Genomic DNA, 71460 nt, shown 5'->3' with positions numbered 1-71460 from the left:
CTCAAGTTTTTCAGCTTCAGGTTCCTTTGTCGAAGTCGGAGGAGTAAGTTTCTGCAAATAAACACCAATAGCATCAAGGTACAACCCAGAACGCCCGTGAAATCCAACAATAGCTCCACCTTCTTTCATCACAAGCGAAAATAGGGTTCCACCAGCTTCAGTCCCAAATGGTCCATAATTCTTTCCATTAGTTATAAAACTTAGAGATTTTACAACTAAATTGCTGCCATAATGTCCCAATGTACCCTTTATGCCTGTCAAATATTCCAATGGGGTCGCCTCAATATTAACCTGACATTAATGCAAATTATATTTTGGTTAAACAAGTAGCAGAGTCAGGAATATAATACTGATAAGGATTCAAAAAAGTGCAAGAACATCTATCACACAGACATAAAATATATAATTTATAATCTATAACAAGTTTGAACCATCTTTCGTCACTACATTAGAAACTTCTTATATATTAAGAAAATGTAACAACTTATATATAAAACCAAATTATGCTTTTATCTTTTTTGCACAATGTATTATCTGACAAAGGGGATTCAACTGAACTCCATTGATCCCTGAGTTAAAAAAAACAAGTGCATTCATTATCTTTGACTCGAAGGATGCCTATATATATATAATTGGTCAAATCGATCAACATATAATACCTCTCCAGTCTTTTATAAACAACTAAAATAGTTATTGTTATAGAGTTTTCCACTATAATCTATTTAATTGCACTGATAATATAACAACAAAACAACAATAACAATAATAACAATTCAATATAATTTCACAAGTGAGGTCCGAGCTAGGAGGGTAGAATATATGCAGACCTTACCCCTGCCTTTATTAATTGCACTAATAATAATTAAAAAAAATTACTTTGTCAACGTGCATAACTTAAGCTTAATTTTGTGACATAACACAAAATTAACTTGAGAAGAATATGCCAAACATGAGAAAATAATATTTTGACCAAATTTTTTTACTTGCCTTGTCTCTTCGACCTCCCCCATTGCCACCAAACTTTGGTGAATCAACTATGGTACCTTCTTTAGTAATGGTTCTGAACATGATGGAGTCTATAATCGATCCATGAGCAATAACTATTTCTTTAATAGGACTTTTTAGCTTATAATTCCACTCCAATCCACCTTTGCCTCCCCACGGCTCCACCAATATTGAGTCTGTTTCATCATAACTTACTTGATTTCCCTTCACATACATATCAAATCAATGACTTCATTATCAAATAAATACATAAATAAATAGATAAAACATAATAAAGATACGTGGAGCGCTCAAGCAGTGGCGAAATCATAATGTTTACAAGGGAAAAATTATACGATGTCATAATTGGGATTTAAACCAACGACCTAAAGCAACTCTTGTATCCCCTTCACTACAATACATGAATTTTTCTTCATGTTAAAGGGGATTCAACAATTTACATATAATTTTTTTTAAAAATATTTTTACTCTATTTGTACATTGTAATATAATTTTTCGATAAAGGACCCTCACTCTACTTATAATGTAGATGATTGTAATGTAAAAGCAGAGAAGGAAAGGTACCATAAATTTTGGTGATTTGCTACGATTTTTGAAATGTTCCTTTTCTCCTAATATTTCGTATGCTTCACTTCCTGATCATCTACTTTTAAGTTTTTGGTGTTCATTCTATATAAGGTGTTAGAAGAGTAACATACTAACACATTAGTTTTAAGAAAGGGATATGTGCTTTATGTAAGTATGAGGTGAAGTAAAGAATGAAATTGTAGAGGTGATTAAGCAAAGGAGGGAATCACAACTTATGTGAGAATTTTTGGTAAAGCTAAAAGTTATTTCTATATATGTATATGTATCAACTTGCTGTTGTAGAGTTATTTTTGGTAGGAAACGCTTTGTCCCTAATGAATTCGGGTTTTCAAAATATATATCAGGACATCGGGTGAGGGAAAAAAAAGCTCTTCAAAATCAAAATTTGAAAGAAAATTTCTCCTCAAGATTGTTAAAAATGTTTTCTTTAATATCATTATAGCGTGTTTGGCCAAGCTTCTTTTGAGGCAAAAGTTTCTTTTTTTGGTCAAAAGTATTTTTTCCTAAAATTAAAGTGTTTGGTCAAGCTTTTGAAAGGGAAAAAAAAGTATTTTTGAGGAGAAGCAGAAACGGTTTTGGAGAAACAGAAAAAAGTAGTTTCTCTGTGAAAGCACTTTTAAGAAAAATACATTTTAGAAGTACTTGTTAAAAGCTTGGTCAAACACTAATTTCTACTCAAAAGTACTTTTCAAATTAAATAGTCAAACACAAAATGCTTATCACCAAAAATACTTTTTTTGAAAAGCGCTTTTAAAAAAAATACTTCTCAAAATAAGCTGATTTTAGAATCTTGGCCAAACAGGCTATTAGTCTAGAAAACAAAATTTAAATTAAAAGTTTTTACAGAAAAAAAGATTTGTATCTACTCAAGTCCACTCGGGTTGAAAATCACCTAATAATTCAGTATTATTCGCTCCTTTTAATTCATAAACATGGTTATTGGTAAAAGTTCTTTTTTCTATAGTCAATAAGTTCTGTATATAACTAATTCACGCATCTTTCTTTCCCATGAAGAAACATGCATTGTCACTCCAGCTATAATGGAGTATAATTTGTAAAAATCCTTTGTTTTTATTTAGACAACGACCTGATGATGCTAATTGTTTTGACAAATGACAAATAAGAAACGAATGGTCTTGATTTGATTAAATATCTGCACGTGAATAAATGCAATGTAATTTATAGTAGTAATTCTTAAGCCAAAAGCAAAGTGGACGATTAAGAATGATTAGACCAATAAAGAAGATTCTAGTGATTTGGTGATTAAGTTTAAATTTCCCTCCAATTACCAAAGATATGTTAGAATACTATTAGGGTCTATTTGGAAAGCCATCAAATAATTGAAATTGGTGTAATTACAGCCTAGTAATTACATAGTTGTGTAATTACGACGACCTGTTTGTTAGTTATAGTGTAATTACAAGTTTACTATTTGGTTGCATAAGTGTAATTACACAATTAGATTAAATTTTAAATAAAGTAATTATCGAAACTTAAAAATAAATATAGTAAATATATGCAATATAAATATAAATGATATTATATTTGGTATATATATATATATATATATATATATATATATATATATATATATATATATATATATTCGTAAATATACACTAATTAGTAATCGTATATTTATAACTAATATTGTAAAAATAATTATATATATATATTTTTCAAGTTAATAATATTTAGTTTAGATACTTACAAAACTAAAAATATACGTCTTGTAAGAACATCATGGAATTTATGTTTGATAAAATAAATTAATATTTATAAATATAATATCATAAAATTATTCAAATGTTTGACCAAATCAATCTATCAATTCTAACTACAAAAATGAACAACATAAAATGTGAGCCAATACTACTAAAACAAATAAATTGGAACCATGAATATAACACAATTTTAAAATTCAAAAAAGAGGTTTAATATATGTCAAATTCCAACATAATAATAGTAAGTTCCACCACAACTTAAGATCAGGAAACATAATAAGTTTATAACCACTTCAACAACGAAATTCCATCACTCATTATATGCCAATTTTGTTAATTACTGATTATTTCTAATATTAGGAGGTATAGTTTCAAAAAAAAGAATAATAAAAATAAATAAAAAAATAAAATATACGCAATTATATGGAATCACAAGAAGTAAAGGTAGAGAAATAAAAAATAAATAATGTCCAAAGAAAATTATATTTTAAAATTAAAATTAAAAATAAAAGAAATAAAAAGTTATAAAAAATATATTAAAATAAAAACAAAAAAGAAAGAAACTAAAAAATAACCTTACAATTACACAGTGTAATTACCACCAATTCTCACCTCCCCTTGAGAATTGGAGAGTGTAATTACACCCCTACAATTACACTCAATTCCATGCTAACCAAGTAATTACTTGGCCAAACAAATATGTCAAACTGTGTAATTACACCCAATTACACCCAAATCTATTTCCAAGGTGACTTTCCAAAAAGGCTCTTATTGATTAAAACTTTCTTCATTATAAGATTTCTCTCCATTAAAAATGTGATGATATCTTAATTTCTTACCAATTGAGTCAAACTTTTATTTTTCTTCATTTAATCCTCCAGTGTTCTGGTTATATTCTCAAAGCGCGAATATGAATATTTCTAAGTAAGCATAAAGAAACATTTACTATTTTACTATAATTTTTTCATGGTTAAACTCTTTTCTTAATAAACACTTACTCGCACCGAATATTTACACTAATCTAATAGATATATAACACATATGCCTACTTCTCTTTGGTAGGGTGTATAAGAATGTATTGAATATAGTGTATTAGTAATGCTGAAATTAGTTATGTTAAGATTATTTTATATCGTCGATTTAGTTTGGTGTATTAAAAATAACATGCATTACATAATTTTTTTCAATTTTTTTTGAAAAAAATATTTGAATACAAAAATACCCTCTACATTCTTTGAAAGGATTTGGAAAAGGTTTTGAAAGGGCAATTCTATCTTTATATACTCTTATATATGTATTAAAAACCATGATATATTATTAATGTCATTATTTGCTATGTATAAGGCCATCTCCAACCCTTACCTCCATTTTCTCTTCCAAAATGCAGGAAAGTTACTACAACCATTACTTCATTTTTTACTCCAAAAGGAATATTCCATTTATATTCTTCTCTCTCTTCAATATTATATTATTATCTTTTATTTAAATTTTATTTTCTTATTTCTATTAATTCAATTTATCTTCTTCTTTTTTTTTACATATTCATCACATATAATTTAATATAAAATTATTTTATACCATAAATTTTTAAATAATATATGCTATTTATCGTAGTTTCAATTTTTATGTATTTTAATTTAATGTATTTTCAATTTTCAATTTTAGCAACATCTAATATTTTATATTCGCCAAAGTTAAGATGTAAAATTAATATTATAAAGATATTACATAAACATAATTAGGTAGATATAAAGAGATAAATTAAAAGAGTTAAATAATAAAAATAATAATAAAATATACATGAATAGTAATGGGCGAGATGAATAGTGTCCGCATATTTGGAGGAACACAATTCATCCCTATTTTGGAGGCAAAAATGGGGGAGGGTTGGAGCTTCATTATGACAAAAAATATCCCCATTATGGAGAAATGAGGGAAGGTTGGAGATGACCTAAGAACAATACCTAATATTAGGGGTGTTCATAAAAATCCGAAAATCCGAACCAAACCGAAAACCGAACCAAACCGAAAACCAAACCAAACTGATACTTTTTGGTTTGGTTTGGTTTTGGTTTTGAAATTTAAAAACCGATCAAATTTGGTTTGGTTTTTATTTTAATTAAAAAAATCGAACCAAATCGAATATAGGAGTAGCTATTTTAAATTTATTATTACACCTATATATATGTATACTTTTATACAAAATTTTAAATTTTTTATAGTAAATATTAATCGTTTGCACTTTTAGTACAGTTCTTTACCTTTACATTCTAGTTTAATTGGTAGTTTTCTTTTGTTAAGTGTAAGAATCTATTTCATTTTAAAAATAATATATTTTTAATTGAGTCCTTAAATTATTCATCAGTATTTGATTCAATTATCATCAATATATTTTGGTAAATAATAGATTTCTCAAAGGGCAATTGATTTGATAGTGTTACGTTAAAAATATAGTCGCCGAAATGTGTGTTTGGTAGTGTATGTCTTATATTTAAGAAAAAAGCGATAAATAACCGAAAAACCGACATAAACCGAATCGAGAAAAAACCGATTTAATTGGTTTGGTTTAGTTCTAATATTTGAAAACCCGACTTACTTGGTTTGATTTCTTTTTAGGGAAAAATCTATCCAAACCGAATCATGAACACCCCTACCGAATATAGTGTATAACTAATATTAAGTTAAAAAATAAAAAATTAATAATACTAAAACTAATACATTTATTATTTTCCCTATACACCCTACCAAAGGATCCCTTATTGTTAGTACGTTTAATCACTCAGGATGAATATGCAGTAATGAAATAAAAAATAGAAAAGAAATATTCTTACAGAATATTACCGCGGTAAATTTAGGTAGCAGAAAAAACGGTCGCCTCAAAAATTGTAATGGCAGTGAAAATTTCACCGGTCTACATCCCTACCCCTAAGCTAAATTGCCGCTTCCGCCATTCTTCCTTCTACCACCAGTGTCACTCTCCGGTGACTGACCGTCGGAACCCTAAACTTAAAACCGCCACACGTGGCAACACACCGTATAGTCACGTCATTTCCTTCAAACTCACGATTCAGAAGAATTCGATTCCGTATTGAAATGGGAAACGGAATGCAATTCCCGTAATCCAAACAACCATTTTTCTAATCATAAATACCAAAAAAAAGTTACATATACAGTAGAATAGAATGAGAATTATCCGCTTCCGTAAATACTTTATGTTAAATTAAATGTATGAAGGGGGCAAGTTGTTGTAATAATCCTATAAGCATAAGAATAGCATCATCATCAGTAACAGCCACTTCGAATACTTTCTCTTCCAATTTTGAATTCCAAAAATGGCTATTTAAGTCGAAGATGCGAATTCCGAAGCGTTCAGTTTCTCTTTGTCTCTCTGTGTTCTCTCCTCCTCACCACCTCATTTCATCTCTTTCCAGAAGCTTCCATTTCCATTCCGGAATTCCTTGTTCTAAAAGTTCCGACTATTTCCCGGAAAGTGGGAAACCAGTTCGTCGTAAAGGTTGGTGCTTTTCTGCTCCTGTTTTTTTATTATTTGTTTTTGACGTACTTTTATTGGTGTTTTTAGCAATACTGAACTGGGTTTGTGATTGTAGTAAAGGAATTTGCTTCTTTCCCGCAGGGCTTTGGTATAGTGGTAAGAAGCCAGCTTGTGATGTGTGGGTTAGGGGCACGCCACGAGCCTGGTTTGGTATTTAAGTTAAGAAGGATAGAGGGCGGGCCAATTATGCACCAAGTTTCAAACCTTGTGTATTGGCCCTCAAGGATTTCTAGGTTATAACAAAATTAGCTTCTTCTTTGTTTTGCCATTTTGGGGTTTTTCTTTATTTTTTTGGGGGTGTTGGAGGGACGAGGGGTAAGTTTGTATCTTTAGCTATTTAATCATATTTACTTTCATTAGCAAACTCAGCACTGTTTTTCTAGAGCATGCTGTTGTTGTTACTTGAGGTGTTATGCGGTCCTTTTTTATTTTATTTTTTCTAATGGTTTCTTAATTCTGTAGGAATGGGTTCTTTATGGCCAAATCTCTTTTTACCTCAATAAAAAAATCATTGTAGCCCAGGATTTAGAGTTGTGTGGCATTTTTCATGGTAGTTGACTCTTCTTTGTTTAAGGCTAAAAATGATGAATTCATTCAGTTTATAATCTGTCATTTGAACTTTATTTTTAGTCTTAGTTTTGTTATTATGATGATTTTCACATTTTGAACACATAGTTGATTTTGTCTGTGGAACTTCAAAATATTGAGAATTTTGGTTGTGCAACTGGTATGAGCTTGAACAATTTTTTTTAAGGAGCAGAATAGATTCTGTTATCTGGGAAACTAGATTAGGTCCCGTTGAAAGCTGTTTTTTCAAAAAATTCTTTGTTACTTTGATGTCCTTTCAAAGTGGCAAAATCCGTGATCCATCTCTCTCGCTTTCTTGTCTTAGTTTTGTTCTTACGAGCACTATTATGAGACTATGCTTCTTGAATAGTTGATCCAGAATAGACTGTTTTACTTACTACTAGGTTATTTGGAGTTTGGTGCATATTAATAGGAGTTCGATTGTAACGAGTGAAATTCACTTTGGTGAAATATAGGTATTCATTGGAGCATATCTTGGAGTATAGGCTTACACGTTGGGACATAGATCTGGTGCTTTGAGTTGGTTACAATTGTGATTAAAGGTAAGATACTAAGATTTTGGTCTTAGGATAGAGTCACTTCACTCAAAAGTATACTCCTTTCTCATGGTTTTGTTACTTTCCTACACTGCCTAAGTTACTATCTGTAGTACTATTTTCCTCTACCTGAAGAAAGCTGAGAAGGTTGGTGTCGATGAGTTTGGTGTCTGTTACTGTTATAACAGAGATTGACATTCGGAATTTGAAAACTTATTTTAGATGCGGCTGAGATTCACATTCAAAATTTCTCTTTGTACCTTCGCCTACTTTCCCTGCATGGTTTGTTATTAGTTTACAGTGTTTGTGCAAGAAATGATTATGATACGGTTATGTAATTTAATACAAGATAATACTAACGTAAGATAGCAGTTGATGAATACCATAATGAATTTTTAATCAATGAAGAAAGGCTTTAACTGAGTGATTGTGATCAAAGGCCAGAATGATATGCAACTCTTCATGGGTGCCAATTCTATAACTCTCATTTCTAAGGCTACATTTTGGCCTTGTCTTATTGAAACCAGCATTGGATTGGTCAAAAACTCTTCTTTTTTTGGGCTTGAGTTCTCTCTGTTAGTTTGTGTTGCTTTTCCTGTTCCTAAAGCATCGATCAGGAAGCCCCGTGCATGCTGCAATTTTCAGATTACTAATGGAATTTGTCAAGTTCATATAATATCCTCTACTAGCTAATTTTCATTATGATTATACTGTTCAGGGATTGATCAGTTACATACAAGTTGTACAATGGATGGTGCTAGTGTAGATAACAGGACGACGCTGATTGAGAAGAGAAATGGTGCCAATGGTGGTCAACAATCCTGCATATGGTCATCTCCCGAAGGAGGGTGTGAAATTGACATAGGAAAGCAGATATTCTGCAACAGGTCTTTAAACATGAAAAGTATAGTTGCGGTTGGCTTTGACATGGATTACACCCTGGCTCAATACAAACCTGAGACTTTTGAATCTCTTGCATATGAAGGCACCGTCAGAAAGCTAGTCTACGATTTAGGATACCCTCCAGAGGTTCGTGAAAATTACTATTAGTACTTTTATATAGAAAAGTCTCAGTAGAAATCGATCAGACATATCTATGTGCTAGTTCGTTTTCTCAATTATTCCTCGGGCACAATAAGATTATTCATTTTATTTTATGGATATTATGCTCAATGACATGTAATATGTGTATTAGCATCAATTGTGACTTGTAATGACCTAGAGTGTGGTATTGGTATGTACATGTAGTGAGATATTATGTGTAATGTTGAGTTGAACATTTTCGTTCTCATGATTTAGATATTGAATGTCCAACCTTATTCTGTCCTTGCTGTAAAAGCAGTTGGTTGTTTTAGGATCAATTGTTGACGGATGGTGATTGCCGTCAAAAATCACTGCTCATGTATTGTATGTGCTGGCGGATTATTTGACTATTGAATCTGAAATTTCATTTTCATTATTACTGATGTCTGAAGTGATAACTAGAAGATTTTTCACCATGTTGGATGTTGTGTAGCTGTTGGAATGGTCATTTGATTGGAGCTATATGGTCAGAGGTTTGGTTCTTGATAAAAAGAGGGGGAATATATTAAAGGTTTGTTGCGACGTTGTCCTTACATTGTAATTGTTTCCTGTCTTAATCATTAATTTCACTTCATCCCGGCTATGGTTGTAGTTGCATTTCTTTCTTATTTAAATATTATTCCTTTTCTGCTTGCTCGTGTAACAGATGGACCGACACAAATATGTGAAAGTTGCTTACCATGGATTTAGGGAGATGTCCAAAGAAGATAAAGTTGCTACTTATGGCAATACCTTGCTTCGGGATTCATTTGATGAACCTGATTATGCACTTATTGATACCCTTTTCTCTCTGGCTGAAGCCTACTTATTTGCTCAGTTGGTGGACTTCAAGGACAAAAATCCAGGAAAAGTTCCTGAAAATGCAGAGTAAGAGAGTAACCAGCACTCTTTTTTAACTTTTACGGACAGTAATGTTAATCTGTATTTCTGCCAATGTGTTCTTTAATCCGGCTTTGCATGCATTTAATTTAAATAGTGTCTCGTCATTTATTTTTTCTCTTTTCAATTAGTTAAGAGGTGTAAACACGGGATTAACAGATTTTCTATCATGAGATATGCTCGAAATCAAGAGGGTCTACCAATCTAATTCTAGCTATCTGTTTTGTAGCTCTCACCTGTAGTAGCTTTATGGAAGCAATTAGATTTCTTCAATAAGGATGCACCGTAGATATATCTTCAATAAGTGATTTCGTCTACTTTCAGCTTGTTCCATAGAGATGTTATTCTATCTTTCAATTCAAGCAATTTTCCACGGTCTTGTCATCGTTTGTCAGTTGCTTCAAGATTTATACTGTCAGAAGTGTAAAAATATTTAATATTTGAAATTTGTGACTAGTTCTTGTACCTTGGCAATTTGATATGTATGTGTCAGAATGCCCATGCAGCAATATGCTTTCGCAAGAATATCTTGGACTACTTTCATTGAACAGGAAGTTGCAGTTTATTTATGGTGGGTATGTGCATGCATGTGATGAATTGTTTACAAGTTTTTCTTTTTTTGGAACTCTTGCTAAACATCAGACCTTGTGCCCACACATGAATAAAATTTATTACTTTGTCACAAAAGAAATGTCAGACCTTGTGCTAGGTTGAGGTTATGTTATAGGACGATTCTGTAGTTTTGAAGCTAATGCGGCTGCTCTCTGAGTTCAATCTTAGCATGGAATTCTATGGAAACATCTCATCTGACTACTGTTTTTTTTTTGGAGGGGGGGGGGGAGGGATTTATGAATATGGTTGGCCTCTGGGTTACATTTACTAATATTCCTTCTGTGTTTTCACTGTCGCTGCTTTATTAACAGCAATTCTTCCTTCAATACTCTACATGGTCTGCTTATTTGCTAACACTTCTTGCAGCTACTCTCGCATGTACAAGGATGTTAGAGCAGCAGTTGATTTGTGCCACCGTGATGGGACTTTGAAGCAGATGGTTGCAAAAGATCCAAAAAGGTACGGGCAACTGTTTTGTTGCTTCTGGAGAATGTACCATATTTAGTAATTAGTAGCTCTTTCATAGCCGGTGAAGGTAAGATATGGTGGACCTTAGGAAACAATACATGCTTGATCCTAGGGTGTTGGCCTTAAAATTAAATTTTTTCCCTCTTAGTTGTCGCACACGCACGTGTTATGTTTGTTTCTGTGGGTTATTGAAAAGGAAAGGATATTAACAATTTTAATATTCTGAACGAGGAGTGAGAGGAAAACTTCAACCATCATGCACTCAGTTCAGAAGCCTTTGGCTTCGCTCTTTCAATCTCTGATCAAATGTACACCAACACTTTTTCCAGAATCATTTACTTGTCTTGTGTTTTTCTTCTCACTTGCAATAAAAAAGATGTTTCAGTATTAAAATATAGGTGATTGGAGAAGATTGGCGATGTGTCGTTGCCGTTCTTATAAGAATTATAAATTATCCAAAGCTATCCTATCATTCACTAGTTAGGTTTAGGGGGGAAAAGGTAGCTGGAAGTAATCTCTCGCTTCTCTGTGAAAAGCTAAAGGCCAGTTGTAGGTGTGTGGTGCGTGTAGGGCAGTAGAAAAAAGTAAGATAACTGTAGCATACCATATTTCACGAAATCTAGAAATCATCAGTAGTTCCTGTCATTTTCTTATGGAGTGTAGCCTCAGTGCTTTTCTAAAACAGTAAAAGGATAAAGGTAAACGGAGAAAAGAGGGGACTTAAAATCAAGAAGATCCAAAACTGACTCAGAACCGATATACTGGAATGTTTGACATCTCACCCATTTTCACCTCTGATTGATCAAAGAGCTGATCGTAATATTTTTAAATCTGACATCTAATGTGCAGATCTAGTTTAGTAGCTCCTTTGCTGCGGGTTTATCTATGAACCATCTGTAGTCTGACTTCAAATCTTAAGATCGAAATTAGAATTGGCTTCTTAGGAGAAATTGGTTGGAGAAATAGCCAAATCCAGAGTGCAGAAACTGCTGTTTCCATCTATTATGGCAATGTCTGCAAGTGTGTCTTCTTGTTGCATTGTAATACTCGTAGAAGTTACCGCCATTGTTATCCCTCTTTGCTGCAAGTGCTTCTGAGTCTCTCTCTCTCTCTCTCTCTCTAGTGAGCCTAGGATTGACCATAAGATATCTTTGCACATGGTCCTACGATGGCTAGCTTGGCGGATATTATAGATCCGACTTTGAAGTTTGTTGGGTATAGAGAGAGCCTAGCATTATGATAACGCCTGCTTATCACATGCATAAACAATCATTCCATTACTTTTTCTTCAATTTGAATTTTGTTAGTATCCCTTCGTTCGAAACCAGACAATCAGAGAAGTAAAGAAATGTTAGTTCGATAAAACAAAACATAAAATAATTTCCGAGCCCACAAGTTGCTTGTGTGTCCTTAAGGAATTTAATTCACTCACTGTTGCCCAAGGTTATAGATTACTTCCTCTCAGGATAGAATGGAAAAACTATTCTGTAATATTGGCAATCGAAATTATAGAACTTCAGCGAACTCAACAAACGAAACAAATCGCACTTGACACTTATATGTTTGTTTTGAAAAAACAGTGCAAAAATGTAGAGAAGAGAGGAGAAATTTTCAGATTTTTCTATGTGTAAAAATGAGGTCAAGCCTCTAAATTTATAGACAATAAAAGGGTGAGATGAAGAGGTGCAATCCAAGAGGTGTCTCTTCCATTTCCTATTCACACCCTTTAGAAAAAAACCAACAATTTTTTTTTGATTTGCACCGGGTGTCCGAGTCTCCGAGTCTCTTCGAGCCCCGACTATTCCCGGGGATGCACAGGCCCTCGGAAAGGAGTTTCCCGCAAGTGCACCACGGTTAATTCAGGTTTTACCCAGTCCGATGGCCCTCAGAAATTGTTTGCACCCAGTGGGTTTCGAACTTGAGACCTTGAAAGGGAGCAAACCCCAAGGCTCAAGTCAATTGCCACCAGGCCAACCCTGAGGGTTAAAACCAAAAAACCAACAATTTTTTGGTTAGCTTTTAATATACGTGTTGTAGTTTTTTCTTGATTTCGGTTAAGTCGTCCCTTTATCATTGAGTTATTGTTTTGGCATTGTTCGGTGTTTCAAGTGGTTGAGAAATGTTTCTTAAACTTAAATTAGAAAAGCTTTGTAGAGAGTGATGTATAAGCTTTGTCGCCTTAAGAATTTCAGGCTTGGGAGATGAGAATGGGTGGAGGTGTTGAGTAGTTGAGAACATCTTCTATGTTCTTTAATTAGAAATATGCAAACCCTGTGGTGTTGTTATCATATTGTCTTGTATATTCTCATAATGCACTCCTTGTTTGACTAGTTTGTTTATCTTGTTCTCTGCCGCTGCCACCATCAGATATATCAATAACGATACCTCAATTGTTCCGATGCTCAAAATGCTTAGAGAATCTGGACGTGCTACTTTCCTGGTAACAAACAGGTGATGATGCCCTTCCTTCATTTTTCTTTCGTGGTTTTTTTTTTTTTTGGGGGGGGTGGGGGTGGGGGGAGCATTAGGTGATGCTCTCTTTAAAGTCTTTATTTAATAGCCGTATTGCCTGAATGGTTCTTCAAATCCCATCAATAACTTCTCCAGAGCTACTCATATTATTCTCTTTTGATGTTTTATGCATTCTTTATGTTTTATACGGTTCCTAATCATATTTGTGCAGCTTGTGGGACTATACAAACATTGTTATGAACTTTCTCTGTGGGCCTTCACCTTCAGATGGATCGTCTACTTCCCGTTATGATTGGCTTCGGTACTTTGATGTAGTCATCACTGGCAGGTCATTTTCTTCCCTTTAAACTTTCTAGAATATGCCCATGTGATTCTTTAGGCGCCAATCATATGCAGCCTTATGTAGGGCAAATGCCTGTCGCTGTTTCCTTATCTATCTATTGTTTGCAGAGTTATTGATCACCCTGCTGACAAACAGGTACTTGATTTTTATGCAGTGCAAAACCAGGTTTTTTCCATGATGAAAACCGTGCAAATCTTTTTGAGGTTGAGCCTGAGAGTGGCATGCTTATTAACACTGATAATGGGACTCCTATGGCACAGGTCAGTGCAGAAAAACTTTGTTTTCTCTTAGCCACTGCCTTTTCTCCATTTTGTGCATGTTCTGACTTTGTCTGATACATTAGGTGGGAAGCACTTCTATAAGATTGCCTTTAAAGAGCTTGAAGAAAGGTTGCAGAATTTACCAGGTGCGGATGTAGATATAATTCGTGCTGCATAGTTTTTGAAATTTGATGGTTTGTGTAAAATGACTATATTTTTCCTAACTTCTCCTCAGGGAGGAAATGTTGGCCATTTGCATAAATTACTCTCAATTGAGTCAAGCTCACAGGTATATTGCGAATTTAATATAGTCTTCTCTTGATTACTACATTTTACTGCTTTCAGCGTTCTTTTTGGTTACTGATTTACAATGTACAAGCACAAAGACATTTCTTTAAATACTTCATATGGCTGAAAGAGACAGCACTTAGCTTAAGAATCAGGAGTCTAATTTCACTCTAGGAAGTTATGGAGGGAAGGAGTAAAGGATTTACTTGTAGGAAGTTATGGAGGGAAGGAGTAGTGGATTTACTTGGTGTTATTATGAGCTTGGTCATGGATCTAATTGGGTGATTAAATATGGTGTTTAATTTGCATTTAATTAACTTATTGGGATGTAACACATTGTTCTCTTCAATTAGGTTCTTTATGTTGGAGATCACATTTACGGTGATATCTTACGCAGCAAAAAAGTTTTGGGTATGCATTCTCCATTTCATGTGCTCCTTCTTGCTATTCTCTGTTTCTTATGTAAAAATTGGTATAATGGTAATGAGTTTTAATAAGGCTTCCGAACACCTTGCTAGTTCATCAAACTACATAAGCAACTGATGATCCAGTATTTTCGAGCCATAGTAGAATAATTACAATAAATGATATTTGTATGCTTCAGATTTGATAAAATTAATTATAGATGGCCATTTGCATTATTTGTGACCATTTGCAGCTTGTTTGGATGGTTGTTATATATCATTTCATAATGTGTTGTATCATATCGTATTGTATTGTAAGGTATCCTTTTAATGTATATAATATTTGGATAGATTGTACTGTTTTTCGTCGTTCATGATGTCATGCACCAACAATATGAGGAATAAACTTGCAATATTACAAAGAAAAAGTAAGGTACGAGGTAGAATGATTATAAAAAAATGTAAGGTAAAAAGATAAAACAAGATTATTTAATAATAAGGAAGGCAAGATGAGAGGAAAAAACAAGGTAACGATGCGACAACACCAAATCGGTCGTTACATAAAGTGGTAGTTTTTGTTGTTACATAAGGACTTATTTAACAATACGATACAATAAAATTTAAGTAACAATCAAAACAAACATTGTATTTAAAGTAACAATACGATACAATACAATAGGTAACAACCATTCAAACAAGAGTAGCTGCTATATTTAAGCACTAATAATGATATTAAAAGAAAATTCCAAGATTTTCAAGAATCACTATTCTCATGGATGGAAAGAAAATTAATGTCCTCCAAATTTTCTCTCTGCTAGAGTTTTCTATGGTCACGGCTATCATCATATCCAAACCCATAACCTTTCCTGTCTCTCTTATAATAAGTTTGAATTCTGGACTTTAGAATCTTATGATCTTTGAGCAGGTTGGAGAACAATGCTTGTTGTTCCAGAGCTTGAGAGAGAGGTTGAACTTCTCTGGGAACTAAGGGACACTCGGAAGGTAGATAAACATATCCTTCGGCTCTTTCTGTGTACTTCATTAGATTTTTCTGTACTTCATATGCTTTATAGCTCTGTATACGTGAGAACATAATCAGCAAGAACAATTAATTTGATTTCGGAAATGGAGAAACTTGCTGTGCTTGTGAGAGCATTTTCTCTGACTTTTAAAAAAGGGTGGGATGATGGAAGTGAGACCTTGCATAGCACCGCATGTCTGGGATAGAAACTTACGATGTCTTTACTAAGTAAACCAGTATTCTGGACTGACCATTTTCATGTCCAAATAAAATTGAAAAAGGTAATTTGTTAATATTGCTAAGAGGTAATAGCATATCAACATTGAATTTCAAAAATTGATGTTCAAACCCCTACCATCAGAAATCATTGGTTTTGCACTTATAGCTACCATCATTCTAAAATTACACAATTTATTTGTGAAGTAGAAAAAGTATGATAAGTCTAAAATTACATATTTTATTTGTAAAGTAGAAAAAGTATGTACCTTATAGAATGATACTTGTGTTATGGCCTGTCAGGTTATGATCTTCACAACTTTAAGCTTGAGTAGTTGATATTTTGGCTTTATATCACTTGCAGCCACACTTGGTGCCCTGTTCATGTTTATTATTTTAGTGTTACCTCAACTAGATCACATCTATTTTTTCTAATAATGAACTTGGTCTTTCGATACTTTATATATGGGATTTTCGGGCCAACAATTTTACATTTTATCTAAGCAAATAATAATAGTATGAGTATTGTAACTTTAAGCTTGAGTAGCTAACAACTTGGCTGGCTCACTTGCAGCTGTTAAGGAAATAGACTGCAGTCCTATTTCGACTCCAAAAGCTAGCTCATGTGGTGAGGAAAAGTATATAAAGAAACAACAACTCATCCCTTAACGCATGTGGAACACTTTAAACCTCATTTCGCACGCCCAAGATTGGACATCTTGAGTGTATACAACATAACATGGGGAACCAATAATGGGAAACACAATAAGATATGGACCTTGGGCCTTAATCGCAAAAGCTAGCACATAAAGTGAGGATTATCCAAGACCATAGAAGGAGACAACAACCATTTCCTCAATGTTGGACACTTAAACAACAGCTTTACTAGCTGTCATTCATGTTTATCCTTTGATTGCTGACTCACTTTAATTTTTGTCTCTTTTCTTATTAATTAGATCTTTTGATATATATTTTATTGGAAATTTCACGGAAAAGCAATTCTGTTCTCATCTAAGAAAATAACTTCTCTCCATATGCCATACACTAGTTATATGTGAAAATATTTTCCTCTATGGTCTTGTAAGATAAGAGATGAAGCGAATGATTTATCTGTAAATTTATAGCATTTTATTTAAATCTGATAAGTCTGCTTTATGTTATGCTACATGGTGATGCTAATGTAATAATTGCAATTTCACATGATTTGCAGCAACTTCAGTTACTAAGGAGTCAGCGTGATCACATTGAAGATGAAATACACCATCTTAAGTGGTCTCTCAAGTAATCTTTCCCTCTGTTCATTTTGCATTGTAGAACTCATACTTGCATGATTTTTGGTGTTGCTTTTTATCTGTGTGATCTTTTTCACCTCAAGTCCCTCCGCTAAGAAAGTACGAGGAGAAAAAAAAAAGAGGAAATAAAGAAACAAAATCAAGGTGGTTGGAGAATTCATAAAACCGACTTCAACTAGTTTAGGATTGAGGTTTAGTTGATTGATTGATTGAAGGTGATCGGAGAATGACAGAGAAGAAGGAAATCCTTAATTTGCGAGAACATTCTCCTTTGTTTGCGAGAACATTTCTTTCAGCCTCTTTGAGACTTATTCCAGTGTGTAGTATTATGACTGAGCAGCGACAAGTTTCCTTTAAGTTGAGAAATAAGAAGCCTTTTTTATGTGCATCTTGACCGAATATCATCCGGTCATGGAACCATTTTGACACAGGATACTCTTTCAATTGTGTGAATAAAACTTTTGTATCATCAGAAATCAGCTCATTTTTAATTTTCCGCTTGTCTTGAATCATTTCATGAGCTGTCATATGCTTCAGGTCTGAAGATACTGATGATATCAGCAAGGAGAAGATGTTGTCCGAGCTTGACAAGCTGAAGGTTAGTTATTTCAAGATATAGGAAGATAAATTTTAACCCACTAACAGAAACAGTGCTGTATCTGGTCAATTTCCCTACCTTGATATCTGTAATGGGTTTTAATTAATCTGGGTTTAATGGAATCATTTTAGTCTCAAAGCGAGGAGGTCAGGCTCAGTCATCAGCAGGCACAACGAGAATGTCACCAAAAGGTATGATTGTTAAAGAGACCTAAGTTCTTTTAAACGTGGGATTATTTCTTTAGATAACAGTTCATCCTTGTCTGGAGAAAACTTTAGTGAAAAATCTTTTAAATAATATGTAGTAATACGTATTAATACTTTCTACTTCTGTTGTATTTGGCAATGCCTAGGTTTGGTATTAATAAATCGATTTAATTCAAAAAAGAGAAATATTATCCTTTTTATTTATTTATTTATAAAGTCATCAAACATTTTGCAGTTCCACATGGTCTGGGGACAACTCATGAAGACTGGCTATCAGAATTCTCGCTTCGCACATCAGGTACGATTAAATACTTGGGTAGTATCCTGCACTTGGTGGGTTTGTGAAGTTCTCTTTACTTTGTGAGCATGATCTTTACTTGAGAACTGAAGTTGCATTTTGTTGATTCGCAGGTGGAGAGGTTCGCGTGCCTTTATACCAGTCAAGTGACAAACCTGAGCCTGTATTCCCCAGATAAGTATTATAGGCCGAGCGAGGATTTTATGCCCCATGAATTTGACATCCTCTCTATTTGAAGAAATCATATCAGCCAGGAGACGCAGGCAGTGCATTTTGAAGAAGAGCTTTGCTCATTCTAACTTTTAGGTGCATCCACATCTTTTATATATTGAGTTCTTAGGTCATCTGGGAACGTAGAAAGGCTTTATGTTTTGTGGTTAAATAACTCAAATGTGTATCATATTTGTTTTGTGTTATCTCATTTATGCACTTGCCTGATTCTGGATTTGCATTATATTCTCTTTACTTTATAAGATTGCATGGATTTTACCGGCAAGGGTCGTGGTGGGATGATTTGGATTTTCCCAGCCTTAATCAGAATTTAGAGGTCAGGAGTTCGAACCCTACGACTAAGGGTGACAAACGGGCGGGTCGAAAACAAATAATGTAAAACGGATAAATGATCCGACCCGACCCGCATATAATACGGATAAACAACGGTTAACCGCATAATATGGATATCCATATTATCCTATGTCTTCTTGAATATGATCATTTTTAGGAGAATCGCTAGTCTCCCAAACTTGAGGAACTTCAAATTTGAGTCTTTATAAATGTAAAAGTTAAACCCATTAGTTATCCATTGGTTCTCTATTTTCTAAGTAGATAATATGGTTCTTATCCATATTTGACCCGTTTATAAAAAGTTCATTATCCAATTCATCTTTAGTGAATAATATGAATGAATTTTTTATAAAAAAAAAAAATCTATTTCCCCACCTATGACCAAGAAATTAATAAAAGTATTGTCCATCATCTTCAAATTAGAAGAGAAAAAGAATTGAAGAAAAGAACATCCAAATCCTATAAGAAAAGATGATTCTACTGAATCTTCTCTTTACCATGAGCATATGTCAAATGGCTTTCATTCCTTTTCAAAAAAATGCCAGCATCTCCATGTTCCCTGGGTTATGGATATGATTTTACATTGTTGTTGTTCATTACAGGCTGGAAAATTCTGCACTTTTTTAATCCCCTATCTTTGGCGCAAAATAGATAAAACATTTTTTATGTAATTCTTGGAGCTTGTTGAAAATTCTTAAAGATTTCTTCTTGCATAACACATCTTGGTGAGGGAATCACATCCTTTGACTATAAGCAAAAGGATATGAGGCAAATTCTATTCCACTTCAACGGACAGTCCCTTCAAAGGAAGATTACTTATGCTTGTTGCTAAACCAACCAATAGATACTTTTAACTTTGATTTGTCCGCTTTGAGCTAAGTCGTTTATATGATTTTTTGGAAAAACATACTATTAAGATCATATAGTACCGTATATATGCAACTTTTTTTTAATCAATTTTCACTGATGAACTTTATTCGCACACCTAATATTATATTTAAAGAAAATCAAAAGTAGTTCCTTTCCTTATTTTGCAATCATAAGGAATTCTAGTAGTAATATATTTCTTTTCTCATGCAAGAGCAATCTTAGCCTTTGAGTTGGAAGAATCCCCAGAAAGATAGAAATTCACACTTGGACACTAGAAGTGGAAAAGGTAAGGTTAGGCACCAAGCTCAAATTGCAAGAAGGGACCATATTTGGGACTATAGGAGAATAATCACAGGATGCCTTTCAAAGATTTTTTGACAAAGAAATGAGAGAGATAACCATGCAAGGCAGGTCCTTAATTTAATCCATGTAAAAAAACACAAATTATGTAGCTAAATAAAAAAAAATCGTCGTTAATTCTATTTAACGACAGATTAGCGATAGACTATCGAAATGTTCTGTTAACTACGAGCGATTTGTAGCTAATTTTTAAATTTTTTAGTAGTACACAGAAGAATCAAGGATGATAAGGAATCTAATTATCAGTAGCTTGATGTATATTTGAGTATCAACTTTTGAAAAGTTTTCCAAGAAAGTTGAAAAGCTCATTTTCTATGCACCTTCTTATGATTTGGGACAGTGACCTAAGAAATTTGAACAGCCCAAACCCCAATATGAACTAAAGAAAATATACATTATCCAAGGAAATTAGGTTCTGGAACCTACTAATACCTGATGAGTTAATATTTTCATGTATGGTCATTAAATTTTATTCATTATAATAGTTAAGTCACGAAATTATTTTTTGTCACATAAAAGTAATTGAACATTATCCACCATAGCTACGAAACTTACCTATCAAGGTAACTTTAACTAGTATAGTAAGTACAGGGGCGGATGTAGTAAGTTAGGGACGGTTCAATTGATACCATAACTTTTGAAGCGGAGTAAAAATTTATGTGTAAAAATTCATTAAAATTGCAAATATAGTAAATATGAACCCATAACTTTAAAAATATAATGAGTTCGATGCTAAAAACTTTAAAAGTTGAACCGATAGAGCATAAATCCTGGATCCGTCTCTGAGTAAGTATAGTTTTGTGTCTTTACTATTGTTATAATATGTAAATTTCAGTTAATTTAGCGTGACGTGTAGTATATTGTAAGTTTACTGTTATGGTGTGTAAAATTAAGTTATTCTAATGTGACTAAAATAATTTCGTGATTTTATGATTATAGTGAATGAAATTTAGTGACCACGAGAAATTAATCCAACATCTGCTTGGACATTTGTTAACATTACAATTTACAATCTTGCTTTGTTGTGGCACTAGATCTTTTATGTAAAAATGACAGATTCCCTATCCTTTGTCAATTAAGCTGAAAATGTCAATATGGTTTTATTCGAAATGAAGAATCCATCCCAGCACCACTTATTCAAGTATATATATAGAATATAAAAACCCAACTTCAAGTTGCAAAAAAAAAAAAAGGAAAAGAATAATAGTACTGGTGAGGTTAAAGATTATGAGAAGGACAGAAAAAGTATATCCACAAATATGAAAATTTGCTGGACACCAACGTGGATGATAAGGATTCCATTCCATATATCACCTGGATGATCATACGACCTCACAGTATTAAAGGGCACTTCGGTGAACAAAGTATTCCGAATTCACGTAGGGTTCGGGGAATGACCCATTATGAGTTATGCCCGCACCTGTGACATAGACAGTTTAACCTAATACAAACATAATAGCTATTTTCACGACTCGAACCTATGATTTAAGACACTTGAATATATAATCTTCAATTTATCAAACAGTTAGAACACAAAGATTGACAGGCTGACGAAAAAGAAAAAAAATAGTAGTGCTCCATAGTTAGGGGCGGAGGCAGAAGGTAATACATGTTTAGAGGCGGAGCCGAAATTTAAAGTTTATTTTCTAAAGTTATCCTTGAATCCATAACTCGTTTAGTTAATGTGTTCACAATTAAATATTTATACATATATAATAAATTTATTAATACAAATACAAGGTCTAAGCAAAAATTATTGGGTTCATCCTAACTCGTATCTACTTCTCTAACTCCGCCTCGATCTGGTTACATCGTACCCATTAATTTTAGTCCAAACCTACCTAATATGCATATCAAGAAAGTCATTAAATATGTACAACAAATTTAATTCAAAACTCAATTACTATCACCTGATGTGACTTCATATAATTTTGAATCCATGAAAATTAAATTCGGACTCTGCCTCTCCTCCGCATATAGTGTAATTTTCATTTAAGCCATGTAACGTACTAGACTACTAGGATACTAATCATTACGCCACTAAGGAGTCGTTTGGTATGAGATATAAGAAGATATAAGAGTGGTATAAAAATTTAATACCACATTAATACTTTGTTTGGTTAGCAAATTACGTATAAGTTATTTCGGTATTAATTTTAACACTGGGATAACTTATACCTTATAGAAAGTGGGGTAATTAGCACTGGTATAATTTATATCTTCTTTTTAGAAATTATGCAATTGTCATTCTTAATACAACATACCAAACAATGAATAAACAACAATCCCAGCATAACTAATCCCAACATAACTTATCCCAATATAATTTATATTGGCATAACTTATACCGGTATAAATCGCATTCCAACCAAACGACCCTTAAGGGTTTTATCTTTAACCGAATGTCTTGTATCCGAGCCTTTGGAATAAAGAATTTCTTGGTGGAGAACTATTTATCCTTTTTAATAGGCGAATCAAAATTAATTGTGTCAGTAAAATTTCGAAAATAGTACTCCCTCTGTTGCTGTTTATGTGAATCTATTTCCTTTTTGGTTCGTTCCAAAAAAATGACCCATTTCTAAATTTAAAAACAATTTAGTTTAAGCTTCCAATTCTAACCTTAATGAGATGTTTTTTTAACCACGCAGGGTCTCTCTTTTTGACTTATTTAGGACCACAAATTCCAAAAGTCTTTTATTTTTCTTAAACTCCGTATTCAGTCAAACAGGTTCACGTAAATTAGAACTGTGGGAGTAGTATTAATCATTGCGAGACAAAGATTATCAAGGAGTAGCTGGAGTGAACCCTGAACAAAATGTACAGCTATTGTACGGAAGAAAACTGAGCCAGCTAAACTGATATGGAACTTTGTTTAAAACAGGCAAGAGCCAAGAAGAAAGTGAGGAGGCCTTATCACGTTTAACATTTCTCCCTAAAAGGAAAACACCCAACACAACAAAAGCTACTTTTCATTTTGCCCTGCACACAGCTTGATCTCACTCTCATCCTTCATTATATTAATTATGTACTCTTCAAAAGTTATTTCAAAGTTGAAAACATGTAAAATAAAGAATAATTAGCTAGTCAGTGTAGGTTACGAGTTCGATTGAAACTATTAATTTTAGTCCAAATTTTGTATATGTCTTTCAGTATATAAGAAACAAGGACAACCCGATGTACAAAGTATTCAGCATTCATACAAGGTTCGAAGAAGGTCCGTACCCTAAAGGGTGTGAGGTAAACAATCTACCCTAATGCAAATATTATTGGCTGCTTCCACGGCTCAAATCCGTGACCTATACGTCATATGGAAATAGTTTTATCGTTGCTCCAAATTTTCCCTTCAAGTAATTTAGTATATATGTATAAAATATTAGTAATTATTAATTCAGTAACTTAAAAGGATTAGAATCTCAAACCGATAAACTACAAATCTCGAAATAAATAATAGAACCACTTTTCAGCCGTTGGAAATTGATTTTACCATTTGCTTTTTCAACCTCATTGTTGGGAAGTGGAGATTTATATTTTACGTTACAACTAAGAAATGCCCAGAAATTAGAGATCTATAGCTAGATGTGACGGAAAAATAATGGGGTTAGGGAACAACTTTTCTTGGATTAAGGATAAACCTAGTTACCTAGTCTAAGCTCGCTTGATTGCTAGGATTATTAAGAGAATAATCCCCGGTATAAAATTCAGTATTATTTTATACTTAGCAATGCCGGAAAAAAATGAAAAATTGTTTCATTTTAATGCAATGAACTAAACAAAACATAGGTACTTAATAATTTAGGAATTATTAACTCAAGAACTACAATTTTTACATTATAAAGGGCAAGGTATCATGCATTTATGCAGGGACCGCACTCCAAAAAGTATGATGTAGACGGTGATATGGTGTCCATCTCATTCAAATGATTTGGTAGCCAATTTTATTGACTTGGTTTGGTTTGGTAGTCAACCTTGTTGAAATTGTGAAAAGTGTGTGCAAATTGTCAAATATTGTAGACCTTAGAGAGTGAGCTTTTTGGCTATAAAAGGAGAGTTTCAACTCTCATTTCAACACACCAATAAAGACAGAAGAGAGAGAGAGCAAGGTATTCCATAAACTATAAGAAAATAGTTTGTAAAGAAAAATAGAGTGTGAAAGATATTGTAGTGAGGTGGAAAAAGCAAAAAAATATTTATTTCTTTTGAGGGTGTAGTGGTCTTAGGAGTATTTTTACTCGTTACTACACAGTGTAAATTCCTCGCTATAGTGATATCAGTTGCTCTTCTTGGCCATGGTTTTTCCCTTATTCAGAAGGGTTTCCACGTAAAATTTTGGTGTCATTATTGCTGCATTTCTATTCTTGCTGATTTAACCATAACTTAGTGTTATGCGTTTATCACTAATACCGTGAATATTATTTTTGCAGGTCTATTTTTCCCAACAGAAGTGAGGGTGAGGGTGAGGGGTGTTAGGTGTGAGGAGAAGACAAGCAACGTGAACTTCCACATCAGAAAAGAATTACTTTGGTCTCCTAATAAATAATATTTGTATTTGTGATAAACAATGGAAGCCAACACTAGTAGATGAGTTACTTTGAATGGCACAAATTATGTCATTTAGAAGTGCAAAATGGAAGGTTTGCTCTATGTCAAGAATTTTCATCAACCTGCCTTCACCACTATAAAACCTGATAATAAATTAGATGAAGAGTGGAGTTTGTTACACAGGCAAGTTTGCGGCTTTATTAGACAGTGGGTTGACGATAATGTTTTGAACCATATTTCTGGGGAGACACATACTCGGACCCTATGGGAGCACCTTGAAAGTTTGTATGCTCAAAAAACTGGAAACAACAAGATGTTTCTGATAAAGCAGATGTTGGGTTTAAATACCACGATGGTTCAGCGATGATAGATCATCTGAATAATATTCCGGGGATCATGGACCAGTTATCTGTTATGGGCATTAAATTTGATGAAGAAATTCAAGGCTTATTTCTACTTGGTTCCCTACCAGATTCTTGGGAAATTCTTAGAACTTCATTATCAAATTCTGCTCCAGATGGTGTGATCTCTATGGATCTTGCCAAGAGCAGCCTTTTAAATAAAGAGATGAGAAGAAAATCTCAGGGTTCCTCCTCATCAGATATCTTGGTGACTGACTCTAGGGGGAGAAGCAAGAATCGGGGTTCTCAAAATAGATAACATAATAGAAGCAAATCCAGAAGCAGACTTAAAGATATTGAGTGCTATCATTGCGAGAAGAAAGGGCACACAAAGAAGTTCTGCAGGATTTTGAAAAAGGAGAATAGAGACAAGGAAGAACAGAAATAATATGACAATCGTGTGGCCACCGTCACTACAGAAGATCTTGTTACTATCCTTGATGCGGATCTGATAAATATTGCTTGTGACGAGTCAAGCTGGGTTGTGGACAGTGGTGCCGCATCTCATATGACATCAAGGAATGAATTTTTCTCATCCTATACTCAGGGTGACTATGGAACTTTGAGTATGGGTAATGAGACTGTATCTAGGGTGACTGGTGTTTGAACGATTTGTTTGGAAACTAGTATTGGAACTAAACTAGTTTTAAATAATGTAAAGCATGCACCTGATATTCGTTTGCATTTGATCTCTGTTGGTATTTTGGATGATGAGGGATATGTCAGTACCAGTGGTGCTGGAAAGTGGAAGCTCATTAAAGGTTCGATGATTGTGGCTCGTGGGAAAAAACGTCATGGTCTATACTGGACTACGACCTCTACCTGTGTTGATATGGTGAATGTCGTTGAGAGCAATAGCTCTTCAACGTTATGGCATAAAAGGCTTAGCCACATTAGCGAGAAAGGACTAAATGTTCTGGCCAAGAAGAAATTTTTGTCAAATTTTGAAAGTGCAAAATTAGAAAAATGTGAGCACTGCTTGGCTGGAAAACAAAAAAGAGTTTTTTTCCAGTTTCATCCCCCTTCAAGAAAGACAGAGTTGTTTGAGTTAGTGCATTCAGATTTATGTGGTCCAGCGAAGACAAGGACTTTGGGTGGTACGCTTTATTTTGCTACCTTTATTGATGATTGTTCAAGGAAACTTTGGATCTACATCTTGAAGACTAAAGACCAAGTGTTGGGTGTCTTTAAGCAGTTTCAGGCTTCAGTTGAAAGAGAAATTGGAAAGAAGCTGAAGTGTATTCGTACTGATAACGGTGGTGAATATTGTGGACCGTTTGACGAATACTGCAAACAACAGGGTATCAGACACCAGAAGACTCCTCCTAAGACTCCTCAGCTTAATAGTTTAGCAGAAAGGATGAATAGGACCTTGATGGAAAGAGTCAGATGTTTGTTTTCTGAAGCAAAGTTACCGAATTCCTTTTGGGATGAGGCTTTGTTGACCGCCACACATGTTATTAATCTATCCCTTGCGGTTTCTTTGCAAAGTGATGTTCCAAACAGAGTTTGGTATGGCAAGGATGTTTTCTATGACCACTTGAAAGTGTTTGGTTGCAAAGCTTTTGTACATGTGCCTAAAGATGAGAGGCCAAAATTAAATGCCAAGATAAGGCAGTGCATCTTTATTGGTTATGGCCTTGATGATTTTGGTTACAGGCTATATGATCCAATTGAGAAGAAGGTTGTGAGAAGCCGCCATGTTATCTTCGTGGAGGATCAAACCATTGAAGATATTAACAAAGCGGAGAAGCTAAAATCTCCAAGTTTTGAAGGTTTAGTTAATCTTGATCAAATTCCTCATACAAATGCGGATGACGCTGGTGGGCTCAATGATGATGGTGATGCCCAGAACCATATTCCAGATCAGCATATTGATGGTGATGGTGATGGTGATAACAATGCTAATGTTGATGAGGTAAATGCTCCTACTCACGAAGTTGTGGACGAGTTAGATATTCTACTCAGGAGGTCTTCTAGACCTCGTACTCCTTCCTCCCATTATTCACCCAATGATTATGTATTACTCACTGATGGGGGAGAACCTGAATGTTATGCGGAGTCCATAGAAGATGAGCACAAGGATCAATGGATTGAAGACATGCAAGATGAGATGAAATCTCTGCATGAAAACCATACTTACGAGTTGGTGAAATTGCCTAAGGGCATGAGAGCTTTGAAAAACAAGTGGGTGTTCAAAGTTAAAGTTGAAGAACATAGTTTGAAGCCCACATACAAAGCTAGATTGGTTGTCAAGGGATTTGGTTAAAGGAAAGGTATTGACTTTGACGAAATATTTTCTCCTATCGTGAAAATGTCCTTCATTCGGACAGTTCTTGGTTTGACTGCCAGTCTTGATTTGGAGATTGAGCAGATGGATGTGAAGACTGCTTTTCTTCATGGTGACTTAGAAGAGGAGATTTATATGGAACAACCTGAAGGCTTCAAGGCAAAAGGTAAAGAAAATCTTGTATGCAAACTTAAGAAGAGACTATATGGATTGAAGCAAACTCCCAGACAATAGTACAAGAAGTTTGAGTCTGTTATAGGGGAGCAAGGCTACAAGAAGACTTCTTCAGACCACTGTGTATTTGTACAAATATTTTCTGATGATGATTTTATCATCCTCTTGCTATATGTGGATGATATGTTGATTGTGGGCAGGAATGCTTCCAAGATTGACGAGTTGAAGAAACAGTTGAATAAGTCTTTTGCAATGAAAGACTTGGGTCATGCTAAGCAGATTTTGGGAATGAGAATTACTTGTTCGAGAAACGAAAGAAAGATTTACTTGTCACAGAAGAAGTACATAGAACGTGTTCTGGAGCGCTTCAATATGAAAAGTGCTAAGTTGGATCGCACACCCCTTCTTGGTCATCTGAAGTTGAGCAAGAAGATGTGCTCTACAACAACGGAGGAAAAAGAGAGAATGGCCAAGATTCCTTATTCCTCTGCTGTCGGAAGTTTGATGTATGTAATGGTATGCATTCGACCAGATATTGCTCATGCAGTCGGTGTTATTAGCAGATTTCTCAAAAATCCAGGAAAAGAGCATTGGGAAGCTGTAAAGTGGATACTCAGGTATCTAAGAGGAAGCTCACATGAATGCTTATGTTTTGAAGGATCAAATCCAATATTTTGAAGGGCTATACAGATTCTGATATGACAGGTGACCTTGATAACAGAAAATCCACTACAGAATATTTGTTTATTTTTTCAGGGGGAGTTACATCATGGCAGTCGAAGTTACAGAAGTGTGTCGCACTGTCCACAACTGAAGCGGAGTATATTGCGGCTACTAAAGCAGGCAAAGAGATGATATGGCTCAAGAGATTTCTTCAAGAACTTGGATTGCGACAGATGGAGTATGTTGTCTATTGCGACAGTCAAAGTGCAATAGACCTAAGAAAAAACTCCATGTACCATGCAAGAACAAAACACATCGACGTCAGATATCATTGGATTCATGAGCAAGTGGAGAACGAATCACTTCAGGTCAAAAAGATTCACACAAGTGAAAATTAAGCTGATATGTTGACCAAGGCGGTACCAAGAGACAAGTTCGAGCTATGCAAAGAACTTGTCGGCATACACTCAGACTAGAAGACAGTGCTACCTCCTCTAGATGAATGAGACTGGAGGGGGAGATTGATATGGTGTCCATCTCATTCAAATGATTTGGTAGCCAATTTTATTGACTTGGTTTGGTTTGGTAGCCAACCTTGTTGAAATTGTGAAAAGTGTGTGCAAATTGTCAAATATCATAGCCTTTAGAGAGTGAGTTTTTTGGCTATAAAAGGAGAGCTTCAACTCTCATTTCAACACACCAACAAAGAGAGAAAAGAGAGAGCAAGGTATTCCATAAACTATAAGAAAATAGTTTGTGAAGAAAAATAGAGTGTGAGAGATATTGTAGTGAGGTGGAAAAAGCAAAAGAGTGTTTATTTCTTTTAAGGGTGTAGTGGTCTTAGGAGTATTTTTACTCGTTACTACACAGTGTAAAATTCCTCGCTATAGTGATATCAGTTGCTCTTCTTGGCCGTGGTTTTTCCCTTATCCAGAAGAGTTTCCACGTAAAATCTTGGTGTCATTATTGCTGCATTTCTATTCTTGCTGATTTAATCATAACTTAGTGTTCTGTGTTTATCACTAATACCGTGAATATTATTTTTACGGGTCTATTTTTTCAAACAGATAGACCTACCCAAAGGCGGATCCAGGATTTCAAGAGGATGGGTGCACTGTTGTGAAGATGTGGATCTAGAATTTATATTTGACGGGTTTAACTTTAGTCTCTTACCATGAACCCACTATACTTTTGAAATGATAGGTTCAAAATTATATTCTTTTTGAAATTTTAGTAAGTTTCACACACACACACACACACACACTATATATATATATATATATATATATATATATATATATATATATATATATATATATATATATATATATATATATGTATGTATATATATGTCGAAAATAAGACCGTCCAGAGTAGGTTTTGAACTACTAATTTTACTTGTAGAGGTGCACCCAATAATTATTGCACTATAAGAATTTTTTAGCGTGAATCCATATTTATCAACTTGGATATGCCTCTGGACCTACCCTAATTCAAGCATTAACAGTTACTTTCACGACTCGATCTCGTGACCTATAGATCAGACTCCAAATAATTTTGTCTGCGAATTGAGGGTTAACTTTTGTAATAATTGGGAAAAAAACCATGTTGGCTTTTACGAAAATTCCCATGGTTTTTAAATTATACTAACAACACAAGAAGCTAAAGAAAAAAGAAATAAAAAAGAGGAGAACGCCTCTTCACCGGCCCACCATATTCTGTCTATTTCTGTCCCCATTGCTATATAAATCGAACAAACATGTTAGCTTTTCTCTGCACCAAAAACGTTCACTGCATCTTCTCTTTATCATCACTTTTAACACAACTATACATTTATTTCTTTCCTTATATTTTTATCAATTTTTGCAATTATAACCAAAAAAATGGCGTCAAATTCAACGTGGACACACCAGCAAAACAAGTTGTTTGAGAATGCATTGGCTATTTATGACAGGGAAACACCAGACAGGTGGCGTAATTTGGCCAAAGCAGTAGGTGGAAAATCTGAGGAAGAAGTGAAAAGGCATTATGAAAAACTTGTTGAAGATATTAAACACATTGAATCTGGAAATGTTGCTTTGCCTAATTACAACAAGGCAAATAATGGTAAAGGCTACAATTTCATGGATGATGAAGAGCAAAGGTACGTAAAATTAAATAACAATCTCACAATGTTATCAATTAAATATCTATTCCTCGATTTTGTGAACATTGCATGTAGATAGCGTAAAAATTACTTTACCGATTAAGATTTTTACTTGTCAACTACAACAACAACCCAGTATAATCCGGGTCTGAAGAGGGTAGTGTGTACGTTGCTTACCATCAGAGCAACCCCTCTTGTCTATTCTTCTTTACTCGTCGTATACATATATATCCTTGAATAGAGATTCAAACATGTTTTTCCATGTAGAAATGTACACGGCACATTCGTTATTCTTCTTTACTCATATATTATTAGTACATCCAAAACCTGGAGTTAATTTTATTCATGGCCATTGAACTTTTGTGTTTGTTATCCAAAAGTTATTTTTCTTTTTTTTGTTACGTAAAAATCATTCAACTTTGTGTTCATTACACAAAAGTCACTTTTCTTTCTTTTGTTACACAAAAATTATTTTACTTTGCTCTAGTTATCACAAAAGCCATATTTTTACTTGAAAAGTCTATTATACCCTTGGTATTATATAAACCTTCATATTTATGTAATACCTTCTATATTATATACTATATAATATATTTTTAACTATGTATTTTATTTATATATAAAATAACTTAATATTATTTTTATAATATATTCGTATATTTAATTTTTTCTTAACGTTAATTTTCAAAATATATTAGTGGCATTTTTAAATTTGTCAGTAACTTTAACATATATTAGTAGAGAAATAAATCGGCAAGTGCATTTCCGTGAGAAAATTCGCAAGTAAACAAACAAGAAAATGAGGAAAAAATCATATGTTAATCTGAAGGAAAATTCCTAGGTACTACATGTGAATTGAGCTAGGGATATTTCTTGGGGATTCACTTGGGTAATTGGTTATTTGGGAAATTATATTACAAGAAATTCGGAAAAAAACCATTCAAAAAATCGATCAAAGTTGGTCGGTAATGGCCAATAACCGTCCAAAATGCGACCATTAACGTGTGGTCGGTATTTTGAAGGTCGGAAGGGCATACTGACCAAAGTTGGTCGGTAATTACAGACCAACTTTGGTCGGTAATTACAGACCAACTTTGGTCGGTCAATTAAATTTAAAAAAAATTGCTGAAAAAAAGTTGTTTTATAACGCTACTAATATATCTTGAAAATTAACGTTAAGAAAAAATTAAATATACGAATATATTATAAAAAAATAAAATAATATTAAGTTATTTTATTTATAAAATAAAATACATAGTTAAAAGTATATTATATAGTATATAATATAGAAGGTATTACATAAATATGAAGGTTTATATAATATCAAGGACATAATAGACTTTCAAGTAAAAATGTGATTTTTGTGATAACTAGAGCAAAGTAAAATGATTTTTGTGTAACAAAAGAAAGTAAAATGACTTTTGTGTAATGAACACAAAGTTGAATGATTTTTACGTAACCAAACAAAGAAAAATGACTTTTGGATAACAAACACAAAAGTTCAATGATCATGGATAAAATTATCTCCAAAATCTGTACTTGTTTGTGTTTCTTACACTTGAACTGTTTCAATATGCAAACCACGTGAAAGTATGTGATGATAAATTGTATATAAGCTACCTCTTGGCATGGGCGGAGCTAGATGGGCAGAAAGGGTTCAACCGAAACCTCTTCATTGAATATTACATCGTGTATATAAGGTTAAATTTTTTTTCATGTATATATATTAGATGTTGAATCCCCTTAGCTTCTCGTGTGTTTACTTTTAAAATTTTTTGAATTCCCTCGATGAAAATCATACTTCAGCGCCATTGCCGCTTAGGTTCTCTTATGATGAGTTGGGATTAAATTCTTCTTATTTTCTTTTTCCTTCTTTTTTGGACAGGCTGAAGTATTTGAAGCTCCAATAAAAGCGAGAAAGAGCACAGTACTTTATATTATTCAGAAGGAGCCTATTTTATATGAGCAGTGGAACTCCAATAAAAGATTATTTTGGTTTTCATTGTTGGATAAATTTCCTTTGATAGCAACTATATATACATTCCAAATATAACTGTCCATGTTCTGCTAGAGTTATAATGGATTCCATGTTACAAATTTGTTCCTCTTTATGATCTTATCCAGACATTAGATGAGAACACTCATTAGTAAAAAAAGGCAATCCGATACACAAAAAATAACGCATTCACTCAAGGTCAAGGGAAGGGTCGCACCCTTAAGAGGTATAATGTAGACATATTTATTACCCTAATGCAAGCATTAGTGACTGCTTCCATTAATATTGAAGAGAAAATCAAATCGGCAACGTTGTCTTTTAGAACGCTAAAGCATTGCGTTATCCACCTTATATGCTCCAAGAAAGCCTCTTTGCACTCAATAGCATTTCTTTTGAAGATTTAACTGTAACTTATACAACATTTTGCTCTATATTGTTATTCTTCTTCTTATTATTACTATTATTTCTGTGTAATATAAGTCTAAGATGAACTTAAAAATTGAGTGTCAACAAGAATTTATATGCCAGACCCCACCTTATTTATAATTTAAGAACCTAATGTAACTTTGAGTAATATAATGTAAGAACCTAATGTAACTTTGAGTAATATAATGTAAGAACCTAATGTAACTTTGAGTATTATAATGTACTGTGTAGCTTGAAAATGATTTCTGCACATTTTTTGCTTGTGAACTTTTTATAGTTTTAGTTAATTTTCATTAACTTGTTGCATTTTAGATTAGATTGTATTAGTAGTATTAAAAAAGAATATGAAAAAAAGGATCAAAGGAGTTTTAGTAATCCAATTGGTTGGCTATTTTAATTTATTGGTAAGGATTTGATTCCCACCTTGTAACGTATATATAAAAGAAACAAGTAAAACACACCACCATGCTACCCTACTGAGGTATTAACTTCTACACCACCTTGCGCCTTTGCCTTATGAAAAAATTGCAACCGGCTAAGATTTGAACCTTTGCTTAATTGGAATGCAATAAAATAAGCCATAACCAATTATACCATCGGCAATGAGATGTAAACTGAGAGGATATCTTAAAGTACAATAAAATACCATTAGATGTCCATTACCAGCTGATAAGCATAGGACATCTAGTACATGAAATAGCATTTATGATCTTTGAGTAAACATTTGGATTGTGTCTTAGAGATCACTGACATAGAACTCAATTCATGATATCACTCAGAAATGTCATAAATAAGAATGAGGGCGGACCATTGAAAATGACCATGCCTTGGTCCTAAGCAAGTTGGGGTCGACTAATGAGGTAGGACTTGGCCCAGAAAAATTCCAAGTCATATTAGAGAACCTCCTTTATAAGTCTTTCAGTCAGAGCTTTTGGGAGACCCATCACGCTATCAGTTGAACCAACCTGCCCAGATAAAAACCATCTTACAAATTATAACAAGTCGTAAATATACATAAACAAGAAGAAAAAAAAGAATAAAACATGGTATATGCAGAATATTTGACATCAGATGCTGATGCAAGTTGCCGTTTAGTACTAAAAGAGGCGTGGAGGGTCTTTCGGGAATGCTTAGCAGCAAGAACCAAAAAAAACTTTTCCATCAGAAGGAAAGAAAGTTCTATTCCTTAAGTTTCTTAGAGTGGTTGGCAACCAAGTCACAAAAGCATTTCATTAAGGTTGTGGTACTTCTTGTTCTTTAGAGGACTTTTAGTGCTTGGTAAAATCAAGTAAAAGGTGTGACTTTGTCTAAAGCCTAAATTTTTATGGAAAGGCACTTCCAAAAGGTATCTTTAATAGTACATCTTATACAAACGACAAGTTCCTTTCACGATTAACCAAACACTTTAATATCCTTTATATGCTGTAAGACACTCGTAGCTCTATCATGCCTTATGCAAAAACACCTTCTCGAAACTCTAAAGCAGCTTTTCCATAGACCTAATGAGCATATCGGCTTCTTCTTGACAAGAGCCACTGGGAAGCATTCGTATACCTATCAGGACAAGAGTAGATTTGGATTTGTATCCGGCCTGAATATAAAAATCTGGGTATCCTGCCTTAAATAAAAATCAGTGAAGTTCTTTCATTCGGTCAGGTATTCCAGAGATATTCTGTCCCATCATTTTATTTTTATTGCATTGGCATCAATGGCTTCATGAAAGTTTAGGTCTCCATAAGGATGAAGGGTCAAACAAACAAATGTTAAAACCATCACGACTATGACTTGTGTTGGATGATATTTGAGAGAAAGGTACACTCACCACTTCCTTAATACAAGGTAAAATAAGAGGATGTTCAATTATCAAGCCACCAGCTGCATAAAGAACTATCCCTTCCTCAATCTGATCAGGGAAAAGAAAAGATCTTAAGACAACAGACTACAGCATGCATCAACTGATAAGATCAATGACTAAGAATTCAGCTGAAAGTTATACCAGCTTATCTATAACTTGATCTGGTATGTCATGGAAATAGATCTGCAACCAAAAGAATGTTATTCCTCTTTCTGGATGAGTGAGAAATAAAAATAAACGAGATTATGCTAAAAATCTCAAGCAGTTAAGGTACACAAATAACTAAGCGGGAGGTACAGGGGCGAAGCCACATGCTCGAAAGGGATAAACAAAAAGGGTCTCTCTTTCTCTAAAGATTCACGAGTTTAACCTCCCATTAACACAAACAATCTCACCTGGCGAACCTTCCATCTCCAACTCATTGAAAGTCAGTTCAATCACAACCATCAAATTAATTAGAAACTCTTTGATCACTGAGCATATTGTGGAAGGATTTATGGCAGCTTTCTGAAAATCTGCACTTAAACGGGAAAAGGATGCTTGCATTGACTTTTCGGAAGAGGATGAACGGGAAAAGGTATGGTGGACTTCCTAATTCAGGTGGAAAACAAAAGTAAAGGTACAAATGGTACTTCCACTATTAGAAACCATTAGCTGCAGCATTGAACTTGTGCTGCAATCCAAAATTCACAAACCAACACCAACACCAACAACCCAATAAAATCCCACAAGTGGGGTCTGAGGAGGGTAGAGTGTACGCAAACCTTACCCCTAACCCAGAGGGATAGAGAGGCTGTTCCGAAAGACCCTCGGCTCAAGAAGAAGAAAATAAACAATAGACAATAGATCAATGACAGCAACAGAAGCCAGAATTCACAACCAGGCTAATGAAAAATATACCGTTAAGGCCTCAACCACTTCAGCGGATACGTCTTGAAAGAACTTATGCAATCAGAAAGAGAGCCACTTATGATTATGATCTTCACTGAGGTAACATGTTATAACACTTAATGATTAAAAAGCCAAACAGGATATAGGCAATTTTCCTGATTTAAGACAATAAGCAAATGTAGTGGATATCTGAATGAATCTAGGAAAAGGTCAAGCATTCTTGAAGGCAAATGCAAGTGTAAAAACTCAATAATTTCATCACTCGTTTGTACTTTTTGGTAACATGCTTAAACACTTGATTAAGCTAAGCTGAATATACACAAAAAATTTCCAGATCATCAGACAATAGGTGCATAATTGTGGAAGTTATAATCTTGAGAACCTAAGAACATGGTAATTGAATATGTCGGAAACAACAATCTATGCAATATCATCAGTATTTGAACATCATTTCAGCAGTTATAAATTTTGCCTCATTCTCACAAGTCCAGATACTAGTGGGAAGGGGTAAGGTCTGCGTACACACTACCCTCCCTAGACCCCACTTGTTGGAATTCACTAGGTTTGTTGTTGTTGGTGTTGTCTCACAAGTCCAGATACGTAGTTCCAATCTGGCCCAACTTCAACTAACTTCTACTTTCCACAAACTCATCTCTGTAAACTTTAATTTGAATGGCTTTTGGGAATTGGAACCTTGTGAAGTGTTCAATAAGCCTAACCCAACGCGTAGAAGTCATTAATCGCCTGTGAGCATTTAATACTTTTATTTATTAATATTTAAATTAGAGGTATTCATTGCAAATTTGAGATTGCAAGTAGACGCAAATCCACTGAAAAGCAAAAATGCATAAAAAGCCACAGAGAGCAATCTGATGATTGAAAATGAGAAGAAATCAACAGAGGTACCTCTACTTTGTCCCATTCTCCTCTTCTGCATCCTGTTACCAGGTTTGTAACAAGAACAGAACTAACAGTTGCTGCATGTCCATTAGCGTAATCTGCAAATTACCAGTGTAAGACTAGCAGAATTACAAAACTAATATACCAAGAATCATTTGGAGAAATGGTAAACCTTTCATGAACTGTCGTGCTTCTGCTTCAGTGGATGGTTTTTCCCTGACCATACCTTCATAGACCACCACCTCCAGATCATTTCAAGTTAGAATAAGATTAGGAGAAGATTATTAACATGGAAAGTTCTCATACCATGAAATAAACTGAAGAAAACGAGAACAATTGGACAGGAAAAAAAATTCCCAAACATGTAAACTAGAATGTCCCATCATCAGAATTCTTGTGAGAAGGCAATAGATATAGAAAGATGATGCATCTAACCAAGTGGCAAACTGTTTTGAGAGGCGAAAGGCCGCGAAAAAAGATGGGGACTGGGGTGAGAGACTTGATCTTGCAAAATAGCAGTCTATTATTTAAATGGCTATGGAGATTCAGTGAAGAAAAAGATGAAATGAAGGAGGTGATCAAAGGTGTGGAGACTACTGGTGCGATAAATCAGTCAAGACCTCTCATGGTAGGTCTCTGGAAACAATTCAGCAAATTATGGAGTGATTTCCAACCTTTCACAAGATTAAAGGTGGGAATATGGCAGGAAATAAGATTAGTGCAGGATAGCCGGACCGGATATGCTCCCCTCAAAGAGATAAATGGATATATTATCTAATGGTCACGAGAGATGCACTATAGCAGAATGCAGCAGTGAAGGGGGAAGGAATCTGAACCGGAAAATAAACATTCAGGATTGGAAAATGGGGAGTATTACTTTGCTGGTAGGGGTGCTGGGATTACATATGTCTATCAGATATAGACAGTGGACTTCGAACTTTGAAGGAAGATGGTATCTTCTCCGTGAAATCTTGTTATCAATTCATGCAAAGGGGGGGAAATAGAAGGGTATAGACAGCAGCCACGAAGGATGATCTGGAAAATGGAGGCACATTCTAAGGTAGCATGTTTTGGATGGTTAGCTAAACATGACACATGTTAGACATCTCTTTCTACACTGTTAGAAGAAATGGAAGATCTGAAGCATGTCTCTAAACTTGATGGAGCGCGGTCGGTGATGCCTGGGGGTGGCAAAATGGTTAAAAGAAATCAGTTAACCACCCATATTATCCACTAAAAAATGGGTTGGATAATGAATTTTTTAAAAACGGGTCAAATATGGATAAGGACCATATTATCTATTTAGAAAATGGTTAACCAATGGGTAATCAATGGATAACCAATGGGTCTAACTTTTACATTTGTAAAGCCTCAAATTGGGGGTTCCTCAAGTTAGGGAGACTAAGAATTCTCCCAAAAGTGATCATATGCAAGAAGTCATGGATAATATGGGTCGAGTGGGATAATTTACCCCTTTTTTCATGACCCGAACCATATCCGACCCGACCCGACCCACCCGTTTGTCACTCCTATTGATGCCTAATAGCCTTAACAGAGTAGTAGAAAGCTGGCAGGGACCTGAGGAAAGATCAGAGACAAGTGTGAAGAACCACTCCGTTGTGCACATCTTCACCAGTTTGGGTAGAGATAAGTCATAGATTGCGAAGGGAAAGCAACATCCATACCTTTATAAAATCTCACTGTCTTCATCTAGTGAACTTTTGGTATATGATGAATTCGTAAATGAAATTTATAGCATATTCGGCTTCCTAGACTTTTTTTCTTATAGGATAAGGTATTTTATTAGTGATAAGAACCAAGAGGGTACTTCAGAAATATAGGAAGAGAAGATCAAGTTCTCATAAATATTTACATCATATACTACAAAAACTCCAAAAGAAAAGATGGATTTTCCAGCGTGCTACTCCTGGAGCCTTCTTGGTGCTACAGAAATCAATAAAAGACTCTTTCTTTATAAGTCTATAGAAATCGATGAAAGTTTTGCTCTGCCTATCAAGAAGAGGATGTCCTATCACCAGAAAGAAACTAGTGCATGAGGATATAGAACAAAGTAAATAGACTTCAGGTATCATGCCACTGTAAACATCTCTAATAGAGGAATTATGACCTCAGATTAGTTAAGCCGAAAAAACAAGGGTGAGGCGGAAGTATCTTATCAAATTATAGCTGCTTCATTTGCCAGATTCACAGCTCAAAACCAAAATACTGAAATAGTCAGACTCTTGGTGCTCTAGGGAAACTTACTCTTTCTTTGTTATGACCATGTGCAATCATCAAATCAAAGTTAGTACAACAGATAAGTGGAGTCAGCTAGCTGAACACGTTCTTTGACTTTTCAAAGAAACTTATGAAACAATTTTTCTAGCTAAAAGAGAGTTTAATCAACAAGCTATCAACTCAAAAAGCACAAACAAGCCTGCTATAACCTCAGCTTTAGACCCTCATAAAGCAATGAAAGCCTATTGCCATAAGTAGAACCAAACAGCTAACCATATGAATTATAGTTAAGTCGTTGCTTGAACAAACTGTACCAAATGAAACATGTTGCTCTAGGTTGTGGCAAACTGCCAACTCTAATTACAATATTTTCCCCTGGCAAATCAGATTATAAGTTCTCGAAGCACACCAGGTATTAAAATGAATGTTGGCTGGTTTCTGCTGCTTAGACTAAAAAGTATTGGCAGTCTTCTTGTTAAGCTTATATTGTATGGAGTTGTTAACAGATATGTATCCGATATGGGTGTGCTGTTAGCACCGATACAGGTACGTGCAGTTTTTTGGTAATGTATTTTGAAGAATCAGCACTAAGTATGCATATCCGCGTTTACAAAGACACCACTTTATGATCAAACAAAAATTTCTGTAAAAGTGTCGTATTTTAACCAAACACCTAAAGTAAAGTAGTAAATTAGTTAGGGAGGAAAACGAGAAAGAAAACAGAGCTAATATTTGTAAAAGCATCATAGTAAATCAATCGGATAATTAACCATAAATGATGACAAGAACAGAAATTAGGTATACTTGGTCACAGGTAATTAGAAGTGTTGGCTCGGCATCCCCTTCGGATTCACCAATGGAAACCCTTGGTATGATGGCTTCTGCCTGATTATAGTTCCAGCAATTCAGATCAATGCCAATTATGATGTATGCTTTCAGACTATAAAGCAAAGTCCAATAATTGCAGAATTCATCATGAGAAGAAAGAAAATATTTGTGTAACTATGCAAGCTTGTGGACATCACAATTATCCTCCAATATCCCAAGAAGAAATCTAATCATTCTGAAAGAAGAAAAGCAAAACGAAAAAAGGTATATACAGTACAGAGCATAAAAAGCAAGAAAAACAATACAAGAAAAGAAAAAGCACACAACTTTTCCATCATTCAAAAGCACTGGCAGAAATAGCATATTATCGGTTTCAAATAGAAGCTAGAAAAAGAACTTCTGGTGGGAAGTTTTAAAAGGCAAAAAAAAAAAAAGCAAGACATACTGTGTCAGCTGCAACCAAAAGTGTTGGATTGGAATCCTTCTCTAGGTTTTCAGTATTTCGAAATTTTGATATGATAGCATCAGCCTGACATGCAATACAATTACATGGAATTAAAACAAGCATTTTCAAAACCAAGGCTTCAATTAAACTATGAGCCAAACCAATTAACTCAACTAGACCAGGAAATAGAACAGCCTAAATGATTTGCCTAAAAATCTGATACACAATCACAACAAGGTATGTAATAGAGCACTTCTACAAATAACATCAACCCCGAAATTGAAGTGACATAAATCACGACGAGATACTCTGAAAGGAATGCATCACGCCTTACATACAGTGACTCATAAATCAAAAACCAATGCCACAGACAAGAGTAAATCACAATGGCATCATCTATAAATGTGCCCTAACCGATTCAATATTCTATACAGCAATTTCAAAGCAGTAAACCACTTCAAGAATATGTTCTGAGATGCATGAATTTGCACAAGTTCTTAGGAAAACAAACCTTGGCCTCTGCAAGAGCCATAACTAAATCTTCGGGCTTTTCTTTCCGGATAGCTTTCTCGTCTATATCTGCAGACTATGTTACAACAATGTGAAAATCCACCAATTTTAAAAACAGTCAATCAACTACACCTCAATCTCAATCTAGTTGGAGTAGCAATATCAATCCTTTGTTATCTATTCAACTAAGAATTGTAAATGGAACAACCGTTGCATGCACCAAACATGACATAGTGTCTTTTATATACAGTTTGTCACTTAACAATATTGTTAATTAGTAAATATCAGGGAGATTTATTTTTGTATCCATTACAAACGTTGTTTAGTTATATGACCTTTTTCATAGGTGATCACTAAAAAGTAACACAAGAGATCAGTAAAACTAACACAGAAGATCTTTGTAGGGACATTTACTTCTATTCAAATATCATTTCCTCTTAAGTATATTTACCTCAATGTCACTTACGGCCAATTAAAATGATTTAGTGCAGGAACTGGTCCAAGTTTAAGTCTTTTTGAATTGTAAATACATCTCACAGAAATAGGAGCATATTTACCCATAGACAAAACAAGCAATAAATGATAATTGGAAATTTACCATGGTTGTGAACTGGTATCCCATGTCGGCTAGAATTTTTCTACGGGCGGTAGAAGATGAACCCAAAATTAGCTGAAAATAAAGGAGTTAAATTGAACATTATATCCAGAAAACAAAATTAGCAAATATGCAAAAGGATTTAAATAATTGAACTGAGAAAGCAGATAAATGAGTTCACCATAAGTAAAATAAGAGTAATTCTCCGTAAAGGAAAGCATTACCTTAAACTGGGGAACATTGGCTTCCATTTTCGCCGGAGACTGAACGACTAGCGAAGGTCCGATTGGAGGGAAATTTCCTGAATGAAGTGTACTGTTGGAAACGGGTATTGAAGCCGTTATAGTACAGTCAATTGCCCTAACCCGTTTACGTTTATTAAATTGACAAATGTCATCCAACTCACCAAAAAAATTAGGAAATAGTACGAATAATCATATAAATATTTTCTCTATTTTATCACTTATCTTCAATTTTCATTAGATTATTCATTACTTCATCAAGAGATTTACGTGCGCAATTATGTTTACCCTTAAAATCGAATAATAATTGAATTTGTAAGTGATTTTAAGGACATGTGAATTAATTTGATTAAATGATAAAATAGATTGCAATTGAAATAAATAATGATAAAGTAAATTCAAACCACATAACAGTTAAAGTATTGGGTGGTCACTTTCGAACTGGATGCACTTCGATTGGTATCAAGACACATTTGAGTAAGAGCTTAAAGAGAAAAATAGTGTATTGCTTTGAAATGCGTGTTACAATATGTTAAACGAATTATCAGACCCCTTTTATATAGTAGGGGAGTCTTACTTTAGTTACAATTCTATAAAAGGTAAAAATCTCTTGATTTGCTGATTGTCGGTTCCTTATTGATACGTGCGACATTCTCACCGTAATATCCGACCGGTCACGGATATTTCGGTCTTCTGTTGGTTACGCTAACAATGTTTACTCGATCTCGTTCGGGGTCAGGGTCGACTACGGGATCACAGACTCAATTTTCTCGAAGACAAACATTTTGACCTCGGGTTCCGGTTCGGTAGGACTTGGAGTCGATCTTCAGCCCCTCATGTTCTGAGCCTGATCTATCACGTCATGGACGAACCCGATTTTGATCGTATACAAATTATTTAAAAGATAACTTAAATTGTATAAATATGTTTACACCAATAACCTCCCGTAATATTTGTGTACCGCGCCAAAAAGCTTTTAGTTGTCTCAAAATAAGTGTTAGGGCTTGACTCAAATTTACTGTAATATTTTGAGAATTTAGATCGATTGGATAACTTTTTATGATACATTTAATCATAAAAGTTGAAAGTTAAAGTTTGAAATTTAAATTACAGATTTTATATAAGCTTCCTACAATATTTTCAACTTGAGCACGCAATACAAAGAAATGTAACAATTAAAATGGTACTCCCTTCGGTTCACAATAAGTGACCAATTTGCTTTTGGCACTCTCATTAAGAAAATACTAAATTCTATACAAAAAAACCTAGTATGACTAAACTACCCTTAATTAAATATTTAATGTGAGGAGTAAGACAACTTTTTAGGGATATGTACATAAGGGTAATTTTGTAAAACAAATTAAATTCTTTCTTGATTATATAAATGATCACTTATTTTGGACCAAAATAAAAAAAAAAACAAATTGATCAGTGAAGCGGAGTAAGTATTATATATGGTCAGATGGGGCTAATTGATGTTTTATTTCATCGTGCTTTACATATGGTATACTTTAATACCACATACTCCTCTATTTATTCTCTATTTCTATCTAGTATTTAATTCAAACGGTGCATCATATTTTAAGGAGCTAATTAAAAATAAAATATACAATATGCTTACAATAACAAAATGCAACAAATGCTTGAATACTTTAGTGCATTTTGATAAATGAAAAGGAACAATCGCTTCCTAACTAAACTTTCTCTAGAATGGTAATCTTTGTCAACTTCAGCCACCTCATAATTTTAGTCAGTTTTTGAAAAATCAAAACTTAAACAAATTAGAAATATGAGTTGGTAAGTGTTTGAATTATCAAAATGTACTTACTTTTCCAAGTTTGAAATGGTCGCACGCTCGAATTAAGGGAAATATTTGAAAATGTCATAAAAGCTTTTTTATAAGTATTACATGCCCGTATTAAGGCAATTTATGATTTTTGGCTTGTTTTAAGCAGCTTTTAACTTATTTTAAGCAATTTTTAATTTTGTCAAATAATACAAAAAGCTAAAAGAAGCTTAAAAGTTGATTTGACCAGCTTAAAAGCCAATAAAACACTCTCTTAAGAGTTTTATGATTCACCCACTGTATTTATAGCAAACATTTATTTCCAATTGTAAATGTTTCAAAGATTAAAAAAAAACTAGCATTTAACAATATTTGTTTTTCAAATACTCCCTCCGTTCACTTTTACTAAAAATAGATTTTCAATTTTACTTGTCAACTTTCACATATTAAGAGAAAAATAATTTATTTTTCCTGTTTTTCCCTTAGCATTAATTACTCATTCCAAATCCATTAAGACTATACACCAATTAATATGAGTAGTATGATAAATTATGCATTTTATTTATTATTTCTTAAGGGTGTGCAAAGTCAACATTGAACAAGTAAAAGTGAACGGAGAGAGGATAATTATATTAAGCATTACTAACCTTCAAATGTTTCTTTTTCTGGAGATGCAAAATTTCTTTCAATAAGCATATAAAATTTAAAAATTGTGTTCAGTTCGAGAAAAAAACAAGTACATAATTTGATAACATAATATTACCTCCTCGATTTTTGAAGGTGCAAGATTTCAAATTAAGAAACTTAAAAACAAAAAATGAATATCAGAATATGTATGTTCAATGTATTATCGTACATGTGTTCGACCGGTCGATAATGAAATTACAATCATACTTCTCTATAACAACATTCATATATAATAATACCTCGCTATAAAAGTCAAGCTTTTTCGGAACAAATTTTTATGTTATGTTATAATATATGTTCTCTATAACCGCACTTCGCTATAACATCCAAAAATATTCGAAACAAACGAGTCTATTATAAAGAGGTTTTACTGTATATCTTATTAAATCCAACATCATAAATGAGAGAATTTGTGGTGACAAAATCTGCATTAAAGACATGTACGAGATACTACATTTTATTTTTCTGTATTTATTTTGAAGGTGATAGATGTATGGTCCCTATGTCCATCGAAGCATCTTGGCTGTCCTTAAAAAAATGGAGTATCACTAATACCAGCCCGACATTGCACAACATGACAAAAGTTAATTTATTCGACAGTACAAGCAATCAATTATTCAAAAAAAAAAAAAGGATTCAATCACATAAATCTTTTAGACATGTTTTTTTTGTTCTATCTTAGCCTTTTTTTGTGTGTACAATAAGCCGCTTTATGTTATATTGATTCGATTAATTTAAATTTATGTTTACGTATGACTGCTAAGGAAAAGCGTTTCATACTAAAATTCGTACCCAAGATCCCTAGTTAAGATAAAATTTCATCCATCTAACTACACCAGCTCGAATGTAATGAGTCTAAAATAACTCAAGCGCCTTAACAAGGTAGGTGGAGGTTCGATTTTCCATAAATATGTTTTCCCCGCCCCATATATATAACCAAAAAAATTAAATATCTCGAGTTCAAATTTAAATATTTTTAGACAATAGCCGATTGATTTAATTTTCTTCTCATTTTACATTTTGAATATTTTTAACAGAAAAAATTAGAGGAATTTCTCGGGACAATGACAGAAAGAGACGACTAAAATTGGATGTGGAGTTGTATTATAAGAGCACGGCGTTTTACGTGAAAATAGAGTAAAATGCTCCCATTCGGAATCCTTATGCTAAATTTGCAATTTCCAAAAAGTCAGCTCCACTGCTAGTCCCAATCATTCTAGTTCTAGAGAGAAGAAGAAGAACAAGAGTGAGAGAGGTCTAGAGCCTTTCAAACTCTTTTTTTTTTCTTCTCATTTTTTTCTTAGCACATTTTATCTTCTCTCTCTTTCGCCGCCATGGACGGAGGCGCCGGCGCTCAAGTCAACACCGCCCGTGGCGGCGCTGAACCAGTCGGAGTTCAGATCCAGCAGAGTCGGAGGTTGCCGGATTTCCTTCAGAGTGTAAACTTGAAGTACGTTAAATTAGGTTACCATTACTTGATCTCTAATTTATTGACTCTTTGTTTGATTCCTGTAATGGCTGTGATTTTAATTGAAGCTTCACAAATGAATCCTGATGATATTCGTCACTTATGGCTACATTTGAAGTATAATCTAGTCTCTGTTATTATTTGTTCGGCGGTTTTAGTTTTCGGATCCACGGTTTACATCATGACCCGGCCGCGCCCGGTTTATTTGGTTGATTACTCTTGTTATAAAGCTCCTGATGAACTCAAGGCTCCTTATGAACGGTTCATGCAGCACTCGCGGCTCACCGGTGATTTCGATGAGTCTTCGCTTGAGTTTCAGCGGAAGATTCTAGAACGTTCTGGCCTCGGAGACGAGACCTATGTTCCCGAGGCCATGCATCATCTTCCCCCGCAGCCTTCTATGCAGGCTGCCAGGGAAGAAGCTGAGCAAGTTATGTTTGGTGCACTGGATAATTTGTTTGCTAATACCTCTGTGAAGCCTAAGGATATAGGTATACTTGTTGTAAATTGTAGTTTGTTCAATCCGACGCCATCGCTTTCGGCTATGATTGTGAACAAGTATAAGTTGAGAGGTAATATAAGGAGTTTTAACCTGGGAGGTATGGGTTGTAGTGCTGGTGTGATTGCGGTTGATCTTGCTAAGGACATGTTGCAAGTGCACAGGAATACCTATGCTGTTGTTGTTAGTACTGAGAATATTACTCAGAATTGGTATTTTGGGAATAAGAAGTCCATGTTGATACCAAATTGTTTGTTTAGAGTCGGGGGTGCAGCTGTTCTGCTGTCTAACAAGTCTGTGGATAGAAGAAGGGCAAAATATAAGCTTGTTCATGTAGTTAGGACACATCGCGGGGCTGATGATAAGGCGTTTCGTTGTGTTTACCAAGAACAGGATGATGCTGGGAAAACTGGGGTATCTTTATCGAAAGATCTCATGGCAATCGCTGGTGGAGCACTTAAGACGAATATCACTACCTTGGGTCCTCTTGTTCTACCCATCAGCGAGCAGCTTCTGTTCTTTGCTACTCTGATAATAAAGAAAATATGCAATAAGCATGTGAAGCCTTATATTCCAGATTTCAAGTTGGCCTTTGATCATTTCTGCATACATGCTGGTGGAAGAGCCGTTATTGACGAGCTGGAAAAGAATTTGCAGCTGACGCAGGTTCATGTTGAGGCATCTCGAATGACACTGCACCGCTTTGGAAATACTTCGTCCAGCTCCATCTGGTATGAACTGGCGTATACAGAGGCCAAAGGAAGAATGCGGAAAGGTAACAAAGTTTGGCAGATAGCATTTGGAAGTGGTTTTAAATGTAATAGTGCTGTTTGGCAGGCACTGCGAAATGTAAAGCCTTCTCAAAATGGTCCCTGGGAAGATTGTATTGACAGGTATCCTGTAAAAGTAGTCTCATAACACGGCAGAGATCATGATTATGCAGGTCACGGTTATTAGTAGATGCTTCAATGGCCATGTCCTCTCAAGTTACATGTACTTCATGGCGCCTCTTTGCTTGAAGCTTAGTGATGCTCTGCCTCCAATTTTCCCGTTTACTTTCAATTCATGAATCAAGCATCAGTTTTTCTTTTCTTGGTTAGGGCCTGATGCTAATTAGTGTTGTACCATTTCAACCTTTACTCGTATCTTGATATGTGTAGTGAGTGCTATTCTGATAGTTAGTGAACTTGTTTCAATGAACATTTCTTCATGATTGAATTTGTGAGTAGGCCTTACTTATTTCTCACTGTGAGCCAAATGATTCCATAAGTGGCATCTGATGTTCATCGTTGTTATTTATCTATTTCATAAATTTCATCATCCTCAAGAATTTAGTCCAGTAAGTCCTAAGACGGTGTTCAGTTTATCTTGGCTACCTGGCCTTAGGTGAGACATAAGGTCTGTTATTACGTAGCCGACAAGGATTACAGGACAAGGTTGTGCTGAAGCAACAACAACAACAAACCCAGTGTAATCCCATAAGTAGGGTTTGGGGAGGGTAATGTATGCGCAGACCTTACCCCTACCTTGGTGAAGGTAGAGAGGTTGTTTTCGTAGACCCTCGGTTCAAGTAAGGTTGTGCTGAAGACTTTTCAGTATTGCCTGGTTGTGAAAGTTGTGTTAGCACTACTAGCAAAATGCTTGGGCATAACTAAGGGAGATTGTTCGAATTTGGACTGTCAGTTACTGAGTTTTAGGACTTGGGAACACATTGTATTGAAATATTTGTAAACAATAGTTACATTTTGTTCTGCACATATATGTACAAATTTTTCATTAAATTTTGTTCCCACGGGTTCCTATGTGGAAGCTTCGCCTCTAGGTTTGCTGGTTGTTCATTTGCTGTCTTACTATAGTAAGGCTAGGAACCTAATTTGGATGCAACGATATTGTTTCAATTCCTGCATGTGGAAAGATTCGACAATGAAATTCACTATGCAGGGGACACTTTTATGTGGATGGATTGTAACGATTATTGAAAAGTTTAGATTCCTTGCTTAATGAGGCAGCAGTGACAGAAGTAATTCGTCCACGTTTTCTTTGCATCTTTTGCATAAAAGGGTGTTATTCGTAAGTCACGCCCCTTTACAATTTTAAAGTTAAGTAAATGATTTAAGGTAGGATTATAAAACTAAAAACAAGTTTGTAAAGAGTCACAAAACCAATTGATCCGCATAAAGGCATCTCTTTAGTTATTTTTCGCGAAATTTCTTGGCTGGTGCACTTGATTCGTAGCATGACCATTTGAAGGTTATCATTTTTATCAAAGTTGATACCTTATTTATTTTAAATAAATACCTTTTTAAAAAATTATATTTCATAGCTACCTTTTGATTTTTAATAGCCAAATATCTATTTATTGTCACCTCCTACCCTTAAGCCATAAAATATTCTTTGTATTATTTTTCTCTCTCATTCTTTCAAATTTTTCTTCATTCTCTCTCTCAACGCCAGTCTTTCTCCAAGAATACAATCACTATTCTCCACTGATTCATCTTGATTGTCTCGCGAAATTTTCATTGTCAGTGGGTTGGGGCTCTGAATCAATATCGAAATCAAGCCCTAGAGAGAAAGATCCATCACATTCTGATGGTCGTTGACTTGCCACCCTGCTCCATTTGGATGCTAATAAGTTTCACTTTTATAATGAAGAGTATGAAGACGTTGCTTAGCCTATGAAATGTTGGGGAAATTTCTCCTTTTTTTGTTTCTCTTTAGTTTCATGGAATCAACAATCTGGAGGCTATTTTTCTGTCTCAATTGAAGTTTGTAAATTGTAGTTTTATATAAGGAAAAAGTGGCGAAACTGTATCCCCATTTCTTTAAAGTGTTCTCCATCAACGCGAGTAGTACTGCTATTTTCCTTTTCAAACCTGTATTTCCTTTTGAAGACAATCTGCTATTGAAATCATTCACCTCTTCAGTGCTTAGATTTTGATGAGATTTCCACTTCTTTAGAGAAAATGGCTTTACTGATATGTTATCTGCCCATAGATCAATGGCAATGTTGCTGGCCTAGAAACGGACAAGGGAATTGAGCGAAAATAAATATTAGGGTTTGTTCTTGAATAAAGACGACAGAGTTTGGGGCTGAGTAACTTGAATTTTCTGTTAATATATTTCAATGTATCTCGATGTATTTACATGTACTTCATTGTATTTATTGTCTTTTTTTTATTGTATTTCAAAGTACCTCGCTGTATTCCATGTATTTCATTGTATTCACTATCTCGTTGTATTCCATGAATGTATTCATATATTTTTTTAATTAATATAATTTATGTATTCAGATGTATATATGTATTCAAATTGCTATATTTTAGTTGTATTTATCGGTGAGAAAAATATTCAGCATATTTTCTCTGAAGATTTCTATGTTTTTTGGGTGTTTTTCGATTGAGAATCTTTTTTATAACTGGAAATACAAATTTCGTGTGTTATAATTGAGTTTGTTGAGTTATATCAGGAGTCTATTATGTTAATTGATTCACTTTCCGTTTAAAAACAGCTGAATAGACCATGAATTGCGCTATTTACGTTACTGTATTCACAAATATATATCGTGAATATAGTCGAATACAGTCAAATACAATAATCTGTCTAGCTGTAATCCCGTGTTTCACTCTGTGAATACAGTCGAATACAAAAATCTGTCTAGCTGTAATTCTCTGTTTCACGCCTAGAAATGCTACTGTATTCATGAATACAATAGCTTAAATACATCGAATACACTCTAAAAAAAACTGAAAACATAGCTATAGGAAGTAATATAGTAAATGGTCGCTATAACTAGCTAACAACTAATAAAACATAGTGGTTTCTGAAAGCTTCTCATTACTCCCTCCGGTTCACAACAAGTGACCAATTTGCTTTTAGCACGCCCATTAAGAAAATACTAAATTCTATACAAAAATACATACTATGACTAAACTACCCCTAATTAAACATTTAATGTGAGGAGTAAGAACTTTTTAGGAATATGTACATAGGGGTTATTTTGTAAAAACAAATTGAATTCTTTCTTGATTACATAATTAGACATTTATTGTGAACCAAAATGAAAAAACAAATTGGTAACTTATTGTGAACCGGAGGGAGTAACAATTACTCTGTTCCATTTTATGTCACCGGTTCTGAACAACAATTGCTCTTTAGTTTTAAACTTCTACTTTATCCTTAATGACATACTCTTATAGTTATATAAATATTATGACATGATTAAAACCACAAATTTGAATAACATTTTAATACGTGCCAATAATCTTTTCTTTTTTCAAAGGAAATCTCCAGTCAAATACTATCTATAAAATGAATAGATATAATTGCTTTGAGTGGTAAGCAGTCATGCCTCATGTTGATGAACTCATCTCATGGGGTAATGTGATTGCAAATGGTTACAAGCTTGTACTGCACATTGTCTTGCGACAATTGCAAACCGCACATAGATTTTCAGAACTCATAGCCTGCCCCACTTTAATTTCTCTGTCTGGTTATAGAAGAATGTGAAATCCAAAATTGGCTTTCTATATCCTAAAAGGGCAGAAAATTCAGGATGGTGTTTCTCAGCCATTCTTTCTAGAGCCCCCACGCTGACACACCTCCCCTCCCCCCACACCACCGCCAATAACAACAACCCAGTAAAAATTTATAAATGGGGTCTAGGGAGCAGGGGCGTGAGTTCCCGTGAACCCAGTAGCTTTTGCATATACCATGTATATGTATTAAAAAATCTACTAAATATCCATAAATATTTGATTGTGAATCCAATTATTTATTGTATATTTACTTAAGGTTGTTATAGGAACTCATAAACTTTAAATCATTGACCCGCCTCTGTTGGGAGGATACGCATACCTTACCCCGAGGGAGTAGAGAGGTTGTTTCAGGTACACCCTCGGCTCAAAACACACAAAAAATAAAACAAACAAAAAAAGGAGGAAAAGAGAATTCATGGGGCCGCTTCACTTTCAAAAATGTCACAGTTTCACTATTTATTTTTTTGGCTTTTCAATTCTAATGGTTTGGAACAAATGACTATGCTGGTACTGTAGATTGCATTTGGCGCTTATGAATCGAGAAGGACAATTTGGAAAAAGAAAAAAACAACAGCTATCATCATGAAAACTACTTAGTGCACAACGTGGAAAACTCCTGGATTAAAAAGATAGATGAATCTTATTAATCCCACACATCCTTGGTGATAATATGAAAGTATTCACACAGTCTAAGAAAAAGAGTAACATAATTTGAGGACAGTCGAAGCATCTTATTTTTAGTGTGAAATTCTATTATGGAATAAAATTTATACGTATAGAAACCACTAAAACTCACAGATTTTTATTGTTAAAGTATTTTTGTTCTTTTCGGGAAAATCATAGATAATTAGTGGCAGCATCTCATATGGTAAAGAAAAAGCCCCCGGTAAAGAACAATACAAGTTCATGAAACTGCAACCACTAACTTTTTCACATACATATATTAGGACGACAAAAAGGGAGCCTTGACGTAACTGGTAAAATTACTACATGTGACCAGGAGGTCACGGATTCGAGAGCCGTGGAAACAACCTCTTGCAAAAATGCAGGGTAAGAGAAGACAACGTACAATAGACCCTTGTGTTACGGCCCTTCCCCGGACCCCGCACATAGCCGGAGCTTAATGCACCGGGCGTCCCTTTTATACATTAGGATGAAAGCTGATCAGAAAAAAAGTTTGATTACAAAGACACCTAAATTAAAGGATAAAATTTTCCTTTTTGCACATTATTTAAATGGAATGAAATAATCACCCTTGCAATATACAAAAAAATCATACTAGTAAATTACAGCTGCAGAAACAAGCAAACAAGAAATACAACAAAAGAAAACAATTCGTAAAGGGCTGATAAGCTGAAGATGAAATACACACTCTATGAAGCAGCAATGCCACTAACTTTTCCTATACATATCAAAAAATTGAAACTTTTGCACAAAGGAAATAGATATTGTGACAAAAAGAACAAGGAGGAACAAGGGAGTAGAAAGAACAATGACAAAATAAAGATTCTTCATCTGAAGGAAAACTGAATCTCCTCCAGAGTTCTTCCTTTCGTCTCCGGTACCCAAATTGCCACGAACGCCACGGTGAAAGCACACATAACCATGTAAATGGTGAAGGTTCCTGATATAAAATGTACATACATTAAGGGGTGGTTTGGTTGAAGATAAGTTATGTTGGGATTGGTTATGCTGGGATTAGTTATCCTAGTATTATTTTTTATAGACTGTTTGATATGTTGCATTAATCCTGGGGTTGTCAATTTTACTGCTTTACCCTGGGATTACTATTCCACCCTTGGACGGAATAAGTTATCTCGGTACTATTTTTAATAATCCTGGGATAACTTATCCCAGGATTAGTAACCAAACAAGGGATAAGGCCGTACTAAATTTTTATCCTAGGATTATTTTTGCTTATCCATCATACCAAGAGACCCCTACATTAGATCTACCAATATGATCATGTTCTAAAAGTCCATATGAAAGTGCCGAAACTTTTCAACACACGTATTCATAATGGGGGAATCGTATCATGCTACGCGGACCAAAATGGCTATACATGTCCATGGCCACATAGCAGAGATGGATACAACAACAACAACCCAGTAGAATCCCACCCAGTGGGGTCTGAGGAGGGTAAAGTATACGCAGACCTTACCCTTACCCCGGAGGGGTAGCGTGGCCACATAGCAGAGATGGATGTTATACTAATACGCATACAAAGAGGTACATGTGGTGTAAGCCGGAGAGAAAGATATACCTCCACTGCTCCAAGCCATAAGCAGCGGTGCAGTCACTGTTATTACCCACGAAAATAACCAGTTGGCTAATGTTGCTGTACTTCCAGCGAGGCCTTTGATCTTGACTGGAAGAATCTAAAATACCAGATGCACGTAATAAGTTTTAAAAAAATAAAAAATTAACAACGTAAAGGCAAGCACGAAAATTTTCATCAACAGTCGTCCATGTCATTCCAGATCAGTATCCTAGATAATTGGACCTACTTCAATTGCTCAGAAATTGTCTAGTACAACAGACTATATAATTCTCAAAAGCGGGTACTAAGAGAACTCAATACCAAGCTGAAATTTAGCGTAACAAGATAAATAAAAAAATAAGTACCTCAGACATTATAAGCCATGGAATCGGGCCCATTCCGAGTGAGAATGAAATAATCATGAGCTGAAACGAGAAGTTGGTTAGAAAAATGAAAATATGTTACTTTAAGCATGTCTTTTTAAGAGAGAATGGCGTACACATCGAGAATGGTACATACCACCACCCCTACTACTGATAATATTCCCAATACACCATAGAGGGTAGAGTCCTCAGATACAAAACCCTGATCAAATACAAAAGATAACAAACGATGAGAAAGATGATAAGATAAGTTTAAGTTTCATTTCTTCACGCAAAAGCAACTTATTCCACAAAATTACCTTCAGATAGAAGGAAACGGCAACAATTAGGAGACTAACAGTCATTCCAGTAGATGAGACCTACAAAAAGCATTTCCCTTATAATTTAAGTCAAAAGTTGGAAAACTATGCATATATGTTATGACTTTTATAAAACTTACAATTAATAAAAGTCTACGTCCAGTTTTATCCACCAGCCATGTCGCAACTGCAGTGGCAACAACCTACATGAATAACATGACGGATAGTGATTAAATCTGACTGCAGGAAAGCAATGCAAGCAAGTGTTACACATAAATCGAAAACTTTCCCTTCCTTTCTGAATAATATGCATACTTGGAAATTAAATAAGAGAAACAAAAATATTTAGAAGCCGGACCTGAATAGCACCAACACCAAAAGTTGCAGCATTACTTGAAGAAATACCTGTCAAATTGAGACAGCTAAATTAGAGAGACTTATATCACATAAAAAAAGTTGTAGATCATAAGAGATTTAAGTAACTGAAGGACTGGTGTATGAGGTAAAAGATCGATCTTAGTCAATTAGTTTATTTCAAGGGTTCTCATGACGTATTATCTAGCACAACTCAGTTTTGTCCAGTGGCGGATGTACTGTTAAACTGACGGGTTCAATCGAACCCATAACTTTCGACGAGGAGTATAATTTATATGTAAATCATTAAATTAGCAAAAAATGGTAGATATGAACCCATAACTGTAAAAATATAATGGCCATAAAGTTTAAATCTCGGATCTGCCTCTGGTTTTGCCAGCAGCGGATCATATCAAAGAGATAGATGCTACATGACACACTTAACATGACACTTCGTTTTGAGGAGGCAAATGCTACAGCTACTTCCATATTTAACAGATGACAAACACAATCGCTTGTTTAATGCTATCTACGTACCAGCAGATAGGAAAATGTTGCTGGAATAGAATATCACACCATTGATTCCTCCTAATTGCTGCAGGATAAGTAGCACAATTCCTACCTATACGTGAAAAATTAAAAAGATTGATAAACACAGGGGCATAGACTAACAAAGAGACTTCAATAACAGCAAGAGACGTCAAAATACCATAAGAGGTAACCAATATCTTCTTTGTTTGAGATCCGCAAAACGCATTGTTGTTCTGCGGCTTGTTGATGCTACAGACCTCTACACACGCATACACACACAGGGAAAAAATGCACTATTAACTACAAATTTAGCAGCAAGTTCTATTTGGAATTGCATGTGTAGCAATAACCTTTTTTCAGAGAGTTAATACAGCAAAACTGCTTTATATGATAATTTACCTTAATTTCATTTACTTCATTGGTAATGTCAGCATCAAACCCTCGAAGAACTTGTAATGAAGTCTCAAAATCTTCTGTTAAACCCATTTTGGCCTATGTTTTTACACAGAAATTTAAATGAGAAAAAACAGCAACTAACGCCTCGAAGGAATCAGGCATATAATGTAGCTCACCAACCACCGCGGAGATTCGGGGATGAAAAATAATCCAGGTATCAGTGCTAGGCAAGGCAATGTTCCTATAAGAGAAAACAATACTTAGTTCAAGTACAATTAAACATTTCCATGGATTTACTTAGTTCAAGTACAATTAAACATTTCCATGGGTTTCTGTGGCTATGCCACGGTCATATGCCAGCTTATTCAAAGTTTAATCTGGAAATTGTTAGGTAATCGTTTTTCTTTTAGAGCTGATCATTGAAAAATTAAGAAGAAGCATAACCCTCTCCCCAAAAGTGTAAAAAAAGAAGATTTTTCAGATCAATCTTTTACTAATATTCAATATCCTTTGAGTTTGTTTGCAGCCCGGTGCACAAGGCATCGCACAGGGTCCGGGGAGGAGCCGCACCTCAAGGGGTATGATGTAATATTCAATATCCTTTGAGTGATATATAAAAAAGAAGATTTTTATATCAATCTTTTACTTCCATGTGGATGCAAGGAGGTAATGATACACAATGAATGTCATTCACCAGCGAAAAAACGATAATGTGACGTAATAACTGTACAATGTAGTCTTAACGAGAGTTTTCAAGAGGAATAATCATTACCAAGAACAGCAAGCACCCTCCAATTAACAAAAAGTCCCAGTAAATAGGCCAACATGATCCCGATTGTAACAGAGAGCTGCATCAAGATAGAAATGATAGCATGTGATTGATTTAGCACGCATTAAGAACTTTGGTTTATAAGGAAAGCAAGTGACTAACTCAACGAACCTGGTTAACAGACCCTAGACCCCCTCTCAAATTTTGAGGTGCTATCTCGGCAATATATACAGGAACCTAAAAAACATCAAAAAGCCAAAAGCTTAAGCATTAAGTTTTGACAATGTCAGTGTATCCAATAATTGTAACCACAAAAGACTTAAGAAATTAAATAGTACCACATAAGAGATTATTCCCACACCAAAGCCTTCCAGCAATCTTCCCATGTACAGAAAGGAAGGATCCTGAACCATATCGGAAGGTAAAAAAACAAGGGAGAAACAAGTACATACGTCGCAATGTAGGTTCACGAGGCACCATATCATACACTTCGAGTAAAATGTCTTACTTTGGCAAATGAGATGGAAAGCCAACCAATGATATTAGGTAAAGCAGCTATCATTAAAGACTGCAGTAGGACAAAAAAGGAGTTGAGAATCCACTTGAGCAATAAAGGGAAATACACAGAAATAGTAAATGAAAAACAAGAATCTTATTTAATTTGATGCAATGATCTCTTACCCCTTTTCGCCCAATGTACTCTGAGATTTGACCACTAGATATTGCACCAACCATAGCACCCACGTTCGATAAAGAACCGAACAAAGAGAACTGAGAAGATCAATTTTAGTCAACAATAGCACTAAAACAAATCGAATTAAAATAGAAAGCAAGAATGACTTTTCCGGACCTCAGAAACAGTGAGCTTCAGATCTTTCATAATTGCAGTTTGCGTAGGAGAAGAGTAGCCACACTTCAAATACAACAAGAACAAACAATTGATCAAATAGAGACACACATGCAAATATCCATAGCAGCAATCTAAATCGGGTAGGTCACCGAATAAAGTGTAGGCACAAAAAGGAAATGTCAACTCCAGAGGTTCAGGTTATAAAAATGATATAACAAACTGTAATCCCAATAAAGATACAACCTTTTAACCAATTGTGATCCTTTGACCACAAGGAAAAAACCTAAAACCTTATATTCCATTCAAATTTATCCTCTTCCACCAAATTTGAAGATTGTCAAACAGACACGTCGCAATTGTTAAATCATGGGATCATCTCATCTAAAAACTTCCGAGCACATATTTATTTACTTAATCATGTCTTTAACAACACAATCAAAGACAAGAATTTGAATGAGAAAAATGTAAGTAATTAGAATGGCATAACAAATTGTAATCCCAATAAAGATGCAACCTTTTACCTAAATTGTAATTCCTCTACACAATAAAAGAATCTAAAGAAGTCAATTTCATTCAAAATTTAATCTTTTTCCATCAAACTTGAAGTTTCTAATAGTATAAAAACCAAAATAAAGAAACTTGAAAAAGAAAGAGTTGAGAGATTAGAAAAGTCAATACAGTGAAACCAAACTGAATTGGGCCCAAAGCAACGATGAGAACACAAGCAAGAACAGAGATAGAGCTATCTCGCATAACTTGAGAAGAACCCATCAAACTGGATTGCCTTGAACCCATTCGATACCAACTTCCAGTGTGTAAAAATGGCTTCCTCAGATCTCCTCCTCCTCTCCCATCTTCATTATTTTCTTCTGAACTCATTTTTAAGTCAACCCCTTTACAATTCTTGAAAATTTGAACTATTAGATCAAGAATAAGGAAGTTGTTTGATATTTAGACAGCAAAAGAAAAGGGAGCAAGAATTAGGAAATATGGGTGATATTAATTGTTTTCAGACAAAGAAAGAGGGAATTAAACAGATATAATTGAAGAGGTTTGGAAGAAAGAATGAAAATAGTTATGACTGACAACAGTAGCTAAATTAAGAAAAGTACATTTCTGTGGACGGTGGCTGTAATGTACTTAGCACAAAAAGGGTCCCAGGTAAAACTTTTGGTCTATTTTTCCTTTTTACTGTTTTGTCTTTGTCATGTTCGTTTCTCATGTGTTTAACGTGGACATTTTTTTTGGTTTGCCCCGGTGTTCGGTATTCATATTGGGACCCGACTAAATTCGGATTCGTGCCGGAAAGTCCCATATTGGGGATAAAGTGCTCCCTAACAAAGACGACTCCATACCCAGGGGCTCGAACCGGAGACCTCTGGTTAAGGATGAAAGACTACTTATCACTCCACCACAATTCTTGTTGATGTGTTTAACATGGACTCGCTATGGTCCATGGGTGTCTTGTCAAATAAACTTGCCTGTATCATTTTATACGAAAGTAGTAGTAATAATGTGTGAAAGTTGTAACTTAATGTGACTTTATATGACTTTTATTGATTTGAATTCAATAAATATCTAAAATTTTAAATTATGATGTAGTTTTATGGGAATATGCCACTATTTTTTGCTGCAAAATTTTAAACAATTAAGTCGCTGAAGAAATCCGCGATACTGCCCAAAAAAAAAGGATAAAAAATATACTCCCTTTGATCCAAAATAAGTGATTTTTAGCCGTTTTCACACAAATTAAGAAATCCACCTTTTAACATTAATTAACAATGAAATTGATTATATTAATTTTTACTATTTCTTCACATAAATACTTCTAACACGGAAAATTTTATTTTGTGGCTCATACAACTGACATTAGTTGTATGAGACACCTTTTTTGTCTCACAGTTTTGTGGACCCGAATTTTTGTGAACCCAGAAGTGTAAGATTGGGGTCCACAAATTTATGAGACAAAAAGGAGTCTCACACAACTAATGTCAGTTATGTGAGGCACACAATAAAACTACTCATGTCCTCCTAACACATACTCCAATACTATTAACTCCGAGGGTAATGTAAAAAAAAATTAATTCATTCTTGAAATCTGAAAAAAATCACTTATTTTGGACCACAAAAAAGGCAAAAAAAACACTTATTTTGGACCGGAGGGAGTACTCCCTCCGTTCCAATTTGTTTGACTGACACGGAGTTTAAGAAAAAATGAAGACTTTTGAAATTTGTGGTCCTAAACAAGTGAAAAAGGGGCCCAGAATATTTGTGTACTTATAAAAGTTTCTCATTAAGGGTAGAATTGTAAGTTTAAGCTAAATTGTTACCAAATTTAGAAATGGATCATTCTTTAAAACGGACCCAAAAAAAAATAGGTTCACATGAACTGGAATAGAGGGAGTAGTATGATATTACATGTCGACTACATTGATAATATAATAAAACTTACCCTGTTAATGTGCATAACACAAATCCCTAGGAGTCGTTTGGTTCAGTTTTGGGATATTTTATGGGATTATAATTCTGCAAACCTATGAGATTATCTATTCCATCTCATGTATAAGATAGCTAATATCACTATTTTGGGTATAACTTTTATAATGATATTAACTAATACCTACAATCAAACATGGAATAATTATAATATTAAATTTTATATTATGATAAATATCCTTATCTCGGTAATCAAACTGACCCCTTAATGTAGTATTTCTGCAATAGAAATTTAGGCACTGAATTCCTACTATGCAACGCATTCACACTACCTTCTTCCTTTTTCCAACTTACTGATGATTTTTATCCAAAATATAGTGCTCTCTCTTTAATTATATTTATTAGCTGACCTAGTTTATGCTAATATAATAACACACCAAACATGACTTTTTTAAATATGCAAATATATACTTTCAAATCTAAGTAGCAAGAGAGGGAAATAATTACACAGGATAGGAAGAAAAGACGAATAGGAGTAAAAAGAATAATCTTATATGTTTTGCTGATATAATAATTTAATAAAATAATACATCACACCAGCCAATCAAGAAAAGAAGAAAGAGAAAGTTATAGATAACTCGACCATTAATAATTAATTCGTATAATTCTACAAGCTTATCCAGAAATGTAGGCCACTATAACATTAGAAAAATAATTGAGACGACGACTTGGTGGGAGGACTAGTAGTTGTAGTTTACATAGAAGAAGAAGAAGAAGAAACAAATTTAAAAAAAAAAGAAGGAGAAAGAAAGATATATTTAATACTTGCTAGGGCCTGGGTTAGGCTGGAAAAAAAAGAAACCGACACTAATATAACTACAACAATAACAATAACATACCGAATGTAATTTCATAAATGAAGCTTGGGAGGATGAAAGCATATACACATCTTATTTTACTTTGAAGCTAAATACAGCTAATTTTTTTTAAAAATGTTCTTGGTCAAGAATAGCTACGATTGTTGCTTTTCCTTGATAAAATTAAAACTGAATAACTCCTTTGAAAAAATGGCACGTGAGGAATGCAACAGGTGCTTTCATATTTATTTATTCGACGCATAATTACTTATTAGTTGTACAAGCTAAGTAAGTGGGAACCATTAAATTTGATTAAGAGCCTTAGTTTTTGAATGAAATATAATGGAACGTGGATACAAACAAGTAAACCAAATAGGATTGCGTTTGGATTTTCCATCGTTTTTCGACGTACTCGTCTAGTCAGCTTATCTTTGTTCTTATTTTATCATAATTAGTTTAATTCAGACACATAATTGCTGCACCTTATTTTGAAATGGTTGAACAAAATCCTACTTGTTATAAAATAACAACTGTAAAGTAAAATAAACTAAAGACAAGTACAGAGAGATACTGATATATTATTCAACTTTCAAACTGATGTCCATAATGAACTGAAATCTCCTCTATTTATAGAAGAAATGAAGCAACTGCGAGGCTTTTCTTCAGCTTGTAAGCTGTCTGCATGAGCTCCTTGCAACCTGTCTGTTTAATAAGAAGTTGCTGCAAATCATTTCATTGAGTTGCTTGCAACCTGCCTGCATCAGCTGCTTGTAGATAAACTTCACCAGAGTACTAAATGGATAATCTTCTTCAGGAAGATTATCTATAGCGGAGTAATAAATGAACATCCACAATATAATAGTTTCATAACACTCCCCCTTGGATGTTTATTAAAAGATAATGTGCCTCGTTAAAATCTTACTAGGAAAAACCCAGTGGGAAAAATTCTAGTGAAGGAAAAAGAGTATACATATTTAGTAATACGCATTTCTAGCCGCCTCATTAAAAACCTTATAAGAAAAACCCCGTGGGAAAATACCTTAGTAAGGAAAAAAGAGTGCATCGCTTATTTTACTCCCCCTGATGAAAACCTTGTTTTAAATATTTGAGTCTTCGCATTCCAATCTTGTATATCATCTTCTCAAAAGTTGAAGTTGGCAGAGAATTAGTGAATAAATCTGATGGATTGTCACTTGAACGGATTTGTTGCACATCAATATCATCATTTTTCTAAAGATCGTGTGTGTAGAATAATTTTGGTGAAATGTGTTTCGTTCTATATCCTTTTATAAATTCACCCTTCAATTGGGCTATGCATGCAGCATTGTCTTCGTATAAAAAATTGTGGGTCTTTTTTCACATTCCAAACCACATTTTTCTCGAATAAAATGAATTATTGATCTCAACCATACGCTTTCCCTACTTGCTTCATGAATAGCTATTATCTCAGCATGATTTGAAGAAGTAGCAATAATAGATTGCTTTGTGAAGCGTCATGATGTGACAATACCTCCACATGTAAACGCGTACCCGGTTTGAGATCTAGCTTTATGGGGATCAGATAAATAACATGCATCAGGCATCGGCATAACCAACAAGATCTGCACTATCTTTGTTAGCATAAAACAAACCCATATCAAGAGTTCCCTTTAAATATTGCAATATATGCTTAATTCCGTTCCAATGTCTCCGTGTAGGAGAAGAACTATATCTTGCTAGTAAACTAACAGAAAATGCTATGTCAGGTCTTGTAGCATTAGCAAGATACATTAGTGCACCAATTGCACTGAGATAGGGTACTTCGAGACCAAGGAGTTCCTCATCCACTTCTGGAGGCCGGAACAAATCCTTATTCACTTCAAGTGATCGAACAACCATTGATGTACTCAGTGGGTGTGATTTGTCCATGTAAAAGCGTTTTAAGACCCTTTCTGTATAGGCAGATTGATGGATAAAGATCTCGTCTACTAAATGTTTAATTTGCAGACCAAGATAAAGTTTTGTCTTTCAAAGATCTTTCATCTCTAATTCTTTCTTAAGATATTCAATTGTCTTGTAGAGCTATTGTGGAGTTCCAACAAGATTTATGTCATCAACATAAAGAGCAAGTATAACAAATTCTGATTCCATTTTCTTTATAAAAATATATGGACAAATAACATCATTTATGTAGCCTTCTTTCAAAAAATATTCACTAAGGCGATTATACCACATGCGACCAGATTGCTTTAAACCGTACAAAAATCTTTGTAATCTGATTGAATACATTTCCCGAGATTTTGAATATGCTTCAGGCATTTTAAATCCTTCAGGGATGTTCATGTAAATATCATTATCAAGTGACCTATACAGATAAGTTGTAACCACATCCATTAGATGTATTTCAAGCCTTTCACATAAGGTTAAACTGATGAGATATCGAAATATTATAGCATCCATAATGGGTGAATATGTTTCTTCATAATCGGCTCCAGACCGTTGTGAGAATCCTTGTGCGACAAGGTTAGCCTTGTATCTTTCAACTTCATTTTTATCATTCTTTTTTTGCACAAAAACCCATTTATGACCAACTGGCTTTATACCAGCAGGTGTTTGGACTACTGGTCCAAAGACCTCTCTTTTAGCAAGCGACTTTAATTCCGATTGAATTGCCTCTTGCCATTTTGGCCAATCAAATCTTTGTCGACATTCTTCGACAGATCGGGGTTCAAGATCCCCATTATCTTGCATAATATTTAGTGCAACATTATATGCAAAATATTATCCACTACTATTTCAGATCGATTTAAATTAATCCCATCACCAGTAGAACTTATTAAAAGTTCCTCACTCACTTGAGCCTCGGGTTCATTGATTTCTTCAGGAATTTCAGAACTAATTAGATCTTGGGTCTCTTCAGGAGATCCCTTCATAGTATTATTTTGACCATTTGTCGATTTTATTTTTCTAGGATTTCAATCCTTAGAACCCATAGGCCTACCACGCTTCAGGCGTGCTTTGGGTTCACTAGCTCTCATGCTAGTAGATGGTCCTGCTGGGACATCAATTTCACAGCCTCGCACCTTAACCCTTCACGAACGCGGGACATGCATCGCGAACGCGAAGGCCAAAAATCTGCAACACCAACAACAACAATTTTGCAATTTTTCACAACATGAGATGGTCCAATTGACCACCTGAAACTCACCCGAGGCCCTCGGGACCTCAACCAAGCATGTCAACATATCCCATAACATCATTCAAACTTGTTCTAACCTTCGGAATGCTCAAAACAATATTAAAACACCAAATTTGCATCAAATTCAAGATTAAGAATTCCAAAATCTTTCGAATTACGCTTTTGATCAAAAAACCGACCAAACCACGTCTGAATGACCTGAAATTTTGCACACACGTCAAAAATGACACAATAGAGCTACTGCAACTTCCAGAATTCCATTCCAACCCCTATATCAAAATCTCACCTATCAACCGGAAAATGCCAAAATCTCAATTTCGCCAATTCAAGCCTAAACCTTCCACAGACTTCCAAAATGCATTCCGATCATGCTCCTAAGTCCCAAATCACCTAACGGAGCTAAACCAAATCATAAAAATTTTGATCCGAGATCATATACTAACAGGTCAAATCTTGGTCAAACTTTTCAAATTTCAAGCTTCAAACTAGGAACTGTTCTTCCAAATTCATTCTGATTACCCTGAAAATTAAAACCAACGATTTACATAAGTCATAATACATTACACGGAGCAAGTCATGCCCTAAAACTGGCGAGCAAAGTACAAAATCTCAAAATGACCGGTCGGGTCGTTACATCCTCTCCCACTTAAACATACGTTCGTCCTCGAACGTGCCCAGAGTTGTTCCAAAAGCCAACCAATCGTTGAATAACCTTACCATGCATATACTCAGGGATGATCCCATGTCACCTTATCTCGTATATGTCCGATAACACAATGTAACTGAAATCTCCCAGTCCAAACTAGCCCATGAACCTTAGAACCACATTTCTACTTCTGTAATCATCCACAAGATCAAAATCACATATCTATACTCTGACTAAGCTTGAAAAAGCTGTAATAACCCATACCCGCAACCTCGGTGCGATTACGTGATATACCACAGAGCTCAAACGCTTGCAGCAATAACCTCTAATCACAGCAGCTGCACATAACAACCGAATATCGATAGGAAACCTCTTGTGAGCACGTGATTTTTGCCTCACAAGAACTACTCCAAAAGAAATCACAAATAATTTTTCTTTGTATAGGATTTTGAATTTTTCGTGTCATTTTATCTGTGCATGTTTATTTTATTCTAATTAAAGAAAAATACAGAAAAATAGTAATATAGGTACATGTGCATTTAGGAATTAATGTTACATTTGCGTAACTAATTTACATGTGCATTTAGGAATTAATGTTGCATTTGCGTAATTAATTAATCATTGGTTTACATAAAAGGATAAAATACAATATATATATATATTTACAATTAATTAACCACAATTTGGATTAAAAGAAAATCACAAAAAAATATGCATATGTGTTTCTTGCCATTGTGTTGATTTTATTTAAATGTTTAATTTGTGTGTTAATTATTATAGGTGTTAAATAATATGTGAGTAGTTTTATTTATTTTTTATTTTACAATTTGTTTAGGATTTTATTTAATTTTTTAAGAAAAGGGAAAGAGTTCAAAATATGAAGGAATTCGGATTGGGCCAGTTTTTTTAAAAGGAAAGTCAGGCCCAAAATCACACCCCATGCCCAAGTCCAATTCAACCCGTCTCCAGCCTCTATCAAACGACGCCGTTTCAAGCGTCTCAATCTGGACCGTTGATCTCAGATGATCAAACGGTCCCAAAGATGTGACCAAATCCGACCCCTGACCCATTACCCGGTTAAGCCCAACCCCCCTGTTTAAACCAAACGGCACCGTTTCCCCCTTAACGAAAGATCCTGGCCATCGATCCCACCTCATCCAACGGCCAGGATCAATTACCTCACCCCGTATATAAGTCCTAAATCCTTACCCCACCCCCCAAAGCCATACCCCCCTTTCCCACCTTCGTCTCTGACTTTCAGAGACCAAACATATCCCCACCGTCAACCACCGTGCACCGCCCACCGGAAATCGCCTCACGGCGGTTCCGGTGGTCCAAATGACCCCATCTTAACACCATAGCTTCCCCACAACATCCTCTTTCCAGATCTGATGTTAGTTTCCCTCGAATCAGGCCCCAACATCTCGAATCTTCGATCAAAGTTTGGTCTGAAAACCCAATTTTCTCCGATGGCTTCCAAATCAACACCATGGTTTCTCCTGACCATCCTCGTTATGGATCCGGTAGTAGTTTAGGTCGAATATTCCTGGAACTGCTCGAATCTTCGAATACCTAAAACTACCCTAATGTACCCCAAAATCCCACCAGTCACTCTCCTGACCTCACTTGTAACCAAACCAAACTTGGTTTGGTTCGAATCTGACCAGAAATGATCAAGCCCCAAATTAGACCTTCAAGAACCCTAAAATTCCAAATCATAGAATCTGCCCAAATTTAATAAAAGGTTGGGGTCTAATCGACCTTAATCGAAGTATTTTCAGTTGAGAATACTTCGACTAAGGTTTGTTCGATCTCAAAGTGTCCGAATTAGAGTTTTGAAGACTGGATCGTATAATTCTGTTATTATGAGGTATTTCCTTTTCTTTCCTTCGTATTTGCTTCTCTACATATCTGTTTATCTGCTGTATTGATTTTAAAATTTCTTTTGGTCAATTGACCTTGTTCATATTCAATAGGATCAATTCTGTCATTTGTTTAGGTTCGATATGATTGTTATGTGTTATAATTTGTATAATCGATTAATGAGTTGCGTCGATTAATTAGTTTCCAGTTAATCTATGTTTCTGTCAATACCACTGAAATTGCCTGTGAATTGCCTAATTGTCTGGGTCTGATTATTTAGTATCAGTTGTGGCAAGTAGTCAGTTAATTAGTTTCGTCTATTAATTCGTTCTTGTTTATAGACCAGTAAGTTCGTCAGACAGTTGTTGTGTGTGTTGATCTACGGATACTCAGTTTCAGAGAATTGTCAATAGACTGACAATGATACTGCATTCATGTGCATATTGATTAAATATTTCAGTTTCAGTTTTAGGGATTGTGTTAAGTTCTATGTTGTGCTAAGTCTAGATTGATTTAATTCCAAGTTCATTAGTTCCATCCTTCAGTAATCAAAAATAAGTTTGGGTACATTTGAAAGTCAGGTTTAAATTTTAAATCTTTGTTAAGGTTGAAAACAGATTTCAGATTTTAAAAGTTGTAACGCAATAGTGTTTGTGTTAGGAGGGCAGTAATATTAAGGGTTTTCAGGGGCAATTTGGGATTGAAACAGTTAAGTTCATACTTTAGTATTAGTGCTTTGTTAATGGGGGTATTAACTAATGCATTAATGGGGAACAAAAGGTAATGGGGAGCTGAAAATCAGGGAAAAGGCTTCCTTAGTGGGATTTAAAGTAAAAAGAGCAGATTTTTAGTGGGAATTCTGATTTTGTTGAAAAGAAGAGGGGTCGGGCAGCACTTAAGGAGAGGTGACAGACTTGTATAAAGAGAGGGGAGGGTCTGGACAGAAGGGAAAAAGAACAAATTTTAAAAAAAGAGGAGAGACTAAAGGAGAAAGGAATCTGGAAAAATACTGGAAAAGAGAGGAAAAAATTCAGAAAGTAAAAATCAGAACTTTTACATTAAGAGTTTCAGGCTGCTTTTCTTGAGTGTTTAACAAATCAGAAGACTGTGTCCTTACATCTGTCTGTGTTTCATTTTGGTATTGCTAGCTTTCAGTTTTAGTATTTCCTGGATTTACTGGTTGTTGTTGTACTGCTGTGTTGCTGTGTATGCTACTGCTTCTTTCTGCACTGATCCTCCTCTTCTTCTCTTTACTTTTCAAATATCAGGTACACAAATTGATACACTAGTTCTTGTAGGTTAAAACTTGAAGTATGAATGCAAAGAAGTGAAGAGTTGAAGTTTTAAATTCATTATAGTTGTTTATTTATTTGTATACGTATTAGAATACCTTTTTCATTAGAATCATGTAAGTGTTTATTTATGTATAACTGGACATGCCTTTTTGCAATAGTTTAGTAAGAAAACTACCCATGTATGTTTAGTTAAAAGGATTGATGATATAGTAACTCTTGTTCTGTTACTTCAGTATTATTTGTTAAATTGCATATATCAAAAGCATGTTAGGCCATTTAGATTATTATCAAACATTCAATAGTTATCTCATTGAACAAATGGCCTATTTCGGAAACTGATAGGAACATTGTTTAATTTGATACAAGTAGTTAATTTAATGCATGTAAATGGTTTTTTAAAAAAAAATTAATTAGATTTCCAAGTTCTTACATTCCAGTAGAACGCCACTTTAAATTTGAAGAAACTTGTTAATAAGATGATACCATTTTTTACAAGCTATGAATGTGTAGAAACCATTAATTAGCCCTATTGGATTAAGGATGGCCCGGGTCCAGTTTTACCTCACATATGTTGGACTTGGGCCCAATAAATGGCAAACGGATCGCCCTTATTGCATCATTTTCAGAATTAACAAATCGTGTACGGATCTTAACTAATAACCCGCAAGCATGTAAATAAATTAGGTACTTTTTCTTATTTTATTTTAGAGACGGACGGAAATAGAAAAACATAGTTACTATAGGACGATCTTTTTTAAAATAAAAATGGAGGTGTGCCTCGCCATAGTAAATCACAAATTGCGGGGCCCTCAGTAAATATTTACTATAAAAATTGCTTAGACTTCGGAATGGACCGTTTAGCAAACTTTCACGGCCCTACCCAAAGTAAGTGATACGTTAGTCGCTTTAGGCGCGCCTTTAATAATTTAATTTTCTTAAAACTCGGGTGCACATTTATGTGACCCAAATCAAAATCTCAACAGAGTCGGAATATGTCGATAACCACGGGTACATTGATGTGACGTGGTTCGAGATACATTTTTACGATGTTGCAATTCTCTATAAAATAATAATAACAATAAAGCGGTTAAAAGTTGAAATTGCACTATAATTTTTGAACATGTATTAAAATCAGATATTTTAGCTATTACAACAGTTTAAGCGACCGTGCTAGAACCACGGGATTCGGGGGTGCCTAACACCTTCCCTCGGGTCAACAGAATGCCTTACTTAGAATTTCTGGTTCGCAGACTTCATTTGGAAAGTCGAATATTTTCCTTGATACGGGATTAAATTGGTGACTTGGGACACCTTAAATCTCCCAAGTGGCGACTCTAAGTAAATAAATAAATCCCGTTTCGATTGTCCTTTAATTGGAAAAACTCCTTCACCCCTCACGAGGACGGAAAAAGGAGGTGTGACAGCTCTGGCGACTCTGCTGGGGAACGAACCCAGAATCTCTGGTTCAGGGTTCAGAATTCGAGCTTAGATGAATTGTTGTATTTGGCTTTAATTATTTGATCTTATTACATGTTTTGGCCTAAATGTGCAAAATGATATTTTTTTACCGCTTTGATATTATTTGAACTGTGCATATAAACTGTGCCGAAACCTTCTCTTCTCACCTCCGGGGATGTGCTTACTGGTTGAGACTCCCTATTCTGTTAGTGTCATACCCTGAAATAGAAGAGGCTCGGAAAGTTTCTAAGCCGGCTGGCCTTTTGGTTCCCGGAAAGGAGCTCCTTCCTCAACTCGAGTTGTCCACTCGGGTACACTGTCTAGAACTTATACCCAAGTTGAACCTAGAATAACTTGACTGCATGCCGGATCCCTAGTAGGAACGTTTATTTGCATCATGTTGCATCTGGCTTAGGGGACTCAACACAGGGGTTGGGTCCGTCTAGGACTAGCAACCTGAAATGGAAAAAGACCATCCTGCTGCATTCTGTTTGTTTTGCACATTTATTTGCTTTAGATCTGCATGCTGACCGGTTTCTGAAATCAAGAATTTTTGAAAAATTGCCAATAAAAAATATAGCAGTGTAAGGAGATAACTACTTTTTAGAAAAATAAAACCAATGTCCAAGTAGTATCAAAACCCTGCCGAAATTTTGAAAAAATGAAAAAAAAAATTATTTTTAGTTTGATTTATTTGAAAAAAAAGAGTCTTGTTTACAAGTTTAGTTTATGTTGGGCGAACTACGCCGGTTTGATTCTCACAGGACGTGAGATACGTAGGCAACCCTCGTCGGGTCCAACCTCCCATTTTTGTAAAAAATTAATAAATAATAAAAATGTCAAAATTTTCATTTTTCTGTCATAGAGTCGGGTGATGCTGTTTATATCAAAAATAGCCGAATGTTCCCAAAAGGAACTCCGGAAGGCTGCCTTTGTATAAACGGCCACTTATTATTTTTTATTTTGGTTAAATCACACAACCTTAAAATCTTCGTCCCTGAAGTACTGAAAGGTCGTGTTTAGAAATTCTTTTTTTTAGGAAAAATGGTCATATTTTTTTTAGTCGAATAAATTTTCGCTTGTTTAAATCTTATTAATAAATGTGCAGAATGAGCACGAGTCAAAATGAACCTTTTTCAATCATGAATAAAATTCCCCTCCAATTGCGGCTATGGTGGAATGATTTAGGCAAAGAAGGGTATGACGAAATCAAGAAACATCTGAAAGGTCTCATGAGTTTGTTGGACATCAGTCCTCGAGGAGATATTATAAGGGCACTGATCCCTCACTGGGACCCTGCGCACAATGTCTTCCACTTCTCGGACTTTGAACTTACCCCAACTTTAGAGGAAATAGCAGGTTACATCGGCAGTGTTGAGGTTCCATTGAGGCATAAATACCTAGTTGCTCCAAGAGCCGTAGCGGTACACCGGTTTTTGGACTCATTAAAGATAGTCAGAACAATCCATAACCCTGACTTGGAAAAAGGTTTTTGCACTATGAGTTTCATATACCAAAGATATGGTCACATAGGAGGATTCGACAATCCAGAAAACAAGTTGTGCAACAAAAGTAACCGTCGAAAGTGGGATGAACATAGACGGGTTGCTTTCATGATAACCTTCTTAGGGCTCTTAGTATTCCCAAGAAAAGACAGGAATATCGACATAAAGATAGCTGGGGTCGTCAGTACGTTGCTCACTCAAAAAGATAGCACGCTGGCGCCCATGATTGTATCTGATATGTTCCGAGCTCTCACGGCCTGCAAAGCCGGAGGAAATTTTTTCGAAGGTTGTAACTTGTTGTTGCAAATGTGGATGACTGAGCACCTATGTCACCGAGCCCAATTCCTGAGCCATGGATCTTCTGAAAAGACCTGCATAGAGGAGTTCTACACCAGAATTAATGAGGCCCACCTACCTGAAGGAGTCTCGGCATGGACCTCATATTTCCGGACCCTCAACGCCAGTCAAATACAGTGGACACTGGGATGGTTACCGGTCGACGAAGTCATATACATGCCAGCAGCTAGGCCCCATTTTCTCTTGATGGGACTTAAGAGCATTCAACCTTATGCGCCGTATCGGGTGTTGAGGCAACTAGGGAGGTGTCAGATAGTGCCCAAAGATGAGGATCTAAGTACCCAGGTAATTGAGATCAGTGCCGATGGTCAGTTTCCTGAAGCAAGAGTCCGCCAGATTTGGAGCCAATGTCAATACTTAGAGGCAAATACTTGCGTGCTGAATTAGGCAAGAGGGGAAGTTTCACCTGGATATCAAGCTTGGTACAAAGGGGAAATGTCGTCTGGAAGGCCGACTAAAAGATCTCACCTTCAAGAATTTGCCAGGTCCTCACTAGAGCATTGGGACTGGTTGGCCAAAGAGCGGGAATATCTTGCCGAAATAGGCAAACTGAAACAACAGATTCAGGATCTGAAATTTGAAAGCAAAGTGCAGTTTGCTGCCAACAAGGGAGAAAAGAACAGATTAGCCAGAGAAGGCGAGATCCTCAAAGCTCAGATCCGGAAGATGAAAATGGATGCCGACAACCAACTGAGAAGTCGGGCTGATAAAAGGTTGATAGCAGAGTTAAGGAATCAGGTCGCTGAAGGCGAGAAAGATTTGGAAAGATCCAAGGCTAGCATAGCAAGATTACAGACCAGGTGGGCAAAAGTTACAGCAACGCGGAGAAAGTACCTATGGCAAGTGAAAAGGGATTAGGAAATGGGTGTTACAACATTGAGAGAAATAAATTCCACTCTCAGTGATCGGGTCCTTAAACAAGCCCGAGATGCTAGAACAGATAGGGAACGCTGCTATGAGTCAGTAGCCCGAATGGAAGAACAAATGGAGAGGTTCCAAGATCAGCTCATTGACAATACTCGAATATTGGGACTAAAGAATCAACGAATAGAACAGCTGTGCATAGAGAGGGATAGAATCAGGGGTAGGATCAATGAGATTGGGCGCTACATCACCACGAAATGCCTAACATGTGAAGAAATGCCCCGTGATATCCTTTTTGCCTCAGTCATGGGTTATGTCCACCAGATCATGGAGGAATTAAAAAGCTTGCAAAGAGGCCTAACACCAAAGTCCGCGGAAAGGCCGAATGATGCCTCGCGGGCACCAAAATTCAAGGCTTTAATGTATCCCTAGTTAAATCCTGCACTTGTTTGTTTTTCAGAGTCTGTTGTCTACCCTTATGTTCTCTTCAAACATTCTTAAAAAGTATGGAGTCTGTATTTTCGTTTGTTTTTCTTTCAAATGATGGCTTGTAATAGCATATTTGGATAATAAAAAGTAAAATTGGGTATTTATTTTACTTATGGCACGAACTACGCTTGGTCTGATTCGTGCGGGGTCACGATACGTAGGCAATCTCTATAGGATTCGACCGTAATTAAAAAAAAGAAAAAAAAAGAGAGAGAAGAAGAAAAGAAAGGTCCCTGAAACACTCAAAAAAGGCACAAATAAAATAAGCCGGGATGATGCATGCGGTCAGAGCAAAAGCTTGTTAGAAATGATTAACTGCCTAAGAACA

General features: G+C 35.0%; 6 protein-coding genes across 12 annotated transcripts in view; 3 read left to right on the top strand and 3 right to left on the bottom strand.

The window, feature by feature from the left end:
* The window catches only part of LOC107784163 (agglutinin-like), a 4025-nt gene extending 2372 nt beyond the window's left edge, over positions 1-1653 (bottom strand). For both annotated transcript variants that reach the window (XM_075232550.1, XM_075232551.1), the window contains exons 1-3: positions 1570-1653; positions 988-1209; positions 1-291 (exon numbers count right to left, since the gene is read on the bottom strand). The exon at positions 1-291 is cut by the window's left edge. In XM_075232550.1, coding sequence (XP_075088651.1) covers positions 1-291; positions 988-1209; positions 1570-1572 — 516 coding nt within the window. In that variant the 5' untranslated portion in view covers positions 1573-1653. The remainder of the gene's footprint in view (positions 292-987; positions 1210-1569) is intronic.
* A 4552-nt stretch (positions 1654-6205) lies between these two features.
* On the top strand, positions 6206-18872 carry LOC107784160 (uncharacterized). Of its 4 annotated transcripts, XM_075232549.1 has the most exons (19): positions 6277-6831; positions 6952-7103; positions 7914-8000; positions 8713-9023; positions 9511-9588; positions 9724-9944; positions 10935-11027; positions 13404-13487; positions 13720-13836; positions 14006-14111; positions 14195-14257; positions 14347-14400; positions 14753-14810; positions 15729-15805; positions 17251-17321; positions 17870-17930; positions 18062-18121; positions 18372-18434; positions 18548-18872. In XM_075232549.1, exons 4-19 carry the CDS (start codon positions 8742-8744, stop codon positions 18668-18670), a joined length of 1611 nt encoding a protein of 536 aa, XP_075088650.1. In that variant the 5' UTR covers positions 6277-6831; positions 6952-7103; positions 7914-8000; positions 8713-8741; the 3' UTR covers positions 18671-18872. The 4 variants fall into 4 exon arrangements, 3 of the variants coding, with proteins under 3 accessions (XP_075088649.1, XP_075088648.1, XP_075088650.1); XM_075232548.1 differs by lacking the exon at positions 6952-7103 and having other exon boundaries at positions 6206-6831; XM_075232547.1 differs by lacking the exons at positions 6952-7103; positions 7914-8000 and having other exon boundaries at positions 6206-6831.
* An 11192-nt stretch (positions 18873-30064) lies between these two features.
* Positions 30065-32552, top strand: LOC107784162 (protein RADIALIS-like 3). The gene is made up of 2 exons (XM_016605240.2): positions 30065-30438; positions 32327-32552. The coding sequence occupies exons 1-2, from the start codon at positions 30179-30181 to the stop codon at positions 32349-32351; spliced, it is 285 nt and encodes a 94-aa protein (XP_016460726.1). The 5' UTR covers positions 30065-30178; the 3' UTR covers positions 32352-32552.
* A 914-nt stretch (positions 32553-33466) lies between these two features.
* On the bottom strand, positions 33467-41507 carry LOC107784166 (uncharacterized). 3 transcript variants are annotated; one of them, XM_016605247.2, is made up of 10 exons: positions 41350-41507; positions 41129-41200; positions 40532-40606; positions 40021-40104; positions 39552-39632; positions 36682-36751; positions 36516-36607; positions 34860-34901; positions 34686-34766; positions 33467-33828 (listed from the first exon to the last, which is right to left on the bottom strand). In XM_016605247.2, the coding sequence occupies exons 1-10, from the start codon at positions 41374-41376 to the stop codon at positions 33757-33759; spliced, it is 696 nt and encodes a 231-aa protein (XP_016460733.1). In that variant the 5' UTR covers positions 41377-41507; the 3' UTR covers positions 33467-33756. The 3 variants fall into 3 exon arrangements, with proteins under 3 accessions (XP_016460733.1, XP_016460734.1, XP_016460735.1); XM_016605248.2 differs by lacking the exon at positions 39552-39632; XM_016605249.2 differs by lacking the exon at positions 40021-40104.
* A 3222-nt stretch (positions 41508-44729) lies between these two features.
* LOC107784165 (3-ketoacyl-CoA synthase 4) lies at positions 44730-47053 on the top strand. The gene has a single exon (XM_016605245.2). It carries the CDS (start codon positions 45175-45177, stop codon positions 46723-46725), a length of 1551 nt encoding a protein of 516 aa, XP_016460731.2. The 5' UTR covers positions 44730-45174; the 3' UTR covers positions 46726-47053.
* Positions 47054-51540: 4487 nt separating this feature from the next.
* On the bottom strand, positions 51541-57285 carry LOC107784164 (sugar transporter ERD6-like 6). Its single transcript, XM_016605242.2, has 18 exons — positions 56863-57285; positions 56185-56247; positions 56016-56105; positions 55843-55902; positions 55673-55738; positions 55506-55571; positions 55338-55413; positions 54742-54806; positions 54569-54661; positions 54348-54428; positions 54176-54260; positions 53643-53689; positions 53425-53487; positions 53285-53344; positions 53122-53187; positions 52968-53027; positions 52606-52720; positions 51541-51966 (listed from the first exon to the last, which is right to left on the bottom strand). Exons 1-18 carry the CDS (start codon positions 57061-57063, stop codon positions 51854-51856), a joined length of 1470 nt encoding a protein of 489 aa, XP_016460728.2. The 5' UTR covers positions 57064-57285; the 3' UTR covers positions 51541-51853.
* Positions 57286-71460: the final 14175 nt, after the last annotated feature.

This window comes from Nicotiana tabacum, chromosome 16 (assembly GCF_000715075.1).
Source record: "Nicotiana tabacum cultivar K326 chromosome 16, ASM71507v2, whole genome shotgun sequence".
Lineage (NCBI taxonomy): Eukaryota > Viridiplantae > Streptophyta > Magnoliopsida > Solanales > Solanaceae > Nicotiana > Nicotiana tabacum.
This window is presented reverse-complemented; position numbering and strand designations above follow the sequence as displayed.

What these genes read in the sequence shown, in the direction of transcription:
- LOC107784160 (XM_075232547.1), top strand. Translation starts at nt 6,546, where the DNA reads ATGAAGGGGGCAAGTTGTTGTAATAATCCTATAAGCATAAGAATAGCA. An exon ending in GATGTAGTCATCACTGGCAG is followed by an intron (nt 13,837 to 14,005) that starts GTCATTTTCTTC and finishes ATTTTTATGCAG; the next exon opens with TGCAAAACCAGGTTTTTTCC. An exon ending in AACGAGAATGTCACCAAAAG is followed by an intron (nt 18,122 to 18,371) that starts GTATGATTGTTA and finishes AACATTTTGCAG; the next exon opens with TTCCACATGGTCTGGGGACA.
- LOC107784166 (XM_016605247.2), bottom strand. Translation starts at nt 41,376, where the DNA reads ATGGAAGCCAATGTTCCCCAGTTTAAG. An exon ending in CCAATGTTCCCCAGTTTAAG is followed by an intron (nt 41,201 to 41,349) that starts GTAATGCTTTCC and finishes CTTTATTTTCAG; the next exon opens with CTAATTTTGGGTTCATCTTC. An exon ending in TTTTGGTTGCAGCTGACACA is followed by an intron (nt 39,633 to 40,020) that starts GTATGTCTTGCT and finishes AACTATAATCAG; the next exon opens with GCAGAAGCCATCATACCAAG.
- LOC107784162 (XM_016605240.2), top strand. Translation starts at nt 30,179, where the DNA reads ATGGCGTCAAATTCAACGTGGACACACCAGCAAAACAAGTTGTTTGAG. An exon ending in ATGGATGATGAAGAGCAAAG is followed by an intron (nt 30,439 to 32,326) that starts GTACGTAAAATT and finishes TTTTTTGGACAG; the next exon opens with GCTGAAGTATTTGAAGCTCC.
- LOC107784164 (XM_016605242.2), bottom strand. Translation starts at nt 57,063, where the DNA reads ATGAGTTCAGAAGAAAATAATGAAGATGGGAGAGGAGGAGGAGATCTG. An exon ending in CAATTCAGTTTGGTTTCACT is followed by an intron (nt 56,248 to 56,862) that starts GTATTGACTTTT and finishes TTGTATTTGAAG; the next exon opens with TGTGGCTACTCTTCTCCTAC. An exon ending in TGGGAATAATCTCTTATGTG is followed by an intron (nt 55,572 to 55,672) that starts GTACTATTTAAT and finishes GATGTTTTTTAG; the next exon opens with GTTCCTGTATATATTGCCGA.
- LOC107784165 (XM_016605245.2), top strand. Translation starts at nt 45,175, where the DNA reads ATGGACGGAGGCGCCGGCGCTCAAGTCAACACCGCCCGTGGCGGCGCT.